This window comes from Tachysurus fulvidraco, chromosome 3 (genome assembly GCF_022655615.1).
Source record: "Tachysurus fulvidraco isolate hzauxx_2018 chromosome 3, HZAU_PFXX_2.0, whole genome shotgun sequence".
Taxonomy (NCBI): Eukaryota; Metazoa; Chordata; class Actinopteri; order Siluriformes; family Bagridae; genus Tachysurus; species Tachysurus fulvidraco.
In genome coordinates this window covers 13,237,240-13,309,328 of record NC_062520.1, presented here as the reverse complement: position 1 = coordinate 13,309,328, position 72,089 = coordinate 13,237,240, and the positions used below count along the sequence as shown (strand labels likewise).

The 72,089-nt window shown below is 37.8% G+C and overlaps 4 protein-coding genes across 13 annotated transcripts in view; 3 read left to right on the top strand and 1 right to left on the bottom strand.

The window, feature by feature from the left end:
• ube3d (ubiquitin protein ligase E3D) overlaps nt 1-9,643 on the top strand; it is a 10,824-nt gene extending 1,181 nt beyond the window's left edge. Inside the window, exons 2-10 of one of the 2 annotated variants that reach the window (XM_027149938.2) lie at nt 734-933; nt 1,485-1,575; nt 2,933-3,155; nt 3,692-3,764; nt 4,486-4,561; nt 4,810-4,918; nt 5,081-5,250; nt 6,284-6,422; nt 9,451-9,643. In XM_027149938.2, coding sequence (XP_027005739.1) covers nt 734-933; nt 1,485-1,575; nt 2,933-3,155; nt 3,692-3,764; nt 4,486-4,561; nt 4,810-4,918; nt 5,081-5,250; nt 6,284-6,422; nt 9,451-9,471 — 1,102 coding nt within the window. In that variant the 3' untranslated portion in view covers nt 9,472-9,643. Of the gene's footprint in view, nt 1-733; nt 934-1,484; nt 1,576-2,923; nt 3,156-3,691; nt 3,765-4,485; nt 4,562-4,809; nt 4,919-5,080; nt 5,251-6,283; nt 6,423-9,450 lie in introns of both variants that reach the window. The other variant, XM_027149937.2, reaches the window with a different exon arrangement.
• Nucleotides 9,644-31,106: 21,463 nt separating this feature from the next.
• Nucleotides 31,107-33,552, bottom strand: tpbgb (trophoblast glycoprotein b). Its single transcript, XM_027148723.2, has one exon. The coding sequence runs from the start codon at nt 32,825-32,827 to the stop codon at nt 31,676-31,678; it is 1,152 nt and encodes a 383-aa protein (XP_027004524.1). The 5' UTR covers nt 32,828-33,552; the 3' UTR covers nt 31,107-31,675.
• A 5,516-nt stretch (nt 33,553-39,068) lies between these two features.
• ibtk (inhibitor of Bruton agammaglobulinemia tyrosine kinase) lies at nt 39,069-58,314 on the top strand. 9 transcript variants are annotated; one of them, XM_047810769.1, is made up of 29 exons: nt 39,069-39,375; nt 41,075-41,944; nt 42,655-42,751; nt 42,892-43,016; nt 45,747-45,857; nt 45,936-46,103; nt 46,210-46,327; nt 46,514-46,694; nt 46,995-47,118; nt 47,256-47,433; nt 47,525-47,666; nt 49,352-49,987; nt 50,443-50,541; nt 50,635-50,717; nt 52,521-52,558; nt 52,685-52,781; nt 52,863-52,964; nt 53,711-53,734; nt 54,028-54,145; nt 54,395-54,455; nt 54,532-54,659; nt 54,745-54,881; nt 55,040-55,179; nt 55,267-55,382; nt 55,658-55,720; nt 55,856-56,008; nt 56,096-56,311; nt 56,919-57,051; nt 57,713-58,314. In XM_047810769.1, the coding sequence occupies exons 2-29, from the start codon at nt 41,621-41,623 to the stop codon at nt 57,836-57,838; spliced, it is 4,038 nt and encodes a 1,345-aa protein (XP_047666725.1). In that variant the 5' UTR covers nt 39,069-39,375; nt 41,075-41,620; the 3' UTR covers nt 57,839-58,314. The 9 variants fall into 9 exon arrangements, with proteins under 9 accessions (XP_047666725.1, XP_047666721.1, XP_047666720.1 ...); XM_047810765.1 differs by having other exon boundaries at nt 39,070-39,375; nt 55,049-55,179; nt 55,625-55,720; XM_047810764.1 differs by having other exon boundaries at nt 39,072-39,375; nt 55,625-55,720.
• Nucleotides 58,315-64,292: 5,978 nt separating this feature from the next.
• tent5aa (terminal nucleotidyltransferase 5Aa) lies at nt 64,293-69,491 on the top strand. Its single transcript, XM_027150045.2, has 2 exons — nt 64,293-65,566; nt 66,137-69,491. Exons 1-2 carry the CDS (start codon nt 65,135-65,137, stop codon nt 66,914-66,916), a joined length of 1,212 nt encoding a protein of 403 aa, XP_027005846.1. The 5' UTR covers nt 64,293-65,134; the 3' UTR covers nt 66,917-69,491.
• The last annotated feature ends 2,598 nt before the right edge of the window (nt 69,492-72,089 follow it).

The following is a 72,089-nucleotide window of genomic DNA, read 5'->3' as shown; positions in this document are numbered from 1 at the left end:
TGAGATGAAGCCCATTGTAAACAATTGTAACTATTATACAAATAAACTTGAATTGAATTGAATAGATGTTATTTGCCCTTGTCCGGGTAATCTGTTTACATTATGACCAACCATAGTAAGAAATACTACTAATGATAAGTTATAGAAATCTTTGTCCCCATTTTATTTTGGCAGTGCTGCATCTGACCAGTAGATGGCGATGCTTGTATGTCTTGTACTCGTCTTTAAAGCACTCGTGTATGTAATGCACACCGACTGAGCTGAGGCTTAGGGGACAGGAGAAGGTGTTTTACATCAAAGAATGTTTTTTTGGCTAAATTGCTGCTATATGAAAATAAACAGCTGCTAACACTGCATTCCTGATGCTTCAAAAATGCTCAAGTGTGGAAACGCCAAAGCAAACCTACCACGGATTCTACAGAGACCACCTAATTAACGCTATATGTAGGTGATTTATGGAATTTTTGATCTTTAATGCTCATTAAGTCCACCATATGAGCAGCATACCGCCCGAAGTGGTCTGAGGATAAAAGTAGACATTGTTGATGAATAGTCTCTAATTTCTCATTTTTGCTGCCTTCAGGATGAAACCATCAGAATAATGTAGTGTGTGTAGTATATGTCTGAAATTTTCTCACCAGCAGATCGCATGTTTCTTGTTTGCTAACCAGCACAGATTGTGTTCAAATCAGTTGTTTTCCTTCATTAACGTGTGTGTGTGTGTTTCTTTTAGAACTGATGTTTTGAAGGACACATCTGAGGTAAATGTGTCTAGTGGAGACTCGGCCCTAAAAATCCACTTATCTGATTGGATTTATGAGGTGAAGCTACCCCCAGATGTCCGTCTAGTGGAGGGTTCGTGTCAGAAGAATCCAGAGCTGAATGTGGATGGACTGCATGTTAGAGTGCGTTTGAAGGTGGGCCAACATTCAGGTATGAGCCAAGTTCATTGTGGGTATCAACTAATTATATTCACTTAACTTTCATTAGTGATATCCGTATATCATTACGATCACACAAAACCCAGTGGGCCAAAGTTGGTAGGTCATTAAGCATGAACTTGTTCAAGGGCTGTGTAACCTCATTTGAAGAGTTTGAGTTATGAGTGCTGGCCCGCCCTCAGGCTCCACACATCATACTCCACAGATTAACTGAAATTAATGATGAATGCAGATTGTATGACCTTTGGCTTTGAGCCACTGCAGTGCTTGTTTCAAACTGAGCCCTCCTCAGCAGTGTGGGTGGTCATCTGACCCCAGTCACTTTGAGTCTCCAAACAGATTTGAGATCATCCATTAAACGTCTTGTAGCTGGCTGTTAATTATTGTATTTTGTTAATCACACTGAATCCCTGTTGCCTATACATTTGGAAACTCTTGCTCATGGCTATTATCCTACACTCTTGTCTTCTCTGGCAGCACTGAAAATACATCCAGTTATTTGGTGAAATACGTATGTGACTGTTTTGTGTTTGCGGTTGCCAGATGCTCAGGAAAGTGCAATGCAGCATCTGAGGGCACAGAGGAGTTATTGTTTCCTGTGCCAGTCCTGTGGGTCCATGGTGCTTAAAGACAGGTGAGGAGCAGATTCACTTTTTTCAAAGTTCAAGCAGAACACTGATGGTGCATAGCTTTAATTCTGTTGAAAAACTTTTATTCAGCCAGAACCATTTAACTCTCCAAAATAATAGTAAATCATCAAACTGATTAACTGTAAAACCCAGGCCTATTCTGCCTCTTCAGAGCATGTGTGTTTCTCTTCACGTCTTGCTTTAACAGTGCTCCTAATCAGTGAACAACACAGTTTTTTGAAGGTTGATGATTACTTTATTATTTTTATTAATGCATATTAAAAGAGATGCAAAAGAAAAGCATTCGCCTTACCACAAGTTTGAATTTCGAAGATTCCGATTCGTATTGCTCATTAAACCCACCACCTGAGCAGCACACGTAGGAAGCCGTGAGAAAGGAATATTGATTCCCGATTTTGTGGCCAGGAGTCAAGGCAGCAAAATTGGCCATGATGTATGGGTAGGTGAGGGATGCCATTACTTACTCCCCTGTCAATCATAGTGACCCAAGTCAATCATCCGGTCTTTGAGTCATGAATATTAAAGAGCCCCGACTGACAGACTGAAAAACAGCTTTCCCATATCATGCAGCAATACCAAACACAAAAGGAGCAGGATAACGTGTGGTATTTTTCCCACTATTGTCCCTCAGGGCAGCCTAAAAATATAATTTTACATACATGCCACCCATAACTGTATTAGTGCTGTGATTGATGTGGGGAAAAAGTAATCTCATCCTTCCCATTCACAACCAGTTTTTCTGTCTTGGACTCCTGGTCATGAATGGCCATGACATTGTCAATCGCGCATATCTCATTTGACATTAAAATGATCTGCCTCACAAAGTAAACTACAGAGAGCGAGACTCAGTGAGTTTGTTTTCATGGCACCATGCACACCCAAACTGTCTCTCAAAATATTCATCAATGTTAAGTTCTATGTGTTTAATGCTTTCAGAAGTATCATCGTTACAGTATATACAGAGCAGTTCCATAAATGATAAAAAGTACATTGCTGACAAGAAAACAACTGAGTAAAAAAAAAAAGCATCAGTGTGAAAGGGTGACCATTAAAGCTGGCAGATTAATGGCATTTCAAAAAAGCATTTCATATTTGCCATGCAATCAGTTTTACAATAGTAATCTAAGACAGTAATTAGGAAAATGCTGTGGTGTTTGGATTTGACTATTTTTAGTTTCAGCTGTATATCTTGGCTGAGCTTGCATCATACAGATGGATAGATGGATAATAAGATTCAGTAAGAGTACTTGGGCATGGCTCAGTTGATGACGTCCTGTAATAAGATTTTTTATGTCAGAAATTAAGTGAATACATAAGTGTTTACTGTTTTAGGGTTTTCAGGCGAGTGCTCCCCTTACCAAATGGGAATTGGAACACACTGGTAGATGACTGGTGTTGCCACCCTGATCCTTTCGCCAACAAGAAGCTTCTCCCTCAACAAGAGGACTGTTTACTTGGGGACACCTACTACCTCTTGACCCGTGACAGCAGTTGTGACCAAAGCCTTACAAAAGAAGTGGACTCCTCCAGCATGAAAGCAGGCTCTAATCTACAATCTGGAAAGGTGTGTTGCATTGACAGTCTCACCAAAATCTAAGCACTACTAGTCCAGTCCGTTCTTCTATACTCAGTGTTTCATAGGTGGTATTTGAGCTCTTTTCTTGGGGCATCAGTAGTCCTCATTCATGTTTAAAGGAACTCTGCTCCATCTATACTGCCTCTGGGCTGACAGGAAGTGAAGAAAGATGTTCTTTTCTCTTTATGAAGGGTTCTCAAGGAAGCGCCATGACATTCTCTCTCTCTCTTTTTATTTATTTATTTTTTATAGATTCTCCACCAGCCTGAGAAGTCTAACTTCTTCAGGGCTATTGATTTTTTTTTCTTTCCTTGTTTCTTTCCCTCTTCCTCATTCTGTGGGTTTCTGTGGCTCTGTGTCTGCTGCGAGTAAATGGAAGAGCCCTTTGCTGTTCAAACGTCTGATTCATCTTTCACTTCAGTAAATGGTTCCTCTCCGGTTATTGATTTCTGGTACATGTGGCTTAAACCTTTTTGTGCCTTCAGATCATGTATTTATTTTCGGTTCGTGTCCATGTCTCGCAGCCGGTACCTGCCCACAGGAATGTGGTTTGCTGTAAGAATTGCTGTGCAGTGCTGGGAGAGGCAGTCACGACAGGTAGGAGAAACTAGCATAATAAAGATGCAGTAATAATGCATGCAATGTTCTCTATGTCTTAATTCACCTTTTGACCTCAATAAAACTGGTACAAATTGGTGTTTTGGGTGTATTTTATAGGGCCTATAGACTTAGTCCTCAAAGCTATTCTCATAGTTCTCAATTATTCTCTAACCCTAACTCTGCATTGCTTTAAGTTCACAGAAAGTTGTTGTGCAAACTCTAGATGTGTGCTGAACACCTTTATTAGGAACACTGGTACATTCATGTACATGTTCAAACAGTGAATAATCTGGTAGCAGAGCAGAAAGTCCTGCAGATACAAGACAAGAGCTTGAGGAAATGTTCGATGTCCAACCTGTGGTCTAGGGGCCATAGGTAATTTGTCTCTGCTCTGTAGATACCTCTACCATTTATGTTTTTCTTCAATAAATGAATCCAAATAAATCCAATAAAATTGGAAATAGAAAACATATGATGCTTAAATAGTGTGAATGTAGCCTGTTTTAAATTAATTATCGGTGCTGTTTGAACCATGCTTGGGTCTACACTTTGGATTCCCACTCATCATGTTCCATTGTTTTTTGATGTACAATAACCAACAGCTTCCTTTTTTTCCTTACATAAAATAATTCACATTTAATTCAGCTGAACTAAGTTATAAAACCAGCCAAACCAGTCTCAGCATATTTTATACAAAATAAATATACTTTTGTTTCAGAGGTTTTAAAATTCTATATAACTGAAGTGGTAGTAAGGCAAAGTGAAGATGGAGGATATACCATGCCACAAAATAGGCAAGTACTGTCAAATCATATATATATAACACACCTAAATACTTACTGCATTGTAAAATGTGTTTAACTCAAGCGTCATTAATGTGTGTCCTGAAGTCCAGGACGGATTCAGGCTCACTACTTTCTTTCCAGGTTTGGTCAGTGTTTTAAAGATGGACATTTACCATACTGCACAGATATCTTGAGTTCTTCAGGACTGTAGTTCAGAATTAAACATGTAACTAAATCTTGATCATTTTCTTATCCAGACAGAAGTTCTTAGAGAGCGTGCTTCATTCCAGACTTGTTGAGCTGTCATCTGCTCAAAGCATATTTCGTTTCTCCATCCAGGCACCAGATGGTAAATCTCTGATCATGGTACGTACAGCCAGACTAAATCTCATGCCTTTCTTAACAGTAAAAGTTTTTACAGTTTCTTTTTCTCAATCCTGCATTAATATTCTCAGGTAGACGACATATCATTTAGAATATTGCTGCACCTGAACATTGTGGTTAATGTTGCTCTTTTAATATGACCAGCTTTGGCTCTTGAACATGGACAGCCTGATCGCTTCATTCTCTGAGAAAGCCATCAGCAGTGACATCCTCGTGTCTGCCAGTGACCGTCAGCCTAATAAGCATCAGTCACGCAAGGCAGTTAGAGCAATCAAAGTCCTTTACCTCCCCTGCACTCACGGTCAACAGGATGAGTAAGTCATAAATTCACATCTCATGTTCTTCTCGCCCAGCTTCTTGATTATAAATTCTGACTCCTGATCTAATGAATTAGTTCCCTATACCAATTAACATACCAACTTCTTTTAGGTCTGAACACTTGTGGATGTAATTTTAATGATTTAGATGTTCCCATTTTCTATGGTGATGCGTGGTTTCTTGTTTTTCCACTGTTTTCTTTTTAATTTTGGTTTATTCCTGTAACGCTGTAAATTAATCCTGGAATGCAAATGAACTCAGAGTGGATGCACTAATCCCTGTGCTGAAATTTTTATATATAATTAAATATAAATTAAATATTATTTATATATATATATATATATATACGTATATATATATATGTATATATATATATATATATATATAATATATAAATATCCTTTAACGCATACTGTACATTCAACCGGATTCAAAATGTAGACTTCCATGCTCACAGTATTATATATTCCCCCAGCAATATTAGTTCAGTCTCCAAGGCTGTGCACGGTACAGCATCATTACATGTCTCTGTAATATCGTTTTCTGCCATTCATATCATGTGTGTGAATTTAAAAAGACATGAAAAGAAAAGCAGATGTCCACATAGTAGACACATAATGGACATCTTCCAAGCTGCACTATATTACTGTTCTGTATAGGTCCATACTGTAAGAATAACATGAGTGTTTTGTAACCTGAAATTTTTGCTGGCATTGTGATTTTCTGTGAGTCAACGCTGAGCTTTACGGATTCGGGTTTCCTGCAGAACTGCAGCACAGATGGCTAAATGTCAGTGAAATGTCCCGGATAGATCATTGCCTTAATGTGACAGGACATCAGTCTCTATGCTACGCTCTCCCTGTGCCACGTTCTCATTCTCTGTGCGACGCTCCCCCTCCTCCCTGACAGATTGCCGTGACATAATTAAAATTGTCATATTTCAAACTGTCTGATTAATGTAATTTATGTCTCACTCGCTTGCGCTCTCTTTTTCTCGCTCACTCGCTCACTCTGTATCTGTCTCTCTAGAGCTGTTGATGCATGGGAGAAGGATATCAGTGTTCACCCTCTGATCCTCCCTCGGAACACATGCGAGGAGCTGCTGCAGCTCCTGAGCTCCTTTACTAAAACACTGCCCTCCTCAATGTGCTCAATGAACTGCTACCAGGTCTGAATTACCCTTCTTTTAAAACTTTACTAGTTTATTCTCAGCCAGCATTACACTTAGTAAATAAAACACTATATATAATATGACACATCAGTACTTGATTGCACAAACCATACATGTATCTCAGATCACATTTTGTGTATGAACCTTTTTATAGATTATTTGTTACCATGTTGCTTAATTGTCATGCATCTTTAATATGATTTCTCAAGCCAGTGTTTGAGTAAGTTTAAAGGTATGCTCTGTCTACTAACCTTTAAGGGTAAGAGCATTGAATTTAATTTGTAATGCAGCATATTACAAGAGTGGAAATTGCAGAAAACTTGTCCCACAGTGACTAATATGTATCCCAGAATAGTTGGCCTGAAACAATCAGATCAACATGGAAACATGCCAGGTACTTAAAAAAAGCTTCAGATTTTATCTGCCTGCTAGTAGTTGCTGTGTACATGCGTGTAGTGCTGTGTATTTCACCTGTCCAACACTGGACAACACTTATTTACTACTACTTACTATATAGATTATAGAACTACGTTTGCATTATATTCTGAATTAATCTTGGCTGTTTATGGTTATGTGCATTACGTTCACTGCTGTAATGTTTAAGTCAAGTCAAGTCACTTTTATGGTCACATCACCACAGCACATTGGTGAGTAATATTCTTGGGAGCGTCGCGCTCCAGAAATTGCAGAAACAATTTACATACAAGTGAAATTAAGAAACAATTTACATACAAGTGAAATTAAGAAACAATTTACATACAGGTGAAAATGTGCAATATGCTCATACATAGTCAGTACACACAGTGTACTATTGGACATATTTAGAATATCACTACACATTATATACAAAATGTACGTGTATATACATATATACATACGATTTACTCACGGTATCGGCAAACCCTCAATTTAGAAACCTTTTAGAAACACACCAGTTACCTCCAGTGAGAGCAGTGAACTTTGAATAGAAATGAAAAAATGCCTGATTCTGTAGAAAACCAAACAAAGGGTCCCAAGTGCATCTTCCCTGTCAGAGAGGTTCGTAATTAGTTTGAAGACTTTGCCATTGTTCCTGAAATGTTCCGTTTGCAGTATGACACAAGCCTTCAGGCTTTAGCTGTGTGAAAACAGAATGCGATGGACGGATGGATGAAATGAATAATGTTTAGATGTAGCACACAGAGTTTGTACAGAAACAGGATGAAAACAGTCATCCATCAATTGTGCAAGCAAAGGGCATCCGTTTCCGCAGGAGGTGAAATATTAATTAATTAACATTTTAATTTTAAAACATCTACTTTTATTTTGAAGTACACTGCATTTACTTTCCGTTACCTCTGGTGCAGAAAAGCACATCCTCTTTGTCACATACTGCAGTAAATTGCAGTAAATTTAGCACTGCCTACTGTGGAGCTGTCAGTGCTAGGGGCCATTAAAACGTACAAGCGGGGGCTGAAACTTGTAGTGACGTTTTTATTTGCGTGAATGGTTTCTGTTATTCCATCACCAGGCTGTATAAATAAGACGTGTTGATGGCCATTAAATGGAGTCCAGCGAGAGAATGTTTCAGATGGCCAGAGTGGAAAAAGTACTTGAGCAGTTGTGAGTTTACACACTTTAACAGAGTGTTCTGGTGCTGATGCCATTGGGTCGAGGGCCACGGTAATCAGATGATGGAGTTCAGATTGAGTTACGGGAGATGGAGCTGAGTGCTCTGTCTGGAGACTCCAGCACACAGTCCACTGTGAACATGAGTGACGTACAGCTGTCCGTCTGCTTAAGCTGGCCTAGAGTTTGAGTGTGCATGTGTTTTAAATACGAGAGAGAGAATATGTAATTCAAAGACCACTCAAGTTTTTCACCAAGAACACATTTTTCACTCCGTATCATCAACACTCTATGCATTCTTCTGCCTGAGACGTCCTTGGCTAATGGGCTGAAAAGTATTTATAGCAGTGAATAGCATTTCTGCCACTATGAATAAAGAATGGCACTTCTCATTTATCAACACTTGAATTGCAAAAACTGTGAGTGGGAAAACGTGAAGATGAAAGGAAAGGGGGCTGGTGATGTGCAGCCAGCTAAATGCTCTACCGGATGGACGATGAGATCATGTCCTATCTCATTATTATTGACCATGTAGGCTAATTTAGACACTGTTCAGACTTTTGTAATGTCACTAATGTTGCTGCTGGTCTGAAATGAATTGTTTCTGAGCTTCAGCAAGCATTATTCCATTCTGTCTACCGCATGGATTTCCTTCCTTTAGTGCATCAGCCGTTCGAACTTCTTTCAAGAGAAATATTAGTCTTAAGTCTCCTTGCCAAGTTTGACCGATTCAGATAATCAAATGCCAGCACACAACCATCAAAAGGGCATGCAAGATGACAGCCTTTACTGATCTAAGTACATCACCTCTGTTGGCACAGGATATTCTGCACATAAACTAAAACCGTCTGGTGTCTAAAGGTCATTGTTGGCCATAGAGTTCTAGTCTTTGAAAATGTTTACTCGTTCATTACTTAATATTAACTTTTTGTTCACTATATAAAAGGTGTACCAGACCTCTATACACACTTAGAAGTATCCCGAGGCTTTTGAACAAGGTTTAATCCCCAGTTCTTTCTTTGAGTGTATATACTGGATGTAATGCATTATGTGCATGGATTATTAACTATGTAAAAAGTGATGGGCCTTGAGTAATGCTCTCCAGGGACTGCTTCTTGAGCTCATCTTAACCCCTCATCCATCACAGGACACAGACTCTGCTTGGCACGCATGTCATGACATGCAACATTTCCAGCACATTCCTTTTTTTGTGTTTTGTTTAGTTGACGTGTCGGATGTGAGAGTCAATCACAGATGCTTATTTTTCAAGATCAGTTTCTAAAGCACAGAGATGATTCAGCAGGAAACGATTCCATAGAATGAAGATGTATCTACTATACAGTATTCTTCTGTTTATGAAACATGTTGAACAGTATTCTGAGCCATAGTTTTTTGTTTGTTTTTTCTTTTTCTCTAGGTGGCGTATTTGAGAAGGTGAATTTGTGAGTTAAAATTGGGTCAGAATGTGCGGAATCCATTTCATATGCAGCACGAGTGTGTTCGTGAACTGAGAGTGAACTTAACTCTTGTTAATAAACGGTGATAATTAAAACCATAAAGATTTTTACATTATTATTCAATGTTGGAATAAAATTCAGTGTTATAAAGAATATCTAGTCTGTATTGTCTGATACTGTCCAAGTGGTTTCACAAACACATCCAAAAAACAAGAGTGAATTGCAGCTGGCTAAATGAACATTTCCTTTTATCATACATGATAATGAAAGAACCTACACTTAATGTCACGTTTGATGCCAGTACCAAGTATTGCATCTTAATTCCTGATAATGAAATGCTAATATGGCATAAACACAGAGATCTCCTATGAGAGTGGGTACTGAAGATGAATTGAAGATGTTAGAATTGTCTGGCCTTCATCACGTTGTGTTTAACAGTAAATTTAAAACATATTATACTTCTTTGTGCTTCTTTTTTTGTATTTCTTTATAACAGCCACCTGAATGCTAATGGACCTAGGAAAAGAGATGGCAAGCAACTTTCATATATATATATAAATATATATATAGATATAGATATAGATATATATATATAGATTTATTAATGCGATGAATAAACTGAATTGATGCAATTGAACACAGGTTATGGACATTCACTAGAATAAAAGGTTTAGTTGCTGATACCATTTTAAATCAAAATAGCATGCACTATTGATCCAATTTAATAAGAAATACAATCTCAAAATAGTACCGGTCTGTTTAAATAATATCTTGAAAGGTGCTTAAAGTGCTGAACTGCTGCCAGTGTGCATTCATGAAAAACTTGCTGGATGGAATGTTATGAAATCCTATGCTATGTACTTTTATTTACAGCCTAATAATATAATATAAAATTACAATATTTTGTGCAACTAACTTTTTCCAAGATGAACACTGATGTTTTTCATATGATGCTGGACCAGATAAATAAAAACTAATTTAAATGAATCTAGATGCTTGGTCTATGTTGTCTTGTCCAGCCACTTTAAACGGTTTGAATGGGGTTTACCACATGGACAAGACAGTGAACTATTTTTGTGTATCGAACGGTATAAACTGATTTCAAGCTGAAATGTTTTTGTCTTGAAGTCCATGATGTTCTTACAAGCATATGACTTTAAAATGAAGACTGGGTTTTTTTTTCACGGATTTTCTTTAATGCCCAGCGCACTTTTAGTGTATGTTGCTCCAAATTATTGTCTCATCTGGTCACGCAACCTTGTTTTAGTCAGAGTTCAGAAGAAATTTTAGGCACGTTATTCTTGATGAAAGCACTTTGTTTTGGAAAGTAGTTTGTTGGTTTGGATGTGTCGTGCATTTAGAGTCTTAAATTAACAACTTACACACGTAACTTTCTCATCCTTTTTAAATCATTCTCCACACTATGCATGGGCAAAATGTACTTCTGTCATCTTGCACACAGTTTCTTCAGAGCAATTCAATTACATTGTTATGGAGAAGGTTGTGCTTAAATTTTACTGCAATGCCAATAGTTTCATTAATAATAAAATAGGGGTTCTCTAAAGAGCAACCTGACAAGCAGTTAGACTGCAAGGCTCCAGATTAGCATTTGATGCAATTAAAGTGTATTCTATGTAAATCCTCTGGCAAGTGTGAACACTTTTCTTTGAAAACACTTGGATAATGACATTTCCTTAGTCAACATGCGAGAGTATTGTCAGAGCTGAATTATTTGGGAGTTAAATGTGCTGCGAATGCTACAACTGTGCTATCATCTTGGTTTCCTGGGTAGATTTTTTTTTCTGCAGTTTGAAAGCATAATAGCCCCTTATTTTTCTTTTTCTTCGCTCAGCTCGCTGATCTATTTCACATTACCACATTTAGAAGTGGCACTTCTACAAGTACAAAAAAAAATGCAATTTAGGTTTCTGAACAGTGCCATAACTGGAATACCTTAAAGTCTTATTAGATAAAGTCTCCATAACCAGCCATATGACTTTTTTCCTTTTTATTGTGTCTGGGTTAAGATTGGAAAGTGCTTTTTTTTTTTTTTTTTTAGCAGAATGTAAATGTAAATTTCAGCAGATTTAAACAGACATTTCTTAAAATGCATAAAAACAAACATTTGATGTTTGTGTGCATGAAAGAGATTACAAGCCTAGTGAGTAGAAAAGGCAGCTTTTAACACACTGGCATTGCCATCATGGGTCTCATTGCCAAGCTGCACATCAGTAATCGATTTGGGGTCAATAAAGGAGCAAACCTGGATTAAAACATAAACCGTGACGAGATGATATGCTTCAGCGTCACTGCTACAGTACAAAAGGCCATACACAGCAGTGCCCCCACCTTCAGGAGTCACCTAAGCAATCAGCAAGTTTGCAGAAATGCCAGCAGTGACAGATGCAGCCCTTCCATCCCAACGCTCTACAATAAATGATGTCTATGGCATGTACCCATGCCATAGACATGGTGTTTGTGGTTTGAAAAATGTTATCCTGCATGTTATTTAATACAGCAGAATGTGCTTGGAAGATATCTAATCAAATAACAAAACAGACATACAACAGGCGCTGTTATCCAGCTGCTGAGAACAAAATTACTGAATGTTAAGGAACAGGACTCTCAACTCACAAAAGACTTTAAAACCAAAATCATGGCATTGGAATTGAGAACAACTGTGCAGATCATGTCAATGATGACCTACTCGACATGGCTACTTTAGTTAGTCCAAGGTTCAAGACTCAGTACATTGGGCAGGACAAGGTTGAAGCCATTAAAACAAGGGCATTGGTTGAAATAATGGATGATGACCAAGGCCAAACTCAGGAAGGGGCTTTGGATGAAACGGAAGCAATAGGTGCTGAAGGAGGAGCTGCTGCTGAACTACAACCACCTCCACCACCGGTATGAAAAGAAACAAAAGTCTTTCAAAAAGCAATGCCCTAGTGCAGATGTCTTACCTGCTAGTGAAAGAGTGTGAACTGGAAAGCTACCTCCTGATGCTGATATTGAGTCTGAACCTCTGAAATAGTAGAGGCCTCATGAGAGCAAATTCCAAGCCAGCTTAAAAAAACGGGTTATTTCATATTGATGTTTGGTTGTTCTTTTTTAAAATTTGGTTTATTTATTATAATTTCATTTAGTTTACTGAGTTTTAGAGGTTTGTATTTTTATTACATCTTACAAATCCTCCCAGATTTTGCCTTGATTGTTCTAGATTTACATTGCACAGATTTTACTTAAGTATATGTTTAATTTACATACTTAAACTACATGTAAGATATAAGAAATAGATTTGTTTAATAATTTTGTTTTAAACTTTTAAACTAAAATTAGTTCTTGTTAGCCATAATGAAGTGTGTAAATTTCAAAATTCTGTGGTTAAATTGAAACTTTTTCTGCTGGTCATTGTTTAAAAAGGTTAATAAAATGTATCAATAATTAATTATGGAGTTTGCATGTTCTCCCCGTGCCTCGGGGTTTCCTCCGGGTACTCCGGTTTCCTCCCCTGGTCCAAAGACATGCATGGTAGGTTGATTGGCATCAATCAATAAAATTGATTGGCATTGTGTGTGTGCCCTGCGATGGGTTGGCACTCTGTCCGGGGTGTATCCTGCCCTGATGCCCGATGACGCCTGAGATAGGCACAGGCTCCCCGTGACCCGAGTAGTTCGGAGACGCGGTAGAAAATGAATGAATGATTTATTATTGATTCCGAATGATATGACACATTATATCGATGATAAACCTTTCAGCTTTATTGCCCAGCCCTAACTATATATGATTACACTGAATACCCCAAAAAGAATGTGGACACATTCCACACTTATAAAAAAATTTAAAATCCTTAATATACATGTTGAGCCAAGTGACAATTATTTTAAAGAAAGATATGAGAGTATCTTTTTGGTTGGTGTCCTTTGGTGATCATATTCCTGAGCTCCTCTAACCTTCAGCTTCCTATCAGCTGTCTCAAGTCCCTCCTTCTCATCTGCTTCTTTCTTCGGTTCTGAGTGTCTGAGTGTTCGGTTCATGTCTTCTGTCATCTCTTGCATGGTAGCCATCTCTGGAATCTTCTGCTCCACCCTCTCTGGAATCTTCTGCTCCATCCTCTCTGGAATCTTCTGCTCCACCCTCTCCTTTTCAATCTGAAACATTCTGTTTGTTTATTTTTTCCGCCAGAATCTCTTCCATCTCTCGAATCTCCAGCTCCAGTGTTCTTCCTTTCTTCCTGTTCTTCCTTTTTTTCTCAAGCTCCAGCACATTTCTCTCTTTTTCTTGATGAAGTTCTTTCTTCATTTCCCCCTTTCCTTCACCAAAGCGTTGATCACTTCTGTTGACTGGACTTCCCTCTCCTTGCTCTTCATCATCTCCCGTCTCTTTTTTTTCATTGCGTATGAACAATCGAAAGCAACCAAGATGACGATTACCTGTTCAAATGCTGTCTTTTAATTTTAACCCTTTCCTTCACCAGAATGTTGATCACTTCTGTTGACCAAGCTTCTCTGGCTTTACTGTCTTTTTGCTGGAGCTCAAGTCTCTATCTCTTTCTCCATGTACTGTTTTCTCTAGAGGTTCTTCCTCTTCCAGAGCTTCTGGAATCAGCCAACTTCATCTGTCATCTCGGGATCCATACTCCTTACTTTCTGCTTAAGTTCCTCCAGAATTTCTGAACCTAGACTATCAAACTTAATACTCTCCTTTCCACATTTTAGAGTATAATTTTTTTTTCCTTATATCTTATCTTGAGATCTTCTTACAAGCTCTAACATTATCAACAATATATATCCACACATCTAGCCAGATCTTATTACAATAATAGTTAACTAAGCATATAGACCTGATTAACTGACTCAAATATCCCTGAATGCTTCATTGATGAGTTCAGTATATGTGATTGTTTTGCATCTGTGAAAGCTTTTTCCATATGATAGACTATATGGCCAAAAGTATATGGACACCTTGAAGCTTTCTCTGCGCTGGAAATAACAGTGATGTCCTTGAAGACATGATTCACTAAAGAAGGTATGGAAGAAGAACTCTAATGCCTTGAACAGTGCTCTGACCTCAGTCCCACTGATAAACTTAGGACACAGACTACTCCCCAAACATCAGTGCCTGACCTCACTAATGCTCTTGTGGCCGAATGAGCAAAACCCCACACCCCTGTTCCAAAATCCCCCCATGGTCTGCAAGTCATCCATGTTGTGTTGGTTATTGACTCTAAATTGATTCTAAAATCATTCAGAGGTAATAAAATTCATTTACATATTTGATTACACACATGAAGGTTTCAAGGCATTTGTATACTGTTCCAAGAAGTGTTCTCCTGCTGAGAAGATGCAGACCCACGCACTGTATGCATTGATTTGTATTAAAAGCCTTGCAACAATCTCAGGGTCATTTGTTGCTCTTTAGTAAATAGAACACACAAGCATTTAACACAGTCATCTGCATCTTAATGTTGACGTCTCTTACGCACTGAAAGCATATAATTTAACCTCCGGGGGAAAAATAAATAATTGAGGATTTGTCGGTTTGAAAGTGACTGGCTTTTTCTATACATATCCACAAAAGCACTTTAAATGCTTCAATCTGCACCTAATTTGGCAGCAAATGCTGTTTGCCAGTGGGTTCTACTCCATCAAGGTCTTGCTGTTTGTATCTAGAGGTGCAGTGGTGGTGGGCTGTAAGGAGGTGGGCTATTTGGTTGCACTGTGTAACACAGTTAGCTTTGCACTCCTCACACCATTTTTACAGACAGCTCATGTAGCATGACAAATGACACCCATGAGCCAAAGTAATACCTAAAGTTGATTGCCTGCTTAGGGCACAGGGTCAGGTATTCTGTTTCCGTTGTGGCTTTATCACAAGTTCAAGACCTTGATACACTTTATCTGTAGAGCATATAGAGAAATATAATAGCATATATAATTTCATAACATGTTAATGCACATTTAGTAGTTCAGTAGGCTGTATGTAGTATGACTCTTTAATGGTACATTCCACGGATCTTTCTCACCACTGCTCGTGTGTGCTGTATGTTCAACTGGCTGGTTTTAGGAATACTTCAGCAATGTTAAGTGTAAGAAAAGGACACACTTAAGTGATGGTGTTTTTCTTGTGTAACACTGATGCTGAAATTGTATACATCCATTCTCAAAATATTCCCTAAGGCAAGGGATTTTTTGGACTGTAAGCAGAGCTAACAGAGTGCCGATTATAGCTGCTTGTATTTCTACTCACTGTTATTTTTAGAAGGACAAATTTAGACACAGAGTTCACCTAATGTTTCCCCTAATTATTGTAGGTGGGTATCATCTCTGACAATTTAATTCACTTTGTACTTACTTTTAATAAATGCCCGATTCTTTCACATGCATTCATCTACTGCTCTGTTCAAAAACACTTTCCCCTTTGTGCACTGTTATTCTCTACGTCATGGCCAGCTGAGCTAACATCTGCCTCATTTAGCAATCAACGAAAACATCTGCTTCATCTGCATCATCTTATTAATGCATCATAATGTACCCCCTTCTCTCTCTCTCTCTCTCTCTCTCTCTCTCTCTCTCTCTCTCTCTCTCTCTCTCTCTCTCTCTCTCTCTCTCCCCTCCCCCCCCCTCTCTCTGACAGGCATCACTCCTGCCTCCCCAGTGTCTCATTAGTGTAGCTAGTGGCATCCACATGTGTGGTGGCAGGGAACCTACACAAATGCCATGTCCAGAGGCAAACTTTGCCCACCATGGCAGTCTGCCTGAGGGCACAAACAGAATAGAGTGAAAACAGACACCACACACTAGGTAAAATAATGAAATGCTATGTTTGCAGTGCAATCTGGGCAAAATTACACCGTTGTTATTAGTAGCATCTGTTAAATGTCGGTGTGTTCCAATGAGAAATATGAAATCTCTGATCTCATCTGATAAACAGTACATTTCAGTAAAATACCTTTGCTGTGCACCCACAGAACTTTCATTCTTTATGGAAATGGATTTGACTTTCTGTTCTTCAAGTAGTTTGGTGTCAGTGATGAAAACAGTCCTTGGAAAAGAGCTGACAATGCAAACAAGATGCATGATAAAGAAAAAGATCAGAAGACAATTTTTCTGTTTAGCCCTGAGGCAAGTGCAGCAGTGTGCTCACCTGCAGAGATGGATTAGCCAGAGATATATACAGTAGCTCCACATGAAAACCACCACCTCCACCACCACCTCAACAACAACAACAACACCAAAGACATTTAAAACTGAGCTATGCTTATTACCTTGTTTTCAAGCTTTTTAAAAGTAATGACAAGTCAGAGGCATCAGGTAAGGTGAGGTGTATAAGCAAGGCTTGTAATTTCCTGGAAGCAGTTACTCTAGGTCTGACGAGGAGGTGCCAGCAGAATTAAACGACAAGCTGCCTTGACCTCCATAGGGGGTGTCTTAATGATGGAGAGACAGCGAAGCAGGGTGACAAACTGTTAGCACCCTCACAGCCAAGATGAATAGCCTAATTTGTGCTGGCCAGCATCTTCAACACCAGCTCTACTGTCTCTCTGCAGCAGCTGCAGCAATTTCTTGCCTCATTTTGGGGCTTTGACAAAAAAATGGAGAGAGAGAGAGAGAGAGAGAGAGAGAGAGCAACACAATGAAAATCTGTGGTTATTGTTTAACACAGTCAAAATCAATACTTTTATTGTCTTCCATGGGACAAAGCATTCTGCCTTTAGGAAGATAGTGCAGCATTTGAAACAAAACAAGTTACATCGAGTGCAAATTAGTCTAAGACTCTAGCAATACACAAAACAACAAAAAATGAATAAAATAATTAGACACCCATATCAAGTTTTTTTTAAGTGATATTTGTACCATTATAGAATATTGTATATTGAATATTATATTTAAATATATCAAGTATGCATAATCCGCATAAAATTTAAATACTGACTTGCAACTGGGTTTTTCTTCCAGGAGGACTGGTAGGATGAGGGACTGCCTGTGTGAGGAAAACAGAGCCTGGGAGTGTGGGTGCAATATCTTACTCATTTGATTAGCTGTGGGAGCTGGAAACAAAATGAAATAACATCTAGCAGATCTACCCATAGGCTAGCTTCTGCAGTGTGTGTCTGGCAGTTGGATGCATGGGTGGTGCAGCACTCAAATTTGAGCATATTAATTATATTCATCATGAATTTCTATCTTCACTTTTTGTTCGTAGATGTCAGTTATGAAGTAGACCAGAAACTACCTGGCACTAGAACATTCCCTGTCTCTGCTTTCCTCTGTAGTGCTAATATCGCTATAACTACTGACAGTTATGCTGGGATTGTGCTTTGGAAACATCATTAAGTCATTTAAGTAAGTTTCTTGTCCACGTTCTTTTCATGTAACACCTGAAAAGCTTCTAGTGCCGCATTCTCTTTTTTTCCATGACTTCCCTCCCGTGACTATGTGTCCCTGCGTTATTTCCTCATGAGCCATAGGTCTGATCCAATATGCCATCCTGTGAGATGGTACCAAAATAGAAACAGCTTCAGGAAACCAATTTATGATTGAATTCATGATATGGCGAAGTAAATCCAAGCACCATTTCAGTCACACTAGGGAACTATGGTATAACTGATTTTTGATGCAATCCAAACTAATACTAGATATGGTATTATACTAGATCTTGGTAACAATACTGGTCATTTAATTCTATATGATCATGTTTATGTAAAGAATTTAGACATCAAAAAATAGATTTAAAGACTTTTCAGTAACATTAAATTAATTTGGGCCTGCAGGCTATTCAGGATATGCTCTTGCTTCTACAGTGTTTCCTGCTTCCTGTTTAAATAAATCAAATGATGTATTATTATAACTATTAGTACTTGAATAATGTGTGTCCCTCTGATAGACCTCTCTCAGGGAGATCTGTGTTCACTCTTAAAGTCTCTGCCATAACGTATAATCTTCTACGTGTCTGAGTTTCATATGTTCCAGCAGGTTTGTTATTGCCACAATATTGAGATATATATATATTGCTCCTTTTTGTTTTGTGTCTGTGGGAGAGAGAATCTGGTTTCCTGGTGTGCTTGTGCACTAATAAAGGCTACACATTCCATTCAACAAAGAAATAAATGCACAGCAGTTATATTTTAATATTACAATCAATTCTTGAGAGGAAATATCAGTAAAGGAAGTATCAATATTTCACTATAAAGTCACCCATGCCTAGATGCCACTGAAAATCAATATGACGCTAATGCTTGATTCTTCTGAAATACCTTTTTTTGACCTTGATTTTATACTCTGATCAAGGTTACAGCGTTTTGGAGAACCCTAGTATGAATGTGCACATAATTAGCATCAGCACATAGCAGCAGGAGCAGGAACGGGAAGATCGAGATCTGACCACATTGAACACTAGACTCTGCAGGTGACTCATAATTATTGTGCCCATTTCTGAGATGCATGGGGTGTCCTTCATCTCTTTTAATTAAAAACTACCCCAGACATAACCAATAATGTGAGTAGCTTTAGCTGTCTGCTGGGTGTCACTATACACACAACTTGGTTTAGCACACAAGTTAATGATTATTTATTATTTCCTCATGTGCGAAGCATGCTATTAGACTTGAGGTTGTTAGTTCATGCTGTACCTTAGCTCGACATGGGTTAAGTGTTGCTGATCTCTCTTCAGCAGCTTGAACACACTGTATTAAAGGTTTATTAGCAATGAACATAATGCACAAGCTATTTGTCAGCTCTAACACATTGTAATAGTTGTTCAGTAGTCTTGAACATACTACTGTACATTTGCTTTTCACCATCTCTACTGTATACTATAGTACTTATTCATTTGCCCTAAACCAAACAATACATTCACTAAAACACTATATGTGTCATTCATTAGACCTAAACATACTGCATTAACACTTCATCAGCTACAACACACTAGCTGTAAATTAGCAATGAACATACTGCATTAGCTTTTCATCAACTCTAGCACATAGTCGTAGTTGTTCAGTAGCCTTGAACATTATGCACTAGCACTTTGTCTGTTCTAACTTTGTCTATTAGTCCTAAACATAATCAATTAGCTTTTCAGCATATCTGTTCTAGCAGTGCCATTCATACTGTGTTATACATTATACATCATACTGCAGCTCTAATCATATTGCATCAGCTCCAACACAGGAGCAGTTAATTAGCCCTGAACATACTGCACTAGCTTTTCATTTTCTCCAACACACTATACTAGCCATTCATTAGCCATGAACATACAGCACTAGCACTTCGTTAACTCTCATGAACTGTAATAGCTGTTCATTAATCTTGAACATACTGTACTAGTTCAACTGGAATGCACAATAATAGCTGTTTATTCACCATTAACATACTGCACTAGTGCGAGGACGTCAAAGAATCACTGCTGAACTGTCAAAAAAAAAAACATATATCATATAATTTCAAATATACCCAAATTTATTCTCTGATAGTTAAAATTGTTGGATAGGACAGACAGGAGGAGTCTTAATAATACAATATAAAGCAGTTCTAACTGCATTACCCTGTTAGAGAAGGATTTCTCAGTGGTTTTTTAATAGATAATAGCTGGGTTTTATTTTTGTCTAAGTGCATACACTTTCACTTAGATTTTGTGGTATCCTTGTACCATCAAGCAGGAGATGAGGCAACAACCGTGCATACTTGCTTATATTGGAAATGGAAAACCACAAATTATTCTTGATAAAGAGCAGCCCCTTCTCTGAAAATTCAAAATGACGCATATTACACTGTAATTTACAAACATTTTTATTGGAAGAATTTATGAAAATTCACATTGTATGTGTATTGACCAAAATCTTGTCTGTGGAAATGTTCAACATATTCAGCATATTGAAAAGATAGTGTTAGGTAGAGTTTATGTTTAAAAAAGGGCATATAACATATGAGGACAGTTGTTAGAAAAGTCTTTTTCCTCATATAAAACACATTTTACTACTAAATTAACACTTTTAAGACTGCAACTAATTGCATCACCATTTTATTTAAACCCATTCGTTGAACTTGGCTTGAATACTGCTATTATTTTTGTTGAATTCTAAGTCTGCTCTTTGCTCTGTTCTAACTCTATGGCCTCTCAATCTCTCCACTTCCTGCATTATCTAATTAGGTAGTTCGCCTGCTGTCTGTGGAATGGGGTTTCTCTCAGGTCTTTATATTTAAAGCACTCATGTCAGCGCACACACTGTGGTAAACGAATAAAGACTCATATAGACAATGGTTTAATAGTGGAGATGGATAGAGCAGGATGTAAGTTCACATATATAACGAGCTTAATAGTGAGATATTTTATTATAATATTTCTGTTGCATTTTTTGTTTCTTTTCTTGCATTATTTTCACTATGCTTCTAGCCAAAGTGTATTTACATCCCTCAGCAAGCAGCAGATAGAATGTCCTGATGCACTTGAATGTGATTTGGCTCGCAGTCATCATTGTTTAAGTTTTAACTTTGGATATTTATAGAGTGTGGTTTCTTGAAACTGAGCTATTTTTTGTGTGTAAGTTCCAGAGTGATTGTGCAAAACTGTATCCATCTTTAAAAAACCTGCAATCCTGTCAAAATATCAACATGTACTTATGTCCCAATCGTCTTTCTCACCCTAATGGGTAAGCACAAATTCCACTATACAAACTAAGCCTGAAACTAATTACCTCCACTATTCACACCATGTCTAAAGCTCAGAGATTTGCAATGCTGCATCAAGCTCTTAAACTTACCTGAAAAAGCTAGTGGTAATTGAAGTGATTTTCCAAAAGCCATTAATCCTTTCGTTTAATTTAGGAATTGTCTTTTATCAGGAGTCACAGCTAATTGGATCACTGGCCCATAAAAGAGAGTCGTGTGAACATGACTCACAATTTAGCCAGTTCACCCTACATTCTGACCTTGTAAAGCCCTTAGCTGTGAGAATACATGGAGGCTTATGGAACAGGTGACTCCCCACACATACAAATGACTTTTATCAGAATAATCTCCACTGTTCTGAGTGACAGTGTAATCAGAGAAGGTGTAGTAATTTTGTGCGTCGGCTGGATGATGGTAATTGTTCCGCTTCAGCACCATGCATCAGATATCTGGACTTCCTTCTTAGGTTACAACAGCACTTTACCAATATTACATTTCATAGGACAGCACAGGCCTAAATATGTCCAGGGTTACAGGGTTACATTATTCTGAAAGTTTAATCTCTATTCTGGTCCCTGAACCTCCAATACAAGTCATCTCAGTATGTATGGGGACGAAAAATTTCAAACGTAGTAAACAAGGGGCTCAGACATTTAATAGAAGGGGGTTGTAATTGGAATCTCAGAGTTTCCAAAAATCACTTGTTGAGCCTTTTTTCAAAATATGGATTACATCGCAAAAGATGTAACGTGAGCATGTCTTTCAACAACTTCTGTAAATGGTGACACTTGACACAGCAATGCTTTATAATATCCAGCACTGTATAACAAACTAACATAAGACATGCTGTTAATGTCATCCTAATTACAATAATATATTGAGATGTTCACAATAAAGTATTTACCTATTTTTTCTGTAAATGTTGCTCTTTGTCCACAGAATGGTTTATTTTATTGTAAGGTAATTGTACGTTTTTGAGGTGTGCTCAAATGTCAACACAATCTTATCCCAATGATTCCACAGCCAAACGTGACCGGGAGACAAGGGAGTAAACCTGTGAAAAAGGGTGGCATGCTTTCTCACTTCTGTGAATCACATTTGCACACATTCCTGAGAAAATGTATGTGGAAGAGAGCAGATAGCTTTTTCTTTCGAGTGTGTTATGCTGCCCTTAGACACAGCATGAGTAGCAGTTTGAACAGATGTGATTGGCTGGCTTCATGTGTCACAGATTATTAGCCCAGACCCTCCCTGCCTGATAGCAACAGCAAAATAGGAGAGAACTGGATAGTGAGTCAGAATTGTCAGGAGACCAAATTAGGCAGAAAAGTAGGAGGAAATCCCTATACAAAAAAAAAAAAAAAATCATCAGAATATGATTTACTGAATACGCTTTTCTGTTGTGTTTGTGGAATTCACATTAAAACATTAAAGCAAGGCTACATTTGTTATATTTTAGCCTACCTGAGTGCTTTTAACGACAGGCTTATTGTTGTTTGGCTTGACTGTGGTTGTTGCTGTATTTTATACAGATAAATATATCTCGTATATTTCTCTAATATGATGTGGTTGAGGTGTTTTGTATGAATTTAGTCATCACACTTGCAAATGCAAAGTCTGTTACATATTCAAATACTCACCACAGCCACTTTCACATAGTCCTCTTATGTAGGATGTACACTAGGCAGGATGCAGGTACAACATACTTCTGCAGAGCAACTTGCAAGTGTTAAAAGTGGAATCAAAGTAGGAGAGGATCGCTTTACACATGCCATTACTCAGGTGCAAAGTAATTACAGCATCCTGTTCATAATTTGCTCTTATAAAATGAAGTTATTTGTGATGCAGGAGGTAGGGCACAAACTACCAGGCTCATTACATTTTGTTATTCCACATTAACAGGTGGTGCCCCCTTAAAAGCATCCTAACTATTTTATTATACTTACCAGCTTGGTGAATTGTTAAATCATCCTCTAGGTAACTGTACTACATATTAGCAAGCATTGTTGACATGTCTGCTGTGTATTAAATTTGTAAACTCATTTATATTCCTCTGTGGCATAAACAGAGTGAATTTCTTGTTTATATTCCAATTCATTTTGTCCGTATTTCATATTGTGTTTTAATAATAATCAGTTGACAGCCTAGCTCTTAATACAGGTAGCATAGCACAGTACTGAAGGCACATAAATAATCCTGTTACCCATCTTCTTTTTGTACACATGGTATAAGTAAAGCAGTTCCCAAAGGACCGTAATGCACATGGTGTTCTCGTCCCTGAGGGAGCTCAGTCAAGGTTCACTGCTCATTTTAAAATGAAGTAAATATACTTATAAATAAAATCTTAAAACAAGATTTGTGAGATCTGGATGTGTGTGTGTGTGTGTGTATATACACTTGCAAATTCAACACAAAGTAAAAACTTTACCTTTATCATTGCTTCCTTATTCAACATTGATTAACATAATTAATCACCAAATATTTATAAGACTTTAATCCTGATTAGTTGTTTTATTAGTGTCTGTAAAGTGCTCTTCATATGATTGAGTCCTTCATGCTTGAAAGAGGCATAAATTTACACAATACATTTCAGTTGGTGATCAAACTTTCCTCTGAAATAACTGCAATTATATTTTAGGATGGATGGCACAGTGCAGAGGGGAGCACTGCTGCCTCACAGCCCCAGGCCTTGTATACAATCCAGAGCTTGGGTTGCTGTCTGTGTGTGGGTTTCCTCTAGGTTGTCCAGATTTGCACACTGTACAAAAATATTGCAGGTAGGTGGATAGCCCTTAGGTGGAAATGAGAGTGTGAATGTGTATGTGAATGATGCCCTGAAATGGACCGTTGTATAATCCCGGGTAAATTCTTTAATGTTGTGCTTAGTGTTGCCAGAATAGGCTCTGGATCCTCCACAACCGTCAACAGTAATTACGTATGGATGGATGGATGGACGGATGGATGGAGGGAGGGAGGGATGGATGAGCGAATGACATTTTATGAATAAGAATATATATTTTTTATAATAATTGTTTTTGTATTGTATTTAACCACAACTTAGTGATCTGTCCGATGAAGCACAAACCTTTTTGGACTGTGGACTTTTTGGACTATTTGGACAAGATGAATTTGGAAGATGGCAATAGATATTGTAGAATAATAAGCACAATTTAATTTTCTGCATTAAATATAATTGTAGTAATAGTAAACATGATAGTATGTAAAGTAATCTTTAATCCTTTATAATCCTTTTTAATCCTATATAAAAAAATAAAAAAAATTAGATGGCTTAGTGGGTAGCACGTTCGCCTCACACCTCCAGGGTCAGGGTTCGATTCCCGCTTCCACCTTGTTTGTGCGGAGTTTGCATGTTCTCCCCGTGGCTCAGGGGTTTCCTCCGGGTACTCCGGTTTCCTCCCCTGGTCCAAAGACATGCATGGTAGGTTGATTGGCATCTCTGGAAAAATTGTCCGTAGTGTGTGATTGCGTGAGTGAATGAGTGTGTGTGTGTGTGTGTGTGTGTGTGTGTGTGTGTGCCCTGCGATGGGTTGGAACTCCGTCCAGGGTGTATCCTGCCTTGATGCCTGATGACTCCTGAGATAGGCACAGGCTCCCCGTGACCCGAGGTATTTCGGATAAGCGGGAGAAAATGAGTGAGTGAGTGAGTAGATGGTATTGTATTTGGGCATGTTTAGAAATGAAGGTTTTCACTGTGCAGATTTATCTGTCACTTCAGCTGTTGGCAATGTGTTTGCAAGGTTGATGGGTCATGATCTCAAACCAATCACCTTCACGCCACACTAACTATTTGATTTGGATCGAGCTAAATATTAACATTGAGTTTACTTTGAATGCCAGCTAAGCGTGTCTGCCAACCTGGGGACAGCAGGCATTATCCTCACAAAATATTTTCCCATTGCCTTTGCATAGAAAGTGTATTTGTGTATTTTTCCACTTTTTTATTGAAGTCACTGTAATATCTTTAGTATAATGAGGCATGAAATTGACTCCCATTTTTGTGTGACCCGTGTCTCCAGCATCAATCCCTCATGTCCATAATGAATTACAGCAAGACAAAACACAGACTATGCTACACAAATTGAGGGGTGGCGGGGGAACAGCGAATTAAAAAAATGTTCAATATATCAATATCAATAGTCAATATATATATATATATTTAAACTGTATCAGAACAGATAAACAGTTATCTAAATAACAATACATATTTGGCAGCTCTAAGCATTAACAGCACTAGCTAATGTCCAAAAGATGTGCCTGTATGTTTAGTCATATAATCATATCAAAGCTCTGAAATGAATCTCCCAGAACAGGCCTGGTCAAAATCAACCTCTCCCTTAATCCATTTATTATTTCGGCCACCAGATTCACAGAGATGAATGTTCAGTCTTTTTTCCATGAGCTCATGGTGACTGTAAGATTAGGGACATAGGTGGACCGGTAAACAGAGAGCTTTGCCCGGAAACTGAGCTCCTGCTTCAACACCACAGAGTGATACAGTGACTGTGACACTGCTGTCGGCGAGCTGATCCATTTGTCAATCTCTTGATCTCTTTTTCCATCACTTGTGAATAATATCTCAAGATACCTAAACTCCTCCACCAGGGGCATGGGAGGAAAGAAGAAGGGAGAGGAGTTTTTGCTGGTCATGAGCAATGGGAAGTGACTGAAAGAATAAGGTTGCATGTACAGGTGTTGGAAATGAGGTTCCTCTCCAGGGATGCTGGGCTTATTTTCTGTAAGGAATAATACAACACTAAGCAGAGTCGCTGTACCACCAAATCAAGACGAGTCAGTTCAGGTGGTTTAGGCATCTTAAAAGAATGCTACTAGATCTGTTCCCACTTCAGCTGTCATATCTGAATTCCACTAGATTATATCTTACATTTGTATTGGGAGTTGGTCTGAGCTGGAGATACCCCAGAAGGAGCTGGAAAATGTGGGCTGGTGATAGTGAAGTTTGGGGTGACCTTCTCAGACTATTGTCATCAGGACCTATTCATCAAGAAAACGTGAAGGAAAATGAATAAATGAATGAATGAATTGGTGTCACTAATGGCCAGTGTTCATGGTTAGGCTATTTAATGCTAGTCCGGATCAGCAGTCAGCTGTCACATCTTTATTGGTCAAATTACAAGAAGCTTATAGTCATTTGTCAGTTAGATGATGAGCAAATGGAACAGAGACATTGTTAAGGTTACCAGACATGTCAATCTTGACAAGGCTGACTTAAAGCACACAGGCTATGTCTTGGTGCTATCAGTTAGCACTTGGAAGTCAAGCTGTACAGGAAAGTTGATCTATGTCTCACCCTAAGTAGGCAGTGAACTTTTTCCAGTCACCTTTAACAGTGTGCTGAGGGAGCTCATTGACACCACAAGCATCGTTATGTGCACTAAAATAAAACAGCACCCTAAAGTTATTGATCCTAAAGAAAGGATCTAGAATTTTGTAGAGCTCAGTTATAAAGTGAGGTAGTGGTTTATAACAAGATACTCGGAATGGAGAAAAAGGCTAAGCTAAGAAATGACACTCTGTATCATATGTACATTAGGATATATCTTACATTTTAGGTGTCTTAGAATGACGTTTATCTATATAAATGAGGCAAACTGCTCATTATCACAGCGAGTACTTTTCACATTTCCTGCTTGTTTTTTCCCCAGTGAAGGCTGGGAAACTGTTCCCAGCTGAAATGGAACTGATGTCATCTCAAATCTGTCTTCATTTCTTAGGATGCTTGTTTAATAAAGCTCAGCGGGGAAGAAAGAAATAGCACTCTAATATGTCGTATCATAAATCCAAATTAGGTAAAATGAGGCTCTCCCACTGAGAGAACCATAACACAGATACACATGCAAAGTAGAGGTATGCTGCAGGCTAGGACCTGTCTTATATTAGTGACTTTAATCTTCAGTCAGTCATTTTTATTTGTTTGTTTGACTAAGCTGCTCTTTTCATATAAATATTAGATTTACTCCTATCACTTATGATACGCAGTCCTTTTATGGGAATCATTCTAGCTGTCTTGTTTGAAGGTTATTCTGCTTATGTCCTTGGCCATTTTGCCCAGATTTTCCATGGCCTTGCAGAGGGAGAGAGTAATAAATATCACTGTTTGGATTTTTTTTTTTTTTTACATGCTTTTTAAGTCTATAACAAGTGCTGGTAAATGAACATGAACAATAGGAATTAAGTCTCAAATTATTATGTGTCTTGATCAATTTTACTCATTAATCTTTCAGTTGGGTGAGAGGGTAAGTGAATAAGTGAAAAAAGTATAAGTGAATAAAAGCCCTATACAAAACATTATTGCAACAAAATGATTCCTTTGCACTCTCGTATAGCCTTCCCTGGAAAAAATAAAAACACAGCCTCTTCCTGAAAATACCTAGCAGGTTGGGACACATTTCAAAGGAATCCATGTACAGCATTCAATTACTTTTATATTCTCAAGTTTGAACACGTATACATTCCACTTCAGTTTAGACCACAGGTTTAAATGTAACATATGAGCATGAACATGTTCGTTGCAAATCACTGATTTAACCCATTGACAGGGTCAATCAAGAGTCCCTGGACCAGCAGCCTCAATATTATATAAGGGAGCTTTTCCTTGTACTGTACATAGCCCCCTTTTGCCATGTCCGTAGTATGTATGGCCAAAATGTTTTTGTACCTTGACAGCACACAAAGAACTAAATGATGTAGTTCTGTAATTGTGATCTTGTTTGGTTTTTTTTTACTCTCTCAGCATCTTATGTATATATCTTACAGTATGCTCATGCTCCCTCTTCTTGGCAAATGTTCAAATTCTGAAACTTTTTTATAGCCTTCGTTGTGCTTGAAAGTTTTTTTTTCTATCTATGGTGCAGGTGCATCTTGTGTAAGTTCCAATGGGAAAAGGTAAAAATAGGGTTGCAGTATTTTGACAGTAATAAATAAAGAAAAACTATTTCATAATTAAAAAACCTATGATTTTACAACATATGTTTGAGAAAAAAAATTCAATTATTATTATTTATTCTTTTTTACTATTATGTTCTAATGAGAATAATTTTGGTTTAAACTGTGAGTCATTTCCGAAGCACAGGATGTGAATCAGCAGATTTTCTTAAGGCATTAAAAGTGATTATTGATTACATGTTTGTATGAAATAACCTTTACTCTGGACTATTGTCAATCTTAAATAATTTTTGTATAAATGAATATGCTTGTACATTCTGTATAACGTTTGACACCATGCAGTATGTAATGTACAAACTTTAGCCACCATCAATATTTCCTTACCGTGCTGTGCTTAGCTCAAATATCCTCGGCTACAAACGACTGTTTTACAGTGTTTAAAAAGGATATCATTTTTTAATTTATGCTGACAGCATGTCTGTAAGATTATTTAGTCTATTCTGAATTTTAATAGGCACTATAAGGTCTCTAGTGTCTTTCACTGCACTTCTAAGTCTCCTACACAATGCTTTATTGTTCACCTTCTAATTACACCTGCTCAGACAGGCATGGCCAAGTTACGCTGTTCCAACTTGTTAATAAAAATCTTCGGTCTCTTGCCACACAGCTACTGCAGCAGGGTCGAAATGGTTGCGGTAGAAACAGAAGATAGTGAGCACCTGTACAGCCCCTAGAGAGGGAAGCCCGGGTTCTCTCCTCTTGGGAAGTGAGTGATCCGTCCTCGAGGGGTCATCAACCGCTCTGTTACGCTCAGCACAACCAGCCGCTGTTTTATATAACCACCAGCCTCTACTCACCAACCTGGCTTTATCTTAGTAAACCAAACAACAGAAAGTAACAGAACAATAATGTAGAAGGAGAGTGAGAATGGACTTTTAACAAAGAACATGTTATAAATAAAAGGTTTTTCAATAATAAGACAATTAAAAGTCTTTTATTCACGTTTGTGGTAAAAGAAAATGTGAAGACATATAGAAGTACTAAAAAAGCTGAAAGACTGACAGTCAGCGTGGACACACTGTATATGACCTGAATTGACATTTTTACAGTGAACGTGAATAATAATCGGAAATTAAATGTGAATTGTTGGATGTCGAATCCAGTGAATAAAATATACAAACACATGTAAACATAAGAGTATCACCATATTTTTAGGACAGAACGATCAGTCAAGCTTTAACAAGCTTTAGGGCATTCTTCAAAGAATAAGCGGAAGGGCCGACTGTCAGCTTATACAGATGACCTTATTTGCTAGTTGTTAGTCAATGCAACTCCAGGGACAAGCTTCAAATTAGCATTTCCATAAGCCATGAATGTCACTCATTTTGGGCATGAGAAAGGAGGCAGTGCTCCAAAGCAGCATTACACTATGGACAGAGCAGATTGTGTTACCCCTACAGTTTCACCAGCTTCACAGGAGATATGAAACTCCTGGCAACCAGAAAGAACAAAACATGTAATAAAAAGGTCTCACTCACAGCATGAATAATCAAAAATCTTTTTTCTCCTCCAAGTGCATTTAGACGCAAGTAATGCCAAAAGTTCAGATCAGTCATTACATTTAAACTTGACATGTTGTCCCACTCTACAATGTCCAAACAATGCAGCAGACAAAGGAGGATTCATCAAGTATTAATCATCACTAAGCACTGACAAAGAATGAATGTTATCTTTAGTTAAATGCATCACATAAACATTTCAGTGCACCACTAAAGAGGGTGAAGTAGGAACAATTCAGGTCCAAGTGTGTGTGTGTGTGTGTGTGTGTGTGTGTTCACACTTTTGTGTTGTTTGTACTATTACTGAAATAGCTCCTTAAAGAGCACTCTTTATGCAAATAAATTACTTTTTGTCCATTAACTTCTTTGGTACAAATCACCTCCACACTACTGAACTGTAAAGTGTTTGCATGGTCACTCTTATGGTTACCTCTTTATGTTTATGAAATGAAATTAAAATTGCCAAATTGGTTTCACCTAGAGGCTACATATTAGAAAATGCAAAATGAGCTAAAAATAAATATACCTATAAATATTCCTTCTTGATCACAGCATAGATATTTTATTTTATTTAAATACAAATCCTTTACTGCTATGTTTCACTGTTCAAACATTAGCCCAAATGCTACTACATGATTATCAGATACAATCTCAGTTTTTACAGACTATTAGGAGCATATAAATAGTGAATCTAGTTCTGGAATGGTGTAGTATGGATTAAATAAAAAGTTAATATTATTAGCATACAATTACAAATGCAAATTTTAAACTTAAAATTCAAATTGGGGAAATTCAAGTTCAAGAAAACAATTTATAACTCCACTAAGTTTTACTAACAGGTGTATTTCAATTTTTATATTACAGTTATGCATGTTTATGAAAATTAATCTCTTTCTGTATAGTGGCTGAAATATGAGTTGTGCATCAGTATGCATTACTGAACATATCCGCTTCAAGGGCTTAAACAAAAATGTGGAAATAAGATGAAAATTTCTTGCGTCCGCTTCAGTGATAGGTCAAAATTTCAAGGACTATTTTTCACATCCATCTTGTCCTACACAAATGCCTAAACATAAGCTGTTGCCGGGATGCTAAATTTATATATAGGAATTATAAATAAAACACTAATAAATTATGTTTTTTAAATGTATTTCAGGAAGCAGCTTCAATTCAGTGTCTGCCTGCTCAGGTAACATCCAAATATTAATCTGAAAGCATGTTTTAAAAAATAATGAAATAAAAAGTCTGTAATTAGTAATACTAATTAATAATCAAATTTGACATAAAATGCTAGATACTTATAATATAATAGAAGATATGGGTAAATTAGAACATATGTTCATTTATTTATACATATGTATCTGTGTGTATGTATGTTGTGCATAAGAATATGCCTAATCCCTGTTCCTGTTCCAGCAGCTTTGGATTCCTCACTGGAGTTGAAAGCATCAGAGGGGAGATGAGGGCTCAAGGCAAGACCTTTTTATTCAGCAGAACATATTCATAAGAAAGGTTGAGCCATGTCCATGGAACAAATTTGGAATATAAAAATGGATAGCTGTAATAATTAAATGTGAGTAGTATGATTTTATAACCAAAAGTATATAAACACATGCAAACATGGTAACGAGTTATTCCAGAAAAAAGTCAAGCATTAATGAGATTTAAGACATGAATAATTCTTCATTTCATTCATTTTGCAAGCAAGATAATATGCACAACTTGCATCCATTATAGATCCTTGCATCATATTTCACATTGTCCTAAAATATCACATGCACAATTCTTTTAGAAGAAAGAAGCACTTATGTACCTTTATGAGTTCTTGAGTCATGCAAGCATTAAACAACATCTAAACAAGACACACTATACCATAGCATGCGGAGTGTACCGCAGTAGATGCCAATTAATCTAGCTGGCATGGCAAACTGCAAATTACAGTATAAGTTGTGAAAACTATGGAAACGTAGAGCTGAGTCACTGTGCGAATTTCTGGGAAAAACCTTTCCCTATGTCCCACTAAGCGGCAAAACTTCTTAGACATCCGAATTAAGACTGAGATTGGCCAGGCGTGGATCCGAGTTGATCTCATACCTGTAATGGTAGCCCTCCATGTGGTCCCTGCATGCATCACGGATATTATATATCCATTTCTTAATGCCTTTTCTGTTCAGGTAAAGGACCAACAGGAATATGAGCCCAATGAGGGCCAACACCATACCCAAAAAGACATACGATGTCTCAAGGGTAGCCTCCATGTTTCCAGAGTCGATGCACTGCAGCTCTGAATGCTTCAAGTGCAAGAGCTGGTTGCTTCTCAGATTATCAGGCTGAATGCAGGTCAGGTTCTGCTTGTCCACAACAATATCTGAGCTCTGTAACCACATCACCATGTCCTCATTGTTGCAGTCACACACCCACGGGTTTCCCAGCAAGTACAGCTGAAGCCCAGGTATCTGGTTGAACTCGTTTAACGTCCCATTAGACAGCACTTTAAGAGCGTTGTTCCGCAGGTCCAAACTAATAAGTGTTTTTTTTTGAAAATTCACATTAGTAATCGAAATTAATGAATTGTTTTTTAGGTCCAATGTAGTGAGATGAGATAAGCTGGTGAGCATGTCATCTGGAAGGACGACAAGGTCATTGTTTGCCAGGATGAGATTGGAAAGTTTAGGAACGGCATGCTTTAAAAGGTTACAAAAAACATCTGCATAGGATAAATTATAAAGTGATCTACTCAGGTTTAAGACTTGGAGCATATTGTTCTCTGGAAAAGCATCAGCGCTGAAATTCAAGATATTATTGTTGCTCAGGTCAAGAAAACGGAGCCTTGGCATGTTGTCAAACACCCCAGGGTCCACTTGCTCTATTCGGTTATCAGATAGATAAAGTTCTGCCAAAACGTCCAGGTGTCCAGGAAAGGACTTCTTGGTTAGACGGGTTATAACGTTACCTGTGAGGATAAGGGTCGTTGTGTTGGGTAGAATCGGCTGTGGGATGTATGTTAAGTTCTGGCGATTGCACTCTACTGTTGTTCCTGTGCACACGCATTTGTGAGGACATTCCAGATTCGCAGCAGTGCCAAAGCACGTAAGGAACAGCAATACGCACGGAGTGGAGACGCGCCGCCTGACCTGCTTCTCCTTCTGTATCAGCACAGATCCTCCTGCACGCATTTCTGCACGCATTTACACTGCTGTCAACACAAGTAACTTCTGCAACTGAAAGTGACGCTCGCACAAATTCAGACGAGTCCGAATTCTACACCTTTTGTCTGCTTGAAATTCCGGTGGACACTTTGTTTCATTCCTTCCACTTTTTTTTGTCTTACGTAGTTACAATCGCCAGAAGCAACTTGCAGATAGCACAGAGGTCCTAGGAACCTGATCAAGCGGCTATGTCCACAAACCCGCCGTGAAGCCTCTTCTGTTTCCAGCTCCACCATTGAATTCACTCATTATTGTTCAAGCAAAAAAAAAGTTCCGTCTCCAACGCGCTGCTTCACCTTCAGTCTGTAAAAACCTTCAGCTTTTAGTCGCTGGCTAGCTGTCGTATGTATCCAGAAACTTTGGAGTTTTTCATTGAAGCCTGGATGAATTCTGTGTTCTTTTCGGATGTTCATCTCAGCGCTTTGGACGCATTTTAGACTCTCCTCGAGTTCAGATTCCTGCTCCGCTTCCCCAAGAGCCGCGTCCAAACCACACAGTGGGCTGTACCATTATAGCACGGTGGGGGACGACGACAACAAGAACGACGCCACAAGAACCATAAACCATGCAAAACAGCTAGTGTGAAACGAGGTGTAAGATTACAGTACGTGGTTAGATGATGTCATCATCCTGTTCACCTTTTCGGGTCTTTATTATTTACTTTCGTGTATAAGTTACTGTTCTTTAAAGAAAATCGTTTAACCCGTCTCTATTGGCACAGACACGAACGTCACTGCTCAGGACACTGCACAAGCCTGACTGCTGTTCATCCTGGTGTGTATTTAAGGTTATAATCTGCACTGCATTCATTTTTTTTATTTCATATATGATCAATTCAGGTAGGCTGGGATAGAACTTTTAATTTATTTTTGTTTTCTTTCTTATCAAGGTAAGAAGGAGTCAGATCTTCAGTTCCATGCAGTGAAACTGATGGATAGGTATAACATGGTTTATGGATTTATGTACAATAATCTGTATCAAACAGAAAGTTTACTCCAAAAATCTTAAGGTAGGTACTCTGAAATGAAATGCTTCTTTTGTTTAGTTTTTGTTTCTCGTGGTTCTTTAAAGGCAGGGTCTCCGATTTTTCAGAAATGCTTCAGAAAACTCAGTCGGGCCGATAATAAACAAAAATCAAAACAAACGTGTAGCCAATGAGCAGAAAGGGGCGGGGCTTATCAATATGCGGCGGAGAGAGTGTTCAGTGCGCATGTGTGACTTTAGCAGAAAGCGGTTGGGGTCAGAATTGTTTCGTTATTCTGAATAAATATACTATGATCCACGAATAAATATAAAAAGTTTCACAAATATTTTTAAATCAACAAATGCACAATAAGCAAAACGTAAATATATGTTACAAATTTCACAAAAAGAAATGAAATTCACAAATAAATAAAATGGGATTTGCAAATAAAAAATTATTTATAAATATAAACTTGAAACATTTCTAACCTCAAGACGTGCACAAGAATCCACAAATAGGTGGACTCCGCCCACCCTCTACTTCGGACAACGGTCTCGTGGCGCTGACCAATCGTGGCACGTTCTGATTGTCCGATTGGCTGGAGTAACGAAACCAATTCTCGGATTGGCTGGAGTAACGAAATAATTCTGACCCCATAGTTTTAACATTGACATGGAGGATAACAACAAAGAAAGAAAGCTAAGAAAGGTTTACGATAAGGCAAGAAGTATGACGTGTTAATATAGGATCAGCTTTCCAGCGCTGGAGAGAACTGAAGGAGCAGGAAGTTAGCCACATATTCACAGATTGGAGTTTCCCAAGTCAATAACTCCTGAGCTAAATGCTGTTACTACACAAATAACACCTCTTTTCTATCGTAGTAATGTAGAGAGGCAGCTACAACCGTGTGTAGTAACAGCATTTAGCTCAGGAGTTATTGACTCGGGAAATTCAACTTTACTTAAGACGCCGAGGCGCTTTTTTCCTTCTCGATAGGTGAGTAACGTTGGTTTTGCTTTGTTACACAGAACTAATATATGCCGTCCTTTGCATGATTATGCTTGTGTGTCATTTTTGCTTGTTTGTTTATCTGCAATCGTACTGTTTTTCCTTTCAGCTATGATAAAGACACATTTCTTTCCATTAGTTGCCTGGGTTACGTATGTATGTGTGGGCGGAGCTATAAATACAGGGGTGGGACCCATTTGGGTTAGGGGTGGGTTTGTTTTGGTGATTTCAAATGTCGACATTGGCTTTCAAAAATCGGAGACCCTTCCTTTAAGTTGGTATATAGGATACTGTGAAGAATAGAATATTATATATACAAATAATATAATATACAAAACACATGCAAAGACATTGCTGCTTAAGAACGCAGTAATCATTAATAAATCATGCAAAATTAACCCTTTGCTTATAAAATGGGAGTCTCAGGTACAATTTTATAAAGAAAATGGCTGGAAGGTTTTTGCAATGATCCTCATCCCTGGATTGTTGCACTTGCTGTTTTTTTTACAGAAATATTTTTCCATAAAATTCCATTTTTTTGTCTTAAAATTCATTTAAACTGATGGATGAGCGAATGCATGAAACAACTGACAACAATGGTGATTTGATGTGTAACAAATGGTGTTTGTATGAAGCATCTTACATACAGGTAAAAAAAAATAAACAGTCACTTAAGCCTACTGTATTGTGTTAATGTCATTTTACAAATCTGTTTGTATTTTATTTTAAATCCTGTGTTATGCTACAACTGCCAGAAATAAATCTATCTTTTAGTGGAGTTTTACCTTTTGTGTGTGTGTTCACACTTTTCCAAAGGTCTGCCTATACATGTTATATTCTAAACAAGGTTATTGCTTTAACAGTAATCCATAGGCCAGCATCTTAATACATAAGTATGTACTCAATTTGACTAAGTCTACTCTGTTCATACACTATTAGAATATGTTGGTGTTGAATTTGCTATTGAATAATTTTTTCCATTATTTATTCCATGAATAAGTAAATAAATAACGTTTTAAACATGTCATTAGGGAAGAAAGTAACAACCTAAACTAATTACATTGTATGTCCAAAATTACAAAAAAAATAAATAAATCAGGAAGTGTTGACAAAAGGATAAATGGTGCTTTCTCAGAATATGATATAAATATTGTTCCATCAACCTCCTCAGAAGTATGAAAATCGTGAAACTTCAAATGCTATCTTTATACATCCGAATATCTAAACGTTTCAAAAATAATAAGCTGTGCAAGCAAGGTGGAAGCTGAAGATCACACTAGCTGATATTCAAAACTACCAGAAGTTGTTATATCACCAATATGATAATATTTACCTTTGCATGTAAAATAAACCAGGGAATGTGTATTTGTACCATCATACATTATAACTGCATTCCTAAGTAAAATATTAATGTATGAAAGCAAATATCTGCTGATTCTTTTCAGTTCCTGACCATATGCCTCCATGGATTATGCTGTTTCAATAACAGATGAATTGAGATTCATAAATTAAACATATTAAACATTCTTGCTTTATTCATTACATGATTAGACAAGTAAGCTCATACTTTTTTCTTTCTTTTAACACAAGCGATTTATATGGGTGATTTGCTGCTATTACTTCCACACTCCTAATACATCCGGCAATCTAAACCATACTGTTTCTACCTCTGTCTCATTTACTCCAAGTGCCAGACTAATGTCAGTAGATAAGGACTGGTGTATATATGAAAGACTCAAAGTACAATTTTGGTCCTAAAAGTCAAAACATTGTTGGTGTCATTATTAGAAATTTACTCAAATATTTAAGCCTAAGAGGAAGAACGTTTCAGAGCCTCAAACTGTTATGAAGTGCAGTGAAATGTTGTAGAACTGAGGCAGCATGCTTGTAAATATGTACTGCAATTTTTGTAGAGGTCATCATGGCATTATGCCATTTTTAATTATTGTATTCAGTACTCAAATATATCTAACAACACTAAGAAAAAACTAAATAAATGTTAAATAAAATGCAGTAATGTTTAAGGCACAGGGTGCAACAAGAAAAGCATCTGTCTGATGAGGTTTAGGAATTTTATTTAATTCAGAATGGCACTGTTTGAAATATGTCTCTTAAAATGCATGTTTGCTAAGATGCAAGAGCACAACAAATGTGTGTTCATAGAATGTCACATTATGGTTCAATTACAAAGGCCCTTCTTAAAAGTCTGTTTTGGTCCACACAATATGCATGGCAGGCCTGGCACAACCAAGGACACTCATTAAGAAATCATAATTGAATATTATCCATTCTTCTTCACTAAACAGTTATCCTGCTCAGGCAAGGAGGAATCAGAGGCTATCCCAGAAATGTTCTGCTGGTAAACTGGTCAAATAAAGTTCATGTTCAAGTTTCTTTATTTGTCATTTTGCTACATGTTAAGACATGCAGTGGAACGAGATGTCGTGTCTCACAGGTCAAACAGTGCAACATCCATACAGACATTAAACATCAAAAAACAACACAAAGCACAAAACGAAGCAAATACAATTAAATACACAAAAAATACACTCAAGCAATAAATATAAGTATGAAGACTCTACAATGCTTCCTTGATATGATATTGTACACGTGCAACAGCAGAACAATTTCAGCAAACCCCTATATTTAGGGGTTGATATGTCCTTTATGCTGTCCTACTACATCTTATCTGGAGTATTTGTATCAGGGTCCAGTTGTTGTTGTTTATTTCTTGTTGAAAAGAGAAAAATAAGATGTCTGCATTTCATTTTACTGCTTTGTTAAAATATCTATGACAATGAAAGTTGTAGCTGGACACCTTAACTGAAAAAAGGTATAAATACAATATCTCTGACAATATCTCGACTGCTTATGTTGTTTAGATTTTTTGGAATTAACATAAATATGAGACAATTTTGTTTTATGTGCTCCTGTGTGATGTGCTTCCATAAGTAATTCCTTATCCTTGGTAAGAGTCGCTCAGAAAACATTTCTAATACACATTTTAACTCCCAGCACCTACCTAATTTTTTTTTTTTCACTTTTATACATACTGTCCCCACTCTTACTTTATGGCTCAACAATTGCTTGGCCCTGTAACAGCAGTACAGCTCTGTCAACACGCTTGTGGGTGGGCTCAATTTACACCCAGCTTGAGCCCTGAATGATGTAAGTGCCAAGCACCAACCAGTGCAAATGCTATGAGGTACAAAAAAGCAGTTATATTTTTCACCCCGTTTATATTGGTGAATTTTATATATTGCACATATAGTGCTTATGTCTTTAGAATCACTTTAAAGACACCTAGAGAAAACATATCTTGGTTATGTTTTCAATGTTTTCAGTGTGATGTGTAAGCTTTGGGAAGATTGGATTTGCAGCTCAGATTCAAGAGATTTTTATCAGTGCAATATTCACCTTCTTAAAAAAATAGTAGTGTTCACTATTGCTTATAGAAAATGTATTATGTATTACATATTATGCATGAATGTTTTGCAGTCAGTGACCCCTTTAACTGTTAAATAAATTCTGAGCCCTGCAGCACAGATTTAGTTTAAGAACCTAATTCGACTACATAAATATTAATCTCATTATTTCAATTAATACAATTTGTGATATACTGGCTGTTTATTGCTACCATAGTTTTTCATTCCTGAGCTTTCCACTCAGAGGACATATTAGACACAAGCTGACATTACTTGTAGGCCAGGTCATGCTATTAGGTTATTAGAGTTTGGATTAAACAAATTTGTTTAATTCAAGTGACCAGTCAAAATTGCTATTCACTATAATAATCATATAGGAGCTTTGATAATGAAGGGCTGTGATTTTGGGTTGTGGTAGCCTAGTGGTTAAGGTGCTGGACTACCAATCGGACGGTTGTGAATTCAAATCCCTCATCCACCAGGCTGCCACTGTGCAAGGCCCTTAACCCTCTATTACTCAGCTGTATAAAATGAGATAAAAATGTAAAAATGTAAGCTGCTCTGGATAAGGGGGTCTTCTAAATGCTGTAAGTATATATTTATATATATATATATATATATATATATATATATATATATATATATATATATATATATATATAAGCGTTTGGGCTCCACGTGTGGCCTATAAGTGATTACGTACATGGGGCACGTTATCAGTGAGGCACACACGTGAAAGGGGAGGTTAAAGAGACACTCTGTGCGTATCAACCACATTCAGGGCGTAGATGTTACTTGTGTGGAAACAGACAAATTCGTTTTAACTATTCAGCTACAGTATATAACATGTTCCCAATCTAGAGCTAGAAACTATTAAACACCCCATAGCCACATAGCGCCCTGTCAACAGCGGAGCTGACCAATAGAAATTCACGATACATGATTTCGTGAGCCAATCAGAATTCTTGTCCTTCCCAGGTCGTACCTGACTAGCTCTACCTACTGTGGCTCTGCACAATATCTGTATATAATATCTGTATAAAAGCAGGACTATTTCTTTAAAGATGTTTCTTCGGGTTTTCCGTGACGAGTCAAGCTCAAACACTGCTTCATATTTCATCTAACAGCAGGTGAGATAGTGAAATGACTTGCGGGGTTTTAGTGATCATGTAAAGCTAAGCTGTTTTAGCTCGCTAGCTAACTATTCTGCATAGGGTTTTTTAAACTACGGAATTCCTGCTACATTCATTTAAAAAAGATGCATTTGCAAATAAAATATATACCTCATACACATAGTCAATTCTGTTTTAGCAAAAACTCTTGTCAACAAACTGGTAAGCTATTGCTGCTAATAATCAAGTAAACAAGCTGCTACAGTTAGCATTTGCTAACAGCTGTCTGCTAGCAAGATTTTTGTAATCTGTTTGAGAATGTTTACTGCCTTCTGTAATGGGTTATTGGCTGCTTATGAGCTGAATCAATTTGCAAAAATATACCAAACCAACCAGTTCCTAATGAAACGGAGATTCATTTAGATATTGCAAAACTTCTGGCTGGCAAGTATGAAGTCTGTATCAGAATATATCTTCTGTCTAGTAGTCTATCAGTTAGTCTGTAATCCGTGTGGAACATACTGAATTATGTGGTGTCAGTAGTTTTAAACCATTATGTGTTCAGAGTACCTTCACTTGCTTACATGCAGGATCTGTTCCTAACGATTTGATTACTTGTCACTTCGTGAGAAATGAATAAACTCTTAGCCTCAGTTGAAAAACAAAAAAACCTGCTCAGGTTATTTGAATTTTTGTGCTGTGAAAACCTTGTCAAAAAAGTCAGATATCACAGTATTAATCAACCATTTAAAAGCCAACAAATGGCAGTGGTAAAAATGAAAGACAGTATTTTCTTTACAAAATCTTTGTGCAAAATTCATTTCCCACTTCCTTTTTATAAGTATAAAAAATGAAAATGAAAAAAACAAAAAACAAAATGAAAGTGCGTGAAAGGAGTGCCATCACGATGTATATATGGTTATAATAGAAATATGACGTGTACTGAACACACCTCATTTTAATACAAGCTGATTCCTATGACCTTTATTGTAAATATGTGTTGAAGAGGGACCATCATTTGCACTTGATCATTAGTAGGTCATATGGCCATAAAATGTATGTAGTATAAACCTGTGCTACTTGTTGTTCTGCATTTTTACTTGACCTTTACTTAGTTTCTGAAGGTGAATAAAGGTGGAAAAATGCTTAATGAAATGTCATTATATTGAAGGAAAAAAAAACAAACTTATTTCTCCAAAGGATAGAATTAAATATTTAGGACTCGCTTTTTTTTTCTTTTTTTTTTCTTCCTACATGTCATTTTGTAAATGGTATTATTTTAGAGTATGAGTTCCATATGTGTGAACAGACAGTCTGTAAAGAAAAACGTTTATATGATGGACATGACTAAATTCCCAGACATTCATAAGTAATTATGACCCCATAGCTCTCGCTCTAAAACTAATCCAATCTGAGTAAAAAGAAAAGAATGTTGAGAACAACATTTCCACTCACGTTAATCATTTTGGCATTTGTAGCTGAAGGGGATTGGCTGTGATGAAATCTAAGCTGAGGCCAGATAAAAAGTTAGACATACATTTTATAGTCAGTTATAGATGAGTAATAGTAATGCCCTGCTTATCAGCCTGATCCTATAATGCTATGTTGATTTTTCTCTTTTGGAAAAAGTCTTTAATTAGAAAGACAGATAACATAGTCTTAAATGTTATTAATATGCTTTTAAAACCAGTACTAATTTGTCTCTTTTTCTGCACAGGTAACATTTACAATTATGGAGGTTTAAAAAGCAAAAGTGTTTTGGGGGGAAGGGGTGTTTCCCCTCATACTGGATGGACAGTTTGATGGACTTTTCATGTGGTTTTGGAATTTGTTGCCTTTTGCACACTAAGCTAAACTAGAGAACTAAATTACAAAGAAAGTATTTTTGCAAAATTGAGAATATATGTTTGTAAGATTTTGTACAGAAAAGAAATAGCCAAATTATTTATTGGTTTACAATGCCACTGAAGCTTGTTCTAGCACTGTGTTGTGTGGGTTACGTTGTTGTTGTTATGGTGGACTGAGGCTAGGTTGACACTCACCCTGGGGTTGCTAGGGTGCGGTGGAAATCCAACACTTGCACAATTCTAGCACCCCAAAGTTTGGACAGAGAGCACTTTTTTTTGTTTGTTTTTGCTTTGTGCTTGTAAGTGTGTGGCAAATTTAGTATACCTGATTAGTAGCTAAGACTTTGGTAGGATAGGGCATATTTTTATTTAGTGGGGAAAACGTGTGCATTAGGTGTTGTGGGAAAGGGAGTAAGATGAGTCTGGTAGCCCCAGAATGCACACCAAAATGCCATTCGCCACGTCATGCAGAGATGATTGTGGCTGCTCTGACGGGTGGCTCAGAAGGACAGCTAAAGACCTTCCTGTCAGCTTACTGCCATAATGCTGCCACTCTGAAGGATGAGTTTGGTCGCACAGCACTCCATCTCGCTGCGTCACTGGGAAAACGAGCCTTGCTTGAATGGCTTCTGGACAGCAAGAGTGCTGACCTGTTGCTGAAGGACAAGGAGTCGGGCTGGACAGCTCTGCACCGCAGTGCTTTCTATGGGCAAATTCATTGTATCATGGCCCTCATCAAGGTGAGCTTAGAATGGAACTTGGTGCAAACTAAACTATGTGGGTTTTTTGTTGTTGTTAATTACTCAAAAGCTCTTTTCATTAAAATACATGTGGAGTGCCTACATCTACACCAAACTGGGACTGGATCTGATATGTAAAATTCTTATATAATTTTACTATTGAATGGCCAAGTTACTCAGATTACCAAGTAATGTTCTATATTATTATATTAAAGTTTTAATTTTTAGTACATATTTAATGTTCTGGAAGGTGTGTAGATATGATTCCTAATATCAGTTACATTAAATAAGCTTCCATCTTATAGTGAAAAGACAAAAGCAAGAAAGCAGCATCCTGTCCTTAAAAAAAAAATTTAGTTGCACTTTGTGTTGACTAGTGAAAGCACTAACACTGCAGAATTCTTCCATAAATGTTAAATATAGAAGGTCTTCCTGTCGAATGGCAAAGGCGATAGTGGCAAGGAAAATCTCCCTGAGATGATACGAGGAAGAAACCTGAGAGGAACCAGGCTCAGAAGGGACAGAAACATCTAGCAGATTAGAACAAGCACTAATATAAGCATTAATAGTCATGAATTATTTTACGTGCAGGTATTACTTCTGTCATAGAAAATTAATCAACTCCTTCACATAAATATGGATATGTGAATTTAACAGGGCTGTGGTATAAACTCCATTATAATAATCATTGCATGTTGCATGTCTTGCAGCGTGGCAGTTCACTCTCTATTCCAGATAAGGAGGGACTCTCTGTTCTTGATCTAACTATGAAGGACCGCCCAGCTCATGTTGTGTTTCAGAGCAATGGTAATTCAAAATAAACCATAATCCATAACCATTATTGCAAAATGTTTTTGCAAAAATTACATTAATACATGGATTAATACATCATACTTTTGTATTGTGTAATGTTAAAGATGGTAAGCTTCTCTGCTTTTATCCACCAGATCCTACTGAGGTGTATACCTGGGGTAACAATACCAACTTTAGCCTTGGACATGGAAATCAGGATTGTAGAAACTCTCCTGAGATTGTGGACCTGTTTGTCAGAACCAGGGTTTATATTAAACAGGTAATTTCTGAACAGTGTATATTTTTCAATGTTATAAGTTCTTGCTAAGTCCTTTATGGGTGTTTTTCAACATTATAACATTTCCTCCTTAGCAAAATACCCACGATTTCCTATATCAAAAATGCCTTAAAACTAGAAACCATAGACTCAAGAAATTGATTTACTCAAATTTATCTATGAAAATTTTGTTTTATATTTACAGAGACAGTTAATGGAGTAGTATAAAAATATAGACAGGCCTAAATTGACCTCTATATTTCCAGTAAATCTCTTCTGCACAGATGGGCATTATTTATTATCTCTGTATTTAGTAGTCATAGAGACTCATTTACAGTTTTTTCATTTTATTTATATGTACATGAAAGTTTGTGAACCCTTCAGAATTTTCTATATTTCTGCAAAATATGACCCAGAACAACTTCAGATATTCACACAAGTCCTCAAAGTTGACAAAGTGAACCCAATCCAACAGATTAGACAGAATTATTATACTTGGTAATATATTTATTCAGGAAAATATTCAAATATTACATATCTGTGAGTGGCAAAAGAATGTGAACCTCTAGGAATAAAAGTTCATTTGAAAGCCAAATTAGAGTCCATCTGTTTTCCATCAATGGGAATGATCAGGTATCACTGAGTGCCTTGTTTTATTTAAAGAAATAGAATCTATCGAAGCTTTAGACTCCACAAACCCACAGTCAGGCACTGCCCTACCCAAAAGTGGTCCACCAACAAAGATCTCTACAAAAGAACGATGTGTAATAGTCCATGGGGTCACAAAGGAACCCAGGGTATCCTCTAAGCAACTAAAAGCCTTTCTTACTTTAGCTACTGTTAATGTTCCTGAGTCCACCATTAGGAGAACACTGAACATCCTTGGTTGTACATAGCAGACAGGTAACAAGAAAGCCACTATTCTCCAACTAAATTTACTGAGAAAATGGCTCATACACCAAGACACCGACTGCAAACACACAATGTGACAGGGTGCATCAATGTGCAGACAATGAATGATTATAGAAGAACGAAGTTAAAGTCCTGACCTTAATCCAATAAAATGTTGTGGAAGGACCTGAATCAAGCAGTTCATGTGAAGAAACCCACCAACATCCCAGTGCTGAAGCTATACTGAGAAATGGGATAAAATTTCTCCAAGCTGCCATGCAGTTACCAGAAAGGTTTATTTGCAGTGATTGCTGCACAAGGGGGTTACACCAGATAGAAAGTAAGGTTCACGTACTTTCGCCACTCGCATATATTTGATACTGGATAATTTTTTTTTCAGTTAAAAAAGTTAGTTATTTTTCAATTATTTAAAGTTAATAGTATAAAAGTATAATATTTTTGTCACATTTGTTTGATTGGGTTTGCTCTGTCTACTTTTGGGACTGGTGTGGAAAATCTGGTCATTTTTTGGGTCATATTTATGCAGTAATATAGATCATTATTAAGGATTCACAAACTTACGGTCACCACTGTATATGGAATGAGCTAATTTGATCATAAAGATCTTTACATGATTATCGTTCAAAACTGATTTTATTACATTAAAAATGAGCTATGTTTTTTGTGTACTTTCTATTGTCCACTGATTGTTGTAACCAGACATCTGGGACCAGATGTTCATGATTCTGTTGGTCACGATGCTGAATATATCATCTTATTTTTTTGATTAACTAAATCCCATGACGGTGCTTTGCTACAGTACCAGTGCCTACTATGAGTATATGCTAGATGACTTTGGCATACAAGAAGTGCTCTCAAAAGCACTGAAGAGCTCTGAAGTTCAGACTTGTGCATGCATGTTGGCAAATATTGCTGTGAATGATCAGATCAGCCACCCTTAGGTCGTTTAAATAAAGATGGTGCAAGCTATGTTTAGATATAGGGGTAATTGTGGCATATTATTGTAGGGTATTGTATCACCCAACATGTTTAAAAGTTCTGTGATAGTTGGTTGCTGATTAATAAGGAAACTCCAGTGAAACACTGACACTTGTTTTACGATCTGATTTTGCCATATGCAACTTAATAAGTTGATAACAGTGCATGTACACATGCTTTTATTTAAACAGCCTGGTAGTTAATTTCCTGCGTTAATTTTCCAAGACGTGACTCTAAATGTCTGAATGCAGTTTATTTTCAGTAACTTCTGTGGAAAACTGCTGACAAGGACATTCATGCTGACATTAATTTAATAATGATCAGTTTATAGGGGATCACATTCCCTTAACTTTCATCAGCCCTCAGGTGCCCTATACACATGTCCAACCTCACTGTTCTCCAGGTGCCTAGAGTTAAATATTAATTCATGATTAACATGCTCAAATTCAATAAGCCTAGCATGTGTGACGAGAGACTGTATGTGGGTAGGGGACACTTTTGCCCCATGCACAAGATGCTTTACGGAACATCTCATTTCTTGTTTGGCTTTGAAGAACCTCTTGCATTAATGATGAGGTTGGCTTTGGTTCCTCTTCTCCACTGTACTCTGAACCACAACAGATAGAAGATGGAAATACATGTGCATGAAAGGAAAGTCTAACACGCATTCATACTGAATAGACCACAACTGTAAAATGGTGCAAAGTATCTGTCTGGATACTTCCTAAACAAAAACACTCCAGCACTGTAATAGTGCAACATTTATATAATTGTACAAGTAACCAGTACTATTTTGTTGCTTTTTTTAAATTTACGACTTGCTGTGTGTTTGTGTTTTCCCAGGTGGTTGTATGCAAGTTCCACTCTGTCTTTCTTTCTCAGAAGGGTCAGGTTTACACTTGTGGTCATGGACAGGGAGGACGTCTTGGACATGGGGATGAACAGACATATTTGGTGGGACTTGTTTGCTATGTTGTATGCACTATATTATTATTGCCATTTTTTTTTAAATAAACTGTTTATCTTTTTAAGGTTCCTCGTATAGTGGAGGGGCTGGTCTCCCATCACTGTGCACAGGTTGCTGCAGCCAGAGATCACACAGTAGTTCTGACTGAGGAGGGTTACGTTTACTCTTTTGGTCTTAATACGTACAACCAACTGGGCCTGACGCCTCCTGTTGCCAGCCAAGTGCCTAAACAGGTGAGCTAACTGCTGTCCCGTTTCAGTGCGAAAAGTCTGGGTCAGAATATGGTTTGAAACAATGATGAATGTCCATGTCGGAGCTTTCATTTATTTTTGGATGCAGGTGACTTCTAAGTGTTTGAAAGGGAAGAATGTGATTGGTGTTGCTGCTGGAAGGTTTCACACTGTTTTGTGGACAAGAGATGCCGTCTACACTGTGGGACTAAACGGAGGACAGCTGGGTAGGAGACAATAGGGAGAAATGACACACTGTAATTGTGTATTTGTATGATGTAAGACCATGGTAATACCCAAAAAGGTGAGGGGGGGGAGAGCCAAATATTTGGCATGCATTTTAGCAGAGCCTTAAATTCGCTAGGCTTTTCCCCTCATAATGGGCTCTGTTCTGTATTTGTGTGCACTCACAGGCTACCTGCTGGACCCAAATGGGGAGAAGTGTGTGGCTGTGCCCCGACAGGTGTCCGCTCTACACCACAAGGATGTCACCATTGCCATGGCTGCAGCCAGTAATGGGGCTACTGTGTGTTTGACAGAGAAAGGGGATATCTATTTGCTTGCTGACTACCAGTGCAAGAAGTTGGCCTCCAAGTGAGTAATTTTTCAATGTCTTGAGACCTTTGTCTTCTATTACTAGAAACCTCAATCCTGAATGGTGTATTTCTCCTGCATACATCAGCAAAGTGTTGTGCGAAATGTTTTTCAGTGGGCTGATGTAATAAATCTGCCCTTCTCAATGTTTTTTATAGTTCCTATTTTGACTGATAATTATTCAAGTAAAGAATTATTCTATGAAATATTAAAGAATTTTTAGATTTATAGGATTGGTTATGAATCTTGTTTACAACCAATAGTATCCCTTTGTAGATACTAACATTTGTTGTACTTTAGGCAGCTGAACATCAAGAAGGTTCTTGTAAATGGAGGCACTTTGGACCATCGTGTAGACCCGCACCTCCTTAATGAAAGTGGGGGAGAGAAGATATCCATCTTGGCATTGGATGAGATTGGCAGGGTGTGTGGTGGTGGTTTATTTATTTTCATAAATTGCACAAGCTGTGTTGTGTGTTTAAAAAAAAAAAAAAAGATACTTGATATTAATGTTTTCCCTTTTCTCTATCTCTACCTTTCCATGGCCTTGGTTTCTCTCAGGTGTTCTGCTGGCGCTCTGTGGGCACTTCGTTAAGACAGTGTAGGTGGGCTTATGGGCGACAAGTCTTCATGTCCGACATTGCCATTGGCAAGAGCAAAATGATGTTCATCACACAGGATGGAGAGGGCTTTAGTGGCCAATGGCTTGGTGAATACAAAAAGGGTATAGATAAAAAAGGTGAAGCTACTTAATTTTTGACATATATATATGGAACAGAAGAGATATAAATGATCCTCATGTCAGTATGAATGCTGGACTATGTTGGCAGAGGTGAACAGTCAGTCAGAGAGTGGTAGTGTCTATGAGCGCATTCGCCTGGAAAGGCTACCCAACATTCATCGAGCTGTCAGCATTACCATGGATTCTAAGGGCCGTAACTTCGGGGTGCTTCAGTCAGATCCCAAAACGAGGTAAAATCCTTTTTTTTTTTTTAGGAAATCTTCTGAAAGGTATGGGCAGAATTCTGCTAGCATGCAATCAGGAGCATTCTTTATTATGCTTTGGGTTATATCCTTCTGTAACTTTTTGCTGGTACACTCATAAGTTAAGCTGTCAAACTGAATAAACACAGAACAGATTTTAATATGCTGGTGGTGAAACAGTGATGGCTAAGAACATAGGCTCCTGCTATCTCGGGTTCCTCTTGGGATACTTATAAAATAGCAAAGTCGTGATGTAATCAGACTTATTCAGCCAACAAAACTTCATGCCTTCCAGAAGAGAGGATATCAGGTTCAGAGCTATAAATTCAAGTGTTATTTAATTTGTGGTATTGAAACTTTTTACTTTGCTCTGCCCATGCTATAAATCAGTCAGGCAAATGATACAGTTGGCATGTGTTTTGCTGAATTTTTAATGCAGTAACCTAGTATCACCTACATAACCAAAATTCAATAATTTGGCATCAGATGTCGGTTTTATTGTGATATCTATATACAATAATACATTAAACACTTATGAGGCGTAACATTATGACCACTGACAGGTGAAGTGATTAACAGAGGGAAAAATGGGCAAGCGTAAGGATTTGAGCGAGTTTGACAAGGGCCAAATTGTGATGGCTAGACAACTGGGTAAGAGCATCTCTTAAACTGCAGCTCTTGTGGGGTGCTCCAGTTTTGCAGTGGCCAGTATCTATCAAAAGTGGTCCAAGGAACAGTGGTGAACCGGCAACAGTCTCATGGGTAAATAAGGCTCAATGCACGTGGGGAGCGAAGACAGGCCCGTGTGGTCCAATCCAACATACAAGCTACTGTTGCTCAAATTGCTGACGAAGTTGATGCTGGTTCTGGTGGAAAGGTGTCAGAATACACAGTGCATCGCAGTTTGTTGCGTATGGGGTTGCATAGTCACAGACCAGTTAGGATGCCCATGCTGACCACTGTCCACCTCCAAAAGCACCAACAATGGGTATGTGAGCATCAGAACTGGACCACGGATCAATGGAAGAGTGACGTGACATAAGGCTAAGTAAGGAAGAGGGTGGCCTTGTCTGATGAATCACGTTTTCTCTTACATTGGGTGTCACTTACCTGGGGAACATATGGAACCAGGATGCACTATGAGAAGGAAGCAAGTCCGAGGAGGCAGTGTGATGCTATTCAGAATGTTCTACTGGGAAACTTTGGGTCCCACTATCCATGTGGATGTTACTTTGACATGTATCACCTACCTAAGCATTGTTGCAAACAAAGGACACCCTTTTATGGAAACAGTATTCCCTGATGGCCGTGACCATTTTGAGCAGGATGATGCACCCTGTCACAAAGCAAAATGATTCAGGAATGGTTTAAAGGGGCACAGTAATGAGTTTGAGTCGTTGACTTGGGCTGAACAAAAAAGTCTGATCCATGGATGCCCCACCTAGCAACTTACAAGACCTGGTGCTAACTCTGTGCCAGATACAACAGCACACCTTCAAGGGTGTAGAGGAATCCATCAACAGGTCTGGTCTGTTTTGAAAGCAAATTGGGGGACAGCACAATATTACGAAGATGGTCATAATGTTATGCATGATTGGTATAGATGTATAGGGCATACAGTTTTACCTTACTTTTCCCATCTAAAAGGAGTCATTTTCCCCCCTTCTCTCTAGCATTTATGAAGTGCCCACTGTTTCAGCCTCCTTGTTCACCCAGCACTTCAAGCAGCTCCTGGCTGAAGCCGATGAGACAGACAGCATTCATGATGTGACCCTTCAGGCCGGTGATCGTGTCTTTCCAACTCACAAGTTTATCCTGTCTACGCGTTCAGAATTTTTCCGCAAGCAGCTACTGCCAGAGGCCGACCAAGAAGATGAGGTGAATGGGGAGGTGAAGAGAACCATAGATGCTGTGGGCTGTGACCTCCTGGTGCTGGAAAATCTCTCACCTGATCTGCTAGAGCAGGCATTGCAATTCATCTATACAGACTCGTGTGAAATGCTGGTGCATGGAGCAAGGCCAACAATCTCCCGCCTCATCCATGGCCCTGAGCAGAAGCAGCAGCAGCAGCAGCAGCAGCAGCAGCTAATCTGCAGCCTGAAGGACTTGAACGTCAGTGGACGCTCTGCTCTGGAGATCTACCGATCCCTTCCTGCCTCAGTTCTCAGCCAGGGAGAAAAGCCAACAAGCAAAGGTGCCAAATCTGGGAAGAAGGAGAAGACTGGTAATGCTAATGAACCTACCCACAATCCTGTAAAGATGCTGCAAGGAGTAGCCAAGAAACTAGGCTTGGGTAGTCTCTCTGCAAGGTGAGATTTCTAAATTGCCTGTATTTTCTGTAAGAAACCGGTTTCTCTCCACCAGGTCCAACATTATTATATTTTCATTAGCCCAATTGCAAGATGTCTTTTATCAGTATTTTAACAGTAGTTGATCAGAAAGAAAGGTGCACTATCATTTATATATATCGTAGAATATATCAAAACTACACTAGTGAAACTTGGCATTATAGTAGCAGCAGTAATTATGGTTTATTAGGATGGAATTCCTGTCAGTTTTTACTTTAATCATTGACACACAAAAACCTGCGAGTTTTATAAACGCTATAAAGACTACACATTTATAAAAGTGCCAGGTTTTTGTATGGATGTTTTTTAATTGTCCAGAAGATATTACTACGGTTTAGAAATATAGTAACTGCAAATCTATTTAAACAATTTCCAGTTATATTTTCCATTGCATATATTTCTGTTCATTCCATTAGGCTTGATGGAGTGAAGTATGAAAATGGGCAAATCAGTGTGGTGCAAAAGAAGACAGGCAACAGACCAAGATTTTACCTAAAGAAATGGTGTGATGTCATGTAAAAAAAATATACAGTCTGCCATCCATTAATACTTATTGGTAGTATGATTGTTTTACATTACTGCACATAAATAATGTTCTGGTTTCACAGCCCCTACCTCTGTGACGTCACCTTGAGGTCTGAGGACGGGAAGGAGTTCCCTTGTCACAAATGCATCCTGTGTGCCCGACTGGGTGAGCTATACTATTATATTTCCTTGCCTTTGTAATGTCTACATAGAAAAATGAGATGAGAAAGTATGGAAGCACATGTTTATAGTATAATGCAGAGCTGTACAAGGGGATACAGAAGGCCCTGCTTGTATGAAATCGAGCAATCAAAATGGCAAATTGGATTTAATATGTAAAAGTAATTATATGGTTAAAGTGTAGACAGTCTGTGTGTACAAATGAAAAAGGCCAATATGTACCAATTGGAGAAACTACCACGTGTCCTTCATAATTTGTGCGTACCAAAAAAATCTGTGGTCCACACCACAAGTGCCTGAAATAAATGGCTCCGTTATGAATTTTAACCCGCTGTTATGGTGGTACAAGAAGTGATACCTAGAACTACGCGTTTCAGTTTTCTAGGCTAATGCAACAGTCAGACCAAATGTGTTAGACCAGATAAGTGGAACCAGGTGATTTGCTTTTAGTAAAACTATTAGTACTGACCTTAGGTAAATTTTGACTTGTTAGATCACAATCAGCAGTGTTGTAATCTAATAGTGAACAAGAGGAAGGGACTCTTGTGTACAATGTTTTTGAATGGTAAACAACTTTTTTTGTTGTCATCTTTGTTATTTTTTTGTTAGCCTTGCTGGTACCTCTGCCCTTTTTTGTGAATTATTTATTTATTTATTTTTTTACCCAGGTTTTTTGCTTCAAATATTGGAATGTGTGCTTAGTCCAGTTTGAATGAATGAGACACTTAACTGTTTTTTGGCTCTAAAAATCTCCATAGTTGCTTTAATTGGCATGTTTTGAGTCATTGCCCTGCTTCAGATGAAAGGTTATCCATCCACATATGCCTCATTTGGCTGGATCTAAGCAGATAAGCTTCTTTTGTGCAGTTTTAAATTCATCTGGCTTTTTCTGCCGTTGGCAGACACGTCATTAATAAAAGACACTTGTGCTGTTCTTTCCTTGTTCTTTTTCTTTTTTCCCTTTAGGCCCTTCAGTCTCCCTTTGATACCTGAAGTACCTAATCCTCACTTTTGTGCACAAGAATTGAGAGCTCTACAGCCTTTTTAAGCAAATCGTGACCTGGATTTTCTTTTCTCGTGTTTTGCTGCTTTGCATGTTGTAACCGCTCTGGGGTCATGTGGGTTCTTGTATCATCATCGTTGTGGTAGCCTTTGTTTGTTATCAGCACAACATTGCAGGTTTTTAACTATGAAACAATGGACACACCTAAATGTAGGCTTTGTATATTGTTGGAGAACAACGGTAACTAATACCAGATGCAAATGCTTGATGTTGAATCAATTTGTCTTCCCTCTAGGGCAGGTAGTGAGACATGGACAACATACAACTGAGCAGAAAACTGTCCATTTATGTATGGTTTTTGAAATAGAGGACTAAAGAAATGTTGTTTAACCCGGTTACATTTGACAGTCTACGCTTTAACCTTGTGGTCAAAAGCATTGTAATGTACTTAAAATCCAAAATGACCAAATCTGCCACTGTCCAAGTATTCACTTTAACACATCCATTTTAAAGGACATGGTAACAAAATGTTTCTGCTCTCATCCTGTGGAGTGAAGTTAACTAGGTGTTTTTTGCATCTTGTTATTCTGACTATACTGATATGTTGACTGTTATTACATATTGCTACATTGCAAACCTTATTCTGTTTGCAACTCTTAATATTAAGAAATAAAAAATAGCTGATACTTGTAGAACAATGTTTTATTGTCCTTAAGATATATGATTACCTTGTGTTAATTAGTTCTGTAAAAAATGAGTAAAAAATTGTGATCTTTTCTCTTGCAGAGTATTTTAACAGTATGTTGGGGAATCCCTGGATTGAGGTATGGAAACAGTTAACACGGATGAAAGCTTTTGCAAATACACTTTGACTCAGAAGTACATCTGGTTCACTTGTTAGTCATAGCAGTTTTTAGGATTGTCAGGTGGATCTTTTCTGCCCCCTTCAGTCTACTAGCTGTACTGCACTGGAGATGCCGACTAGTGCCAAGGTCTTGCAGGTGATTCTGGAGTACATCTACACAGATGAATCTCCCACTATAAGAGGTATTTAGACTGTGGGACTTTAAGGACTGATTTTAATGGTCATATGTATCATTAACTATAATGCATCTGTTTGTGCTGCAGAGTCTTTGAGTGTGGAGTTTGTGTGCAACGTCCTGGTGGTGGCTGATCAACTGCTTATCACTCGGTTGAAGGAGATCTGTGAAGTGGTCATCACTGAAAATCGTGAGCCTGCAATGTCTTTACCGTTTCAAGTCATTTTGTGTGCTTATAATCTCAGGATTTCCATGCATCCCTGAGAAAATGTGAAAACCTGGAAATTTTTAGACTAGTCTTTGTTGGATAAAATTGAAAAAATGTGACGTGGGCTGTTAAGGCCACTGTGATTACTTACCTTAGAACACTTTCTCCTCAGCTGAAATGGCAAACATTAAACTCATTGTAGTAAATTGGTCACATTAATAATGTCAAATGAGCGAACCAGAAAACTCCAACAATATCGCTTAAACGTGTTAACTTTTCTGACGGGTAAATTCCGAATGCACTGATAGATTGAACATACACTTAATCTACAGGACAGGTGGAACAGACTGAAGAACGTCAGCCACCTCCCCTCTCATTTACAAATGTCAAGGTTGTGTTTGAATAAATGTTTAACTTTATTGCTGTGAAACACCTACGTTAGTTATTCTGGAAAGAAACATAGTCAGGCATAGACAGGATCGACCTTATGTTATAGTTTGTTTTCTTTTGCCCCACAGTGAATAAAACAGACATTCTCTTTTATTTTATCCCCAATTCAGCTGTGGTCTGCCAAAATAATTACATTTAAAACATGGGTACAAATACAATTGGTGGTCAGGATTAGAAACTTTGCTGTAGGTTGTATCTTTGATACCTCTGATCTAGATTCACCTAGCAGAGCCAGTCTACATATATTTTAGTTGTTTTTTTTTTGTTTTTTTTTGCAGAATCTCAATGGGACTCGATATCAGGTGCAAAGTTGTGATTTAGATTTGTTTTTAAAGGCTTTTTTAACATCAAAACGAATTAGTGAAATTCTCTCATTTTAAACAAACATCCACTGGTCCCAAAATGATGACTGTATACTTATTTTTTGTTTGTTGCTTTTATTCATATTTTGATATTGTGAATGTGAACAGATGAAAATCACTCATCCAGGAGCAACTGCTGTCCTAAATACAGTACCTGGGAAATGATTTCATAAAATTCTGAACACTAAATATGCATCCTGTCAGTTACAGTAGTGATGTATGTTTCTGTGTAGTGACTCTGAAGAACTCCGCAGAGCTGCTGGAGTTTGCCGTGATGTACAATGCTGAACAGCTTAAACTCTCCTGCCTGCAGTTTATTGTTCTCAACATAACTGCCTTGCTAGAGTCCAAGTGAGTAGTTTTTCACCCTTTGGATTTAAAATCAAAATAACTTTTTTCCCCTTCTTTCCATTACATTACAGGAAGGAAATAAATATTTCCAGCCATGTAGTGGGTTTCAAATATGTTTTTCTAACCCAGTAGTTGTAAAAGTGATTTGTTGAATGATCCTTGACTAAGCCAAGGCTTGGCAATCCCGGTGTTTATTTTAGACAGCCTTGTACAATAAAAAAAAATATATTAAACTTTTATTTGTCCCAGGGCCCTGGAGATCTTGAGTGATGATGTGTTATTGGAGCTGTCTGAAGCATATAGAAAAACGGTGAGTTTATATCAACAAGGACAGATCTAAAGTACTGGACTGGTCTAACTCTTGTATTGTGTTGTGATTTCCTCAGATTCCAGCCATGCAGAGACGACATATCACTCCTTATCTCAGTGCCCCTGATCTGAGTTCCTATGAAGACATGAGCCTGGATTCAATCAGCAGCTGTAAAAACAGCTTCGAGCAGGAGCAGTCCTACAAGTATGTCTGTCACAGCTCACTATGGTGTAAGAACAGACCTATTCATGTATGGCAGTTTTGTGACCTTGCTATGATTCATGTTTAGTGATGGTCTGTTGAAGAAAACCAAGGTAAAGTCTAAGAAGAAACCACGTCGCCGCTTAGATAGCTCAGGAGGTTACAACCTATCTGATATCATCCAGAGTTCACCCACTGATATCATTCCGAGTCCACCCTCATTAGGTGAGCCTGCATATAATAAAGTTTGGTGTATGTACATTATATCTAATGATCATGCTGGATTCCATTACTTTATTTACAGTTATTCATTTGGTGGATGCCTTTAATAAGACTTAGGCAGGATAGAACATCAAATAAAAATAGTTTTTAATCATTCCAAGGTTTGGTAGGTTCCAGGAAAGCTTGCTCGGTGGAATCTCTGCATGAGCTGATCACATCTGATTCTGAGGGCAGTTATATTGGAGTGGGCAGCCCTCGAGACCTTCAGTCACCAGTCTTTCAGGACAGACCTTATGTACAGGTAATGTTACAACACTCCTCCATATTTACACACATACTAATTGAAATTTGTTAATTATTTGGAAGAAACAATTATTTGCATTTTTAGGAGGAAAAGTCAAGGCATGTCAGTTGGAAGACTTCTCCCAGCACTACAACCTGGAGTACAGGATCTTTGCCTGTTAAGTGCTCCACACCTGAACCCATCCCTAAGGTTAAGGCAAGGTGAGCTCTATTATTTTAGGATGGCCGATATTTCTTCATACCTTTGGGTTACTCAGAATCTTTACATACGAGAACTGATGCATTTTGTTATTTAACAATGCTTTTTGTAATTTAAACAAAAAATAAAATGTTTTGAGGATCTATTTATATATATATACATACACATACATACAGACACGTACATAAGGCACAATACTGATGTTAACATTTGTGTCACTGAATTATGATTCTGACATTTTCAGTCCATCTCGCCCGGTACCTGTTTTGGATCTTAGGGCCATTATGGAAATGGAGGCCAACTCTCTGAACCTTGGAGCCACTCCGAAGAGCCCTAGCTCGTAGGCGTTGCTACTTCTGTACTATTGACACTAAAACCGCGATTAGTATCAAGCACTAGATTCTATTATTTTGAGTTCAATGGGTTGAAATGTTACACAGTTTCCTCCTCCTCCTCCCTCTTATGTGATTTATAGGTCTGGAAACAGCAGTAAAGCTTCAGTTATCCCCAATAAACTGTCTCAGAAGCAAAGGAAGATGATAGCTATGGCTACTAGAGAGGCCAGTGTTGATGGGGTGTCTGCCAAATCTCCTCCTGGAATTGTTTCAGTTAAGCCTGCAAAGAGCTGGTGAGTATATGACCACTTTGTACTTTATCTTTATTTTTTTAAACATTACATTTCCCAACCAGCTCTAACACTGTAAGACAATGTAAGGCTGTATCCCTGCATACCCAGGGCTACAGCGGTGCAGTCTCCTCCATCATCACTCTCTTTTCGGGATTTGTTAATGGAAGCGGAGCAGCACGATAAATCATCAGCAACTGCTGCCATGGCTGCTGGGAGTCCAGTGAGTGCAGTTGGCAAGGCCACTTGTGCCAAAAGAGTGACCTTTAAGTGTGCTGAGCCTGGCAATGCTGGCAAACATGCAGGGTAAGAAAGACGGCACTTCATTCAACTTTATAGTGACAGAATTTGGCAGACAGACATCTCTATGATCAACCATCAGTTAATGACTTGCTCTTGTCACAGTACTGAATTGTGATGCCTGCCTCCGAGTCCCTTGGTTTCCTCCAGGTGGCACTCTTTCACACGATTTCCATATGAATTTGGTTGTGTTCTGCATTACCAGACCTCAAGTTACAAGCTTTAGCAATATCTGTAGGTTATCTGCTGTTACTTTGCTGTGACCTCAGATTCAACCATTCTAAGGGAGTTTATAATTTGCCAAGACTGAAATTGTGTACTAACCTATGGGTTAATTGATGATTGATGTATAGTCTTAAGGAGCATCCACCTTCATGCCTATCACACTTATTTATATCTTGGATATCAATCTGCATAGGCTAGAATAATTGTGTATGGGTATTTAGTACTCTGCGTGTTCTCTTAGACAACATTAGCAGTCTAAAAAAATTGTTTTAGAATCTTGATGTCAGAAATTATGTAATGTGTGCTCTGGTAACCTGCTCTTTCACTTCTCTTACACTTTTTCAGTTGTAAATGATAGGGAATCTTACCATTTAGTTTTTCTCATTAGGCCATGGGTACTTGGACAAGTGGGCAGCCCACCAGCTGCTACTACAGTCAATTTTGCATCTATCATTGAAGAGGAGAAGCAGCAAGAAGCTGCACTCATCCGCAGTCGAGAAAAGCCTCTAGCATTGATACAGGTAACTGAGGGTGTTTTGAAACGTACAACTAGACATGATGCTGGACGGTAGGATGATACAGGCAGAACTACATGGACAAGCAGATGTATTTTGTGTGACTTAGCATTAGCTACACACTTAGCGTACGTATGAAACTGGTGTAGGTGTATGTGTATTAGATTCAGCTAGGTGTTTTCAACAGTGTGTATGGTTACTGGCCACTTTTTCACCCATGTATCCTGGTAGTCCACAATGTACAGTTAAATTCTACATTTTCTACTTTTTTCCTCCCTCGCTTCTCCCCGCTATGGGCAATTTGTGTGAATCACTTTTGACTGCTAATTCCTGACAGCAGGACTAGCATGTACACTTTTATTTAGTGGATTTCCAACCAAGCAGTGAGGCTGAGGGGTTCCTGACCATAACTGGTCAGCAGTGATCCTGTGGTAGGCTATGCTGTTTTTGTTGCTGGATAAAGTGGGGTTTAGAACCTATCTATAGGCCACAGTCTGTAACTGTATACCTTAAACTTAATTCTCTATCCACTACTTTATAGAGAGGAAACCGAAATTCAGAGGAAAATAAATCTAGGTATATTACAACTGAATGTGTGAGGAAGGCACACATCTATAAGATGTTTGTCTCTCATCTCTTTTTGTTCTATCTGTACGTTTTGTTGTAGATCGAGGAACGAGCAATTCAAGACTTGCTGGTTTACTACAGGGCTTTCAATAACCCGGATGAGCTCATCATGGTGGAAAGATCCCCTCAAGGTCCTATTGCCGCCCCTACCTGGAACAAACATTGAGATTAGCACACGTGTCTTTTAGATGTCTACTACATACCTTTGTAGTATATTCCAGTCACCGTTAATGTGTCCCTTGGCTGTGTACATTTGCTGTGTTACTACAGGGATTTATTTTCTTCCTTTCTTTATGCATTTTTCAATGCTTCATTAATTATTGAATCATAAGACGTGGACATGGAATTCTAGACTATACTTTTGGAGAGAGAAAACATATGCTCTGCATAGTCTTCTCCATATGTCACTGTTCACAATGCTATTGTGTATTTGGGTTAGTAGAATTTTTATTTTAGATTTTTTTTTTTGCTTATGACTTACAGCAATTTAAGCCTGTCCAAGTCCAATGGAGTTACAAGACAGAGTGAATGTTAACTGAAGCCTTTATAGAGTCTTTTTGTGTGTGCGCGTGTGCAATGATCATTATGGGGCAGATTGTTCTGGAAGTGGCATGCAATAAATAAAGAACTCCTGCACTAATACTTTCCTTTACATAATATATTCATTTAAATGAAATTCAGTACACATAATTTAAATGAGTTGATTTCACCTGAAAATTGTGCATATTAAATTGGTCTGCAGTTTTGTAGTAGTGGAGTTCGTACCGTTTGCCATTTAGGCGTTTGAACGGCTCCACCATGATCAGGATAAAGTGGTTATTCAAAGTGAATGAAGGTTTGGGCATAATTAGAAAATACCTAAGACTCCTCATGACATTTTACTGAATTTTTATGTTGTGTACCTTTCACAAATTTGGTAGCACAGTTTTCTAGAATGCCTTTGTATACTGTAACTTTACAGCTTCCCTTTACTAGAACGAAGAGCCCCAAAAGTGTTCACACGTGACATTGCCCTGGTACACAGGGTGACGCATAGAAAAACATAATTTGATAAGTTTGATGTGCAATAATTCAAATAGCCTAAACAGAGCCCTGACCTCAACCCCACTGAACACATTTAGAGTGAACTGTATAGTAGACTGTGCCTCAGGCCTTCAGGCCAAGATCACTGCCCGGTCTGACTAATTTCCAAAAAACTTAAAGGAAAGCCTTCCCAGGAGAATGCAGGTTATTGACAGTACAGTGGAGACTAGCTGGAATGGGATGTTCAGAAGGCGCATACATCTATGATGGTCAGGTGTCCACAAACTTTTAGCCATAAAGTCTAAGCTTTGAGTCTGTTGTTGGTAAAGAAAAAAACCCATCAAAATTTTTATTTATTAGAAAATTTTATCAACAGAGTTATTGTAAGGTTTGGGATCTTATCAGTTTTATATCATTAATGAGTTTTTCCACACCTATTAATAACAAATAGTTGTGTTAATGAAAAGTGATGATGTCTCCAATATGAACCAGATGAGACTATCAATTTATTCTCCACAGCATCACCCTTGTTCATATAACATATTCATTGATGCACTCCTTTTGATTTCATATTGATGAATTTGATGCTTATATTCAATCAGGCGTATGATTCCTCTCTAAGAGAGCGCTCCCCTTGCATTCTGGTGGTTCATTATGCCATTAAATTGGTGTGATTTTGAAAGCAGACTGGATGACATCTTCATAAAAAAGTGCATTGTGATTAAGGAGGGTAATAGGCCATAATTACTGACATGGTGCCATTTAGTCATCCGACATGTGCCCTGTGAAATGAATACCAATTATTCATTTGACTCAGTTAGTTAGAGAGCAGATGTTGTATGGGGCTGGCAAAAAAACACTGGAAGGTCGCTAAGACATCTTAACATGCATGCACACCAAAGCATATTTCTTCATTAGGAGAATTATTCCTTATGAATGAAACTGATTTTAGTTCCATGGGAACCTGACTGAAGGGAGTCATAGCATGTTTGTAAGGAGTAGGATATTTATGGCACTGAAGAAAAATCACCATTCTCCCATGTTTTAATTTGCAACATTCGTTACATTGCATTGCTTCAGGCTCCAAATGCAGTATGTGCTGCCGATATTTAGTGGTTGTGGTCTAGTCGTATACATACACATTCCAGAAATGTGAAATATTTACATACAAAATGACACTATAATTCTAATGTAATTAACTTGCATATATTGTACTTAGCAACGTTTAGTCTAACGCTTTTTCAAGTAAAATTTGAGGAAGTACCAAGAAATAACAAGAACATATCGGTGTTTGAGATTACACAATATCCAGTACATGATCCAAATCTTCACTGAAAGTTATTGTAAATATTGCAATTTATTAGATGTATTTCGTAAGTCTACTTCAGAAATTTTTTTTTGCAGTATGTTTGTATTAAAAGTGGGATTTTTTTTCTGCTCATTACTAAAGAAGAAAAACAATTTCTGTAGAATACACAACAGTTCGAATTGTTGCATCATTATTGCCTAAATATGCTGAAGTAAATTTGGTTGCCTAATCAGTTATGACAATTTTGTTCATAGTTTGACATCTAGTCTCTGAATTATGTTTGGCAAAAACAATGGCTATCAATCTATTATATCTAGCAGACAGTAGTAATAGCATGGAGCTTAATTTGACAGTGTCTTCTTTCACTGATCAGAAGAGATAGACAGATGTTTGAAAACGTTCTTTACTGACTGTGGTAAAAAGCTTTCCCACCTGTCACACGGAGAAGCCATCTGGAAACCCTCCAGCTATCCAACATATCTCAATGTGTTTATAGCAAGACTGTGAGCAGAAAAGACAGAATATTCACTCAATGAATTCCTTTTTCACGTCCAGCCTGTTCTGAAGGCAACACCAGAGACTGCGCTTACATGCATTAAAGATCCTTCAACCATTTCACAGCTGATGTGGTCCAGTGCTAGATGTTCTATTGTGTGAATTTCATATGCTTGGAATAATGGCTGAAGAAACTGAGCCCAGATTCATGGTTATATTTGTAGCAAAAATGACACTTGATCATCAATCCTAGAACCAGTCCTTAAGGGTTCCAAGTAGACGAATTTGGGATTATTTTATCCTTTAATATACCGTACAGTGAGAATTTAGATAAAACTAGACATTTTAATGAACAGATATGACATAATGTTTAAGAAACAAAATGTGTAACTGCACTACCTTTTTCATGCTTTCGTAGTTTAGTTGTTCTCACATTGTGATCTATAAAGCTTTTTAAAAAATGATTTCATTATTCAGTGGTAGAACCAACCCATTATAATAAAACCTATCACGAGTATTCATAGGTTCTTATCATTATTAGCTGGCCCCTTAAAATAATAAAATTAATTATTTAATTAATAATTAAAATAATTAAATGAATACAAATACTGGGACCACATGAAATTTTTGTATATTTTGTACATTTCTCCAGACTATTCATTTCACTTCTCTATGCTGGTCACCTTGGACAGAAAGTGGCAGAATGACCATGCAAACGAACACAACTGATTTTTGAGGAAGTTAGACATACTAGATAAAGTTTATCAGTGTATTTTCAAGAAAGCTAAGATGTTTCATGGTCAGGACTACATTTATATTGTATGTTACAGCACAGAGTGAAATAAGTAAAAGTGAGGGGCATTAAGCCCAGATTTCTTTTTCTGCAGTCCTGAAAAGTCCCTTTTCCTGATCAGTCTCTCTGCCTGTATAGCTAAGAACTCAACCAGGCCAGCCTTCCTAATCTTATTTGGGTGTCATGGAGCCATTAAGCATGGATTATGAGCGTGCTCTTCATTAGACCCCAGCTTTAAATGATTAAGACTACAGGTTGGAGAGGATCCTCATCATGCTCGCTATACTGGGTGATGTCAGTGATCTCCTTTAACTGTGGCGTAGTAAACTCTTGCACTGCATGCCAATGGGCACGTACTGGCACACTGCCAGTAAGCACTCTTTATGAGGAGCATTGCTCAGGACAGGGATTTAAAGACTGTTGCTAAGAAAGAGTAGAGTATTAGTAGATAAAAGAGTTTACTAATATCTTGTTAATTGCCAAAGCTAATATAGAGGACATGTATTTGGTTAAAGGTAATAACCTGACAGATTTTGTTTCTCGTTACTGGTATATTAACTATTCAGAACATTTGAAGGTCTTTCTAATGGATTAAAAAGATGGGAGTTTGTTACTGAGGACAGAAAGCAGATCTGTTCTGCACATCATCAGCACAAGTTCTTTAGCAGTAGTATGCTCTGCTTGAAGCCAGGTGTGCGGAAAAAAAACAAACTATCATAATCAAATTGATTAAATCTCCCAGATGAGTACAAGATCTCAAGTTCCTCAATCTATCGATTGTCCTGAGATAAAAACACATGTAATATCATGATTCATCTCTCTGTACAAATCAATAAGCATCAAGTATGGATTTTCTCTGCGGTTCACCATTTGTAACATTACAGCTTAAAGAAAGGATGGAAACACTATCAGCAGCTCTTAACAAAATGAGCTGCATTTCACCTTCTGAATGAGACTTCTTGAAACAAACAAGAACAAACAAACAAAAACCTTTCATACAAGCCTGGAGATGCATCTCAAAAGCAGAATGCTGTAGTTTGATGTCATAAGGTTGCTTGGATTGATCCAGTTTTTTTTAAGCAAGGAATATGTAACCAAATATTAAGTTTTTTTTTTTTTTTTACTTTAAGACTGTTTGTTACAATACCTATGGAATATGCATCTAAAACATTGTGTCTGGCATCAGGTTGGCATATTTTAATTATAGTTATCCTGGAAATATCATTAAATAAAAGCTGAAATTCTGATTGACTCTATCACATCAACAGCACAACTACAAAATAAATACATGCATCCTTACTCTGTGATTACACTATAACACTGGACAATTTAACAGAGTTAATTAAATGACATTATTTTTGTTTCCTCATTCATGCTATGTGTTGTCTGATCAACATTTGGTACAACAAATCCAACGATGAACAATTATGCCTGCCAAATGAACTTTTAGGTTAAATAGGACACCATTTTATTTTTTGTGGCCATGAATCCCCTGTCTTGCCAGTTCATTGGTGTCCCTAGTTTATCATTCAGTGTCATTCTCATTTGAGAAATTCAAATAAGAGAAGCAGTTTGAAAACTTCTCTGACTTAACACTATCTCATTAGTTTTGAATCAGGTTTAGTACTGTACGTGTACTAGAGTATGAACACCTGCAACCTTTCCTGGATTCTATCCCTACAGGACCGGATATTAGTGTAGGTGTACAAGCCCTCCTGTCTAGGCTAAGACTGTGTTAGAGTAAATGGGATAAACTGGAATTAAAGCGATGCAGGCCATGTGTCTTAATGAAATCTGACAGCTGCTGCACCCTGACACTGCAGTGTAGCTCTGACTCCTCCGTTGGGCCTAGAGAGCATCTGCGTAGCAGCTTATCTCCCGCCGTCACTTTCTGACGTACGTTTCTAAGAGTGTTCTTGTCATGAGATGCTCTTTAATGCAATGTGACGTGTGTATTTTTAGAGAGAAAAAATATTACACTCTTTGAATAAACACGCTTGAACCCTGCTCTCCAAGAATTAATGACAGGTTGCCTCATATACGGCTTCATTGATGTAGCAGAACAAGCATGTACAACTTGAAAACAGTAATGATAGCTTTGTATCATCGCTGACTAGAGAAGCTTAAATGTTTCTTTTGGTTCAGAGCACAACAGAGACATTGGGACAAAACAAAATTAAAAAATCTAAAATTCCAGTTTCATTGACTAATATGGGTTTGCTAGGACACTGGTAAAATAAATATTTTCTCCTTTTTTATGCGATGCAGGTTTAATAAAACTTTATACTGGGTTAAGACCTGTAAGCATCCTTGATTTTTTACCCAAGCCTACTCCTTAAGACATGATTTCAAGGGCTCAAGTTTAGCTCAGGGTTTCAATCCTATGCTACACTCCTGCTATTCCAATACTAAGATTTGGACACATCTGGTCATACTGTCTTAGAATAATAATAAAGGCATGAACAATTTAATAATAGTTCATTTTGCATTGACCTATATGTGTTACTATTTTACCTTTTAATAGTATTATTGGAGAAGCTTTGCGTGCTATTGTCATCTTCTCAACTAAGTGAGATGAGCATTTTTTTAAACCAAATGGTCAAAAAAGGTTAAAAGTAATTTGAAAAAGGATATTTAAATGGGCATCAATTCAAAATCCAATCTAACCAAAGTGTCCAAAGTTTAAACCTAATTATATTTTGTATTATACTTTGTTGAGCTTAGCTGAGTGCACACTTTCCAGTCCTCCTTTAGAGGGCAGTATACAAACACCAAAATAAGGGAACTAGCAAACTAGAATTATTTAGAGAAATATAATTTTATATATACTAAGTGTGTTCACACTGCTCTAATCTGTAAATGTTATATGCTTAGGTACCTATGAATGCTTTCGAAATGCAGACTAAATTTCTTGCAAGACTGCAAAACATCTGGCTATTTTTCTGAAGCTTTTCAGGACGTAGGTCTGTATTATATTGATGTGTCTCTTCCCAGCTGACTATTAACCATGATGCACTGGTGTGATTGACAGTGCTCATTAGCAGCAGGACGCAGGTGGTGAATAGAGCTGTCACTCAGAATGCCCAGCACTGGTGTGAGTAAGGAGATTGTAGAGCTCATTTGGCACTAGAGATGCTGAACCTTAAGGACACACTGGGACAGCAGAGAAGCCTATTAGATGTATGTAGCACTTTATAATAGTAATAATGATGAGGATGGATATTATGAGGAAGGGGTCGGGAATGCAAAGTACAGATGAGGTATTGTAAAGTTTGTTTGAATCTTGATTTCTCAAACGGAAAAAAAAGGAAGAAAACGCGTGCATCTACTCGCCTGATGAGCTGCTGGGCCTGAAGCTTGTGCCAATAGAATGTTGATGTAAAGTGATAGGCGTGACCTGCAGCCATGGCGCAACTGTACAGCGCGTCCTTCTGTACAAACACTCAGCCGACTGCCAGCAGCGCCACTCAACTCACGCTCTAGAAAGCACCAGATTACAAACCGTTAAAGCAACGGATACAGAACACAAGAGGACTGAAAATAACAGGAAATTGCCTGAAGAGACTGAGTCGATTCTTTATTTTTGGAGAGCTAAAAGATACGGGAAATTAGGGATGCAAATATATCAGGGTAGATCCGTGTAAAGAATCAGGGGATAATCAGGGTTGTGATTTTTCCGATGACGGCAGGTTCTCTTTTCCACTGAAACACTATTAAAACAAGCTCTAGAGTTAGAGTTGCTGAGCACTGTTGCCTCTCTCTCTCTCTCTCTCTCTCTCTCTCTCTCTCTCTCTCTCTCTCTCTCTCTCTCTCTCTGTCGCGCGCGCTCTTGCTTTGCCGTGATGGCTGAGGAGGACGGTGCCATGGCGAGTCCGGCGAAGTGCAGCTCTCCAAACAGCAGCAGCAGCTTCAGCGTGCTCTGCTGGGAGCAGGTGCAACGGCTGGACAACATACTGACCGAGACTATCCCGATCCACGGCAGGGGAAACTTCCCCACGCTGGAGATGCAGCCGAGGCAGATTGTGAAGGCGGTGCGGAGTCGACTGGAGCAAAGCGAGATAAGAGTGCGCGACGTGCGCCTTAACGGCTCAGCGGCCAGCCACGTGCTGCACGAGGACAGCGGGCTCGGGTACAAGGACCTGGACCTGATCTTCTGCGCCGAGCTTAAGGGCGAGAGCGAGTTCCAGACTGTCAAGGACATAGTGCTAGACTGTCTATTGGACTTCCTTCCCGAAGGAGTCAACAAAGAGAAAATTACACCCTTGACCTTAAAGGTAAGTATCCGTACAAATACTAAACTTAATAATAATAATGATAATAATAATGATAATTATTATTATCATTATTATTATTATTATTATTATTTTATTATTATAAGGAGGAGAAATATAAGATAATTGAGATTTGCCACTATTTGGATATTATTAACCATCAATTATAATAAATCAATATTATTTACTGAAACAAATTATTTACAGCAAGTGTGTGTGCGGTGTTAACTTTAGGTGAGCAACCACATTTTTTTTAAGAAGACAACTTTACTAATAGGTAAACCTCTGGTTTGGGATTGCTAAGAGGATTGTACTAAATCAGTGTAAAGCTGATCCTGCATTCTCAGCTCCTTTGGTCTTCCACACAGAGAGCTGAGCTGTGTTCTTCCTTAAAATGTAGTACAAAATGCATCCAGGTGTGATATTTGTCTATAAGTTCAAAGCTTCAACAGTTGATATATAAAGAAAATACTTTATGAAGCAAAAAATATTTTAAAAACATCAAAGATTAGACCTTTTAATTAATTTAAAATACATATCTATCATTCAATATCTTTTTTTTTTATCTCACAGGAAGCTTATGTTCAGAAGATGGTGAAAGTATGCAATGACTCAGATCGCTGGAGCCTCATCTCACTCTCTAACAACAGAGGAAAGAACGTGGAGCTCAAGTTTGTCGACTCATTGCGAAGGCAGTTTGAGTTCAGTGTGGACTCATTTCAGATCAAGCTAGACTCCCTGCTTCTGTTTTATGAATGCTCTGAGAACCCAATGGCCAAAACATTTCACCCAAGCATCATTGGTGAGAGTGTGTATGGAGATTTCAGTATGGCTCTGGAACACCTGCGCAACAAGCTGATCTGCACAAGGAACCCAGAAGAGATCCGTGGTGGTGGTCTTCTAAAGTACTGCCATCTACTGGTGAGGGGCTTCCGAGCGGACTCTGAGAGTGAGATGAAGTCTCTGCAACGTTACATGTGCTCACGCTTCTTCATTGACTTCCCTGACATCAACGAGCAACAGCGCAAACTGGAATCCTACCTCCAGAACCATTTCGTGGGCTTGGAGGATCGCAAATACGACTATCTGATGACGCTGCACGGGGTGGTAAATGAAAGCACTGTGTGCCTGATGGGACATGAGAGGCGGCAGACATTAGGGCTTATTGCCATGCTGGCTGTTCGTGTGTTGGCTGAGCAGAATGTTATACCCAATGTGGCAAACGTCACCTGCTACTACCAACCTGCCCCATATGTAGCCGATGCCAACTTCAGCAATTACTATATTGCACAGGTGCAGCCAGTGTTTGCATGCCAGCAGCACACATACTCAACCTGGTTACCCTGCAACTGATTGCATGGTGCATTGTAGAATAAGAGGGGAAAAAAGGTTGTATTTTTGTAATTTGTCCAGAGCATTTCAGAGAAGCCAGAGCAAAATGATTGCGCTTTTCTGCTCTGAATTAAAAGCCCCATGATTTCCAGAGTGAATATTAAAGGAAAATTTGCATTACAAGAGGAAATGTGTCAGCTGACAGTATTCTTGTTCTGATTGTTATTTTGACCAGCTTTGCTAACAGATGTCAGGGGCATTCTGCGTGGCCCTACCATGCCCAATTCCGGAAGGATCTTTTAGATTGCTTCAGAAGAAGCTCTAAAGTCATAGAGAATGCAACCAATGGACAGTTGTTAAACACCTGGAATCAGTCTGGCTGACGTGCATCAAAGACTGGCTTCATTAGTGCTGATTTATGGAAAGCTTCCTTGCTGACCATGCAGCATCCAGCAGCCTTTCTTCATGTGGTCTGCAGAGGTAGAGAGGACCAAAAATAGAGCTGGAGTCTTCTATAAGCTCTTACTTTTGATCTGACACAAAAAGGTGAGGGCACAACTTATTTAAAATGACAAAAATAAGTTAGAAATAGAAATAGGTCATATTCTTGATAAATGTTTACAAAACCAAAGATTTTATGATTGTCTCTTTTTATTGCCCAAATTTGAAGGTAGTTCTGTCTATATTTGTATATGTGAAATAAGCATTCTAAGTGCCTAATGCAGAATGTTAAGGGAATTATGCTGAACATTCTGTTCTTGTGAATTAACTAACCATGTCCATGATCATCGTAAACAACAAAAGGACTCAAAGATTGTGAATGTATGGCCAATTAGCGTGTAATTTCTGGAAGTTGATATAGGTTCAGCATGATGAACCTATATTGAAAAATGATATTTTTTTCTTCAGTTCATAGATGTGAGAATAAGACCGAACATATCAATATTTGTGGTGCTCTATTTTTGAAACACTGCGTCAAAACTTAAGAAAATTAGGTAGCCAAATCATCTATCTCTTAATTTATTGTTACTTGTAATATGAACAGGAGTCAAACTGAAATGACCTCCTTAATACATTTGTTACTGTATGTATCATAATTAACAAGGATAGATTTTTCATTGCTTAAGCTTTGTACATTTGGCGAAATTCAGTCTTGCAGCATGACCTGTACATCTGTCGCTCTTGGCTCAGAAAAGACTTTTTGGGCAAAATCCCTGTGTAAGGTGAGAAAAGAAAGTCAAAGGCATGGTGCACTAGAAAACAAAGAGCCATGTTATTTAAGTGAGGGGAGTGCGCTTTCCCACTGCCATGAGGGAACATATTTGTTGAGGCACTTCTGAAGGTGGGACACTATTTGATGTAACACCCTAGCAGGGAATTCCTCAGTCGCCGCTGAAGCGCTGAGACTAAAACCGACTGTGTTCATGCTTCCTCACTCGGGTTCATTCTGTGTGTTTCCTAGCCCAGCATTCAGCTTCTGCGAGCAGAGCATAACCTGTTCTTGATTAATAGTGACAAGAGGAAGCATGTCTGGGTGGCTGAGACATGTAAATTCGAGATGGAGAAGGCAGGGAATGAGAGAATGTTTGAAAGCGCACATAGGAGAGCTGAGGAGGCGCAGGAGAGGGAGTGAGAGCTGGGGAGATGGGTGCAGCTGGTGAAGGGGTTCATCTTCTTTTCCATATAACTTTTAATCAGAAGCGCCTGTTATGGCTCTAAATGATGTCGCTTTGAGACACAGAGACTTAAAGAGACTTAACAAGAAAAATGTTGACCCAATATACTCAAATATAGTTTATTTAAGTGTAACACAAACATACTTTCTTTATCATGAGCATTTAAAAAAGAGTGATAACCAATAATGTGTATCCATTAAATACTGGTTTAAAAACAAGGACCAGGAAACATTTGATGGTATTTAGGTAGGGTGATATAAACAGATTCAGCAACTGATTTAAGATTTGTCCCTGTCTTCTCCATTCTACCAGGTTTGGATTGATTGAGGTTGGTTGTGTATGGTAGCACAGTGCAGTGATGCTGAGAGGAACTTGGGCAGACTATGGTGTGTGTCTACTGCTATATCAAGCAGAATCGTAAATGTTCTTTTGTTTTTTTTCTATCCTGCTATTTTAGATGCTCATTTGTCATTTTGTGATTCACATGCAACCTTGTTTTTAGGGAATATTTTAATCATATTTGTCTTTGGAGTCCTGTGGATGACACAGGAGAATTTTACATATGCCCCATGAATACACTGAATACATTGAGTTTAGTTTTGCTTAGCTGACAACCAAAAAAGTTCATAAAAATACAAAATAAGTAGCAGACAATCCCTTGTTGCACAGTGATCGAAACTGCTTTAACAATTTTAAAAATGAGATTCATTGAAAATGAGATTTTCAGTCTTTGTATCATTCTTGTTTTGAATAAATGCATTATATGCCATAATTGTCAATCTGCTTTGAAATGTGTGATCAAGCTGCTAAATGTTTTTTTTTAATCGCTCTTTTGAACATATTATTGTTGTGTCCAATGGGTCGAACATTTAAATGTTTCTTTTTTCCTCAATAAAAAGTGAAAAACACAAGTAATCTTATTCTTGCCTTTTCATTGCTTGAACTACACTGTCCTTGCACGGTCACAAAGAAAAATGCTTTTAGCCAAGAAAGATTTATTTGCCTTATACTGAAAAATCTTAAATTTAATATGCTCTTCCTATTACTGGAACTGAGACAGTCTAAACCATCTGCACATAAGGAATCTAATTAGCATAGCTTTTCATATAGCTTAATTAAGAGAAATGAGAAAATTGGGGGGGGGGGGGGTTCACACAAACACACACACTTTACAGGCTATAATTGTACATTTAGTACTACCCTTTTTTTTACTGTAGGAAGTCTGTGAAAAGAATATTATGACTGCTCTAAAATGTAATTATTGTCTGTTTGTTTTGGGCATAATTCTTACCAGACAAAGGAAAAAAATGGTCTGGGATTGAGGGAGAGAGAGAGAGAGAGAGAGAGAGAGAGAGAGAGAGAGAGAGAGAGAGAGAGAGAGAGAGAGAGAGAGAGAGAGTTTACATGCATAATAGGTCATTGGGAGGGTTTTTGCAGCTTTTGGGCTGTGAATATCTTTTTATATTTTTTCATCAAATTCTACCAGAAATGACTCAAACGTAATCCTAAGAGCTGCAGTCAGTGGGCTAACAGGACCAGTCTGACATTGCAGTCACGTGGAAAATAAAAAAATTGTTACAAACAACATGAACAAATGATTTAAACCTCTATGGAACACATGACTTTTGACCTAGGAAAATTACATTTGGACATGAACGTGGACATTAGTGACATCTTTGGGACATATAATGGGACACTGTTAAAGGCCCATTTCATACATTAAAAATTTCAGATATGTTCACATTTTATATCACATTCGATATTTCAGTATGGATTCAATGTTTTTTTACCTCTTAAACGAATAAAATATACTATTAACACTCAATTGTTTAATAGTTTAATAAAACATAAATTCAAATTCTAAATTCTGAAAGAACAGTGGTCATTTAATTCATTGCAAGATTTATGCCACTCTATACTTAAACTCTAAAACCACAAACATTGAGTTTTTAAGTCTAAAATCCGACTAAAAAACATTAACTGTAAAACTTGACAAAAATGGCAAAAAAAACAACCAGAAACTAAACCATACTGTTCAACCACCTTTTGATTTTATTACAAATTATTAAGAGTCTGGCATCATCAGCATGGCCCACTTAAGGTCACCCCAGATTCTGATCTTGGCTTTGGGTAAGTCATTCAGAAAACCTTATCTTTTTTTCTTTAAACAATTCTTTTGTTGATTTGAATTTACAGTATGCTGTGGGTCATCAATGAAAGATGAAATTCCTTTTTACTGTGGGATTACATCAGCCACCTCAAGATTTTGCACTAAAATCGCCCAGCCATATGAAGACTATGAGAGATTGTTGTCACATGCAGAGAGTAAACAATACTTTTCACATATTTTTTCATCTCCCATTCAGTGCTGCCATAAGTCTCCTGGCAGCCACTCTGGTAAGATTCTGTCTTGTCCCTTTACACATTTTGGAGGTTGTCCTGTTCTTGTTGATGTCACTATGTTGCTCTATTTTCTCTGTTTGTTGATGTTGGCCTTTACGGTGTTCCATGATACATTTAATATATTGGAAATTCTTTTATACCCCTCTACTAATCACGATCTTTCAACATGTGATATACCATGCATGCTTTATAAGCTCTCTGCAGACCATTGATTCAGCAGCTGAATGAAACCAATAAGATATGAAGAAACTCAAATCCAACCAGTTTATTGTAATTAGTTTATCCCCCTAAAATGTTTGATTGTTTTGACAACTTGTAATTTCACATTGAGGATAGAGAAAGTTCTGCCATGTTTTTTAACAGGAGCATGTAGTTTATACATGTTAAATTAATTTTTCATGTTCATCATTTTTGCCTGCAAAGATTTATTCATCATATAAGTCATTTTATTTATCTTAACCTTCTTAAAGATGCAGAATTTTTTTTCCATGACTTTCCATGTTACGTTGCAAAAACTATCTGTTATTTTACATGGTAATAAATAATATTTGTACTTGGGGTAAAAAAAAGTTTGAAACGTATAAAAAAAGAGTTCACGTAACTACAAAATCAAAAGCAAATGGTACTATGAAAAAGAATGCCTGCTTTTTTTAGAGCAGCAGTGCCAGCATTTTATGAGAACAGCAAGTTCAAATAGAGTCATTAACGAAATATAATTGCTGGAAAGTGTTAGCTAAGGTATAATATACACTATTATACAGGTCATTATACCGTTTGCAAACAAAATTATATAGCATAATATTCAGTAAACAGCAGATAAAATTTGATTCTAAGGCTCTGGTGAACAAATGAAACATTTATGAGATTGTACTTGGAGCATAGCCAACAAATGGTATGCTTAGTCAAGGGCTATAAAACAACATCCTCAAAATAGTATGCTCGTTTATAGATTGTGGCTTTAGACTGTTTAACTGAAAGTGAGATTCATGTACAGTTTAAAATCCTGCGCAGTGAGCATGACAGGCCTTAGAATTCTCTAGTTTTCAGTGTATACACAAAAGCACACTTACAAGAGACAGTCTAAACTGGGTAGGGCCACTGATCATGGACTTTGT

Excerpts from the sequence above, each read along its gene's own strand:
- tpbgb (XM_027148723.2), bottom strand. The coding sequence starts at position 32,827 with ATGCGTGCAGAAATGCGTGCAGGAGGATCTGTGCTGATACAGAAGGAG.
- ibtk (XM_047810764.1), top strand. The coding sequence starts at position 41,621 with ATGAGTCTGGTAGCCCCAGAATGCACACCAAAATGCCATTCGCCACGT. Across the intron at positions 47,119-47,255 it reads CATTGGATGAGATTGGCAGG|GTGTTCTGCTGGCGCTCTGT; the intron begins GTGTGTGGTGGT and ends GGTTTCTCTCAG. Across the intron at positions 47,434-47,524 it reads AAAGGGTATAGATAAAAAAG|AGGTGAACAGTCAGTCAGAG; the intron begins GTGAAGCTACTT and ends CTATGTTGGCAG.
- tent5aa (XM_027150045.2), top strand. The coding sequence starts at position 65,135 with ATGGCTGAGGAGGACGGTGCCATGGCGAGTCCGGCGAAGTGCAGCTCT. Across the intron at positions 65,567-66,136 it reads TTACACCCTTGACCTTAAAG|GAAGCTTATGTTCAGAAGAT; the intron begins GTAAGTATCCGT and ends TTTATCTCACAG.